This window comes from Coregonus lavaretus, assembly GCF_964263955.1.
Source record: "Coregonus lavaretus genome assembly, chromosome: 23".
Taxonomy (NCBI): domain Eukaryota; kingdom Metazoa; phylum Chordata; class Actinopteri; order Salmoniformes; family Salmonidae; genus Coregonus; species Coregonus lavaretus.
Genome location: NC_140010.1, coordinates 20065375 through 20137463, shown reverse-complemented (window position 1 = coordinate 20137463; position 72089 = coordinate 20065375). Strand labels below are relative to the sequence as shown.

The 72089-nt window shown below is 42.3% G+C and overlaps 2 protein-coding genes across 4 annotated transcripts in view; one reads left to right on the top strand and one right to left on the bottom strand.

Annotated features, from left to right (window-relative positions):
* The window catches only part of LOC311099196 (WW domain binding protein VOPP1-like), a 19856-nt gene extending 15911 nt beyond the window's left edge, over positions 1 to 3945 (top strand). Inside the window, exons 4-5 of the mRNA XM_084139876.1 lie at positions 1552 to 1676; positions 2634 to 3945. Coding sequence (XP_083996002.1) covers positions 1552 to 1676; positions 2634 to 2845 — 337 coding nt within the window. The 3' untranslated portion in view covers positions 2846 to 3945. The remainder of the gene's footprint in view (positions 1 to 1551; positions 1677 to 2633) is intronic.
* Positions 3946 to 16522: 12577 nt separating this feature from the next.
* LOC311098992 (TGF-beta receptor type-1-like) lies at positions 16523 to 59693 on the bottom strand (the record flags this gene model as incomplete). Of its 3 annotated transcripts, none has more annotated exons than XM_084139574.1 (9): positions 59574 to 59693; positions 34316 to 34570; positions 32505 to 32741; positions 28619 to 28849; positions 28020 to 28187; positions 27648 to 27804; positions 25736 to 25860; positions 25156 to 25286; positions 16523 to 17323 (listed from the first exon to the last, which is right to left on the bottom strand). In XM_084139574.1, exons 1-9 carry the CDS (start codon positions 59641 to 59643, stop codon positions 17198 to 17200), a joined length of 1500 nt encoding a protein of 499 aa, XP_083995700.1. In that variant the 5' UTR covers positions 59644 to 59693. The 3 variants fall into 3 exon arrangements, with proteins under 3 accessions (XP_083995700.1, XP_083995699.1, XP_083995701.1); XM_084139573.1 differs by lacking the exon at positions 59574 to 59693 and adding an exon at positions 52670 to 52749 and having other exon boundaries at positions 17125 to 17323; XM_084139575.1 differs by lacking the exons at positions 16523 to 17323; positions 59574 to 59693 and adding an exon at positions 52670 to 52749 and having other exon boundaries at positions 25150 to 25286.
* Between the last annotated feature and the right edge of the window lie 12396 nt (positions 59694 to 72089).

The window sequence follows — 72089 nt, the reverse complement described above, 5'->3', positions numbered from 1 at the left end:
AACAAAAACTTGAGACTTTCTTAACATTAGAGATCACGCACCAGCTGTTATTAACAAAGAGACACACACCTCACCCCTTCGCCTTATCTGAAGCTACCGTCTGGTCTAGATGATGCATGGAAAAGCCAGCGAGATGTACACTACCGTTCAAAAATGTGGGTTCACTTAGAAATGTCCTTGTTTTCGGAAGAAAAGCAATTTTTTTGTCCATTAAAATAACATCAAATTGAGCAGAAATACAGTGTAGACATTGTTAATGTTGTAAATGGCTATTGTAGCTGGAAACGGCTGATTTTTAATGGAATATCTACATAGGCGTACAGAGACCCATTATCAGAAGCCATCAGTCCTGTGTTCCAATGGCACGTTGTGTTTGCTAATCCAAGTTTATCATTTTAAAAGGCTAATTGATCATTAGAAAACCATTTTGCAATTAGTTGAGTATCTGGAGCATCAGCAATTGTGGGTCGATTACAGGCTCAAAATGGCCAGAAACAAAGAACTTTCTTCTGAAGCTCGTCAGTCTATTCTTGTTCTGAGAAATGAAGGCTATTCCATGCGAGAAATTGCCAAGAAACTGAAGATCTTGTACAACGCTGTGTACTACTCCCTTCACAGAACAGTGCAAACTGGCTCTAACCAGAATAGAAAGAGGAGTGGGAGGCCCCGGTGCACAACTGAGCAAGAGGACAAATACATTAGAGTGTCTAGTTTGAGAAACAGACGCCTCACAGGTCCTCAACTGGCAGCTTCATTAAATAGTACCCACAAAATACCAGTCTCAACGTCAACAGTGAAGAGGCGACTCCAGGACGCTGACCTTCTAGGCAGAGTTGCATAGAAAAGCCATATCTCAGACTGCTCATCTTAATCTTTTATTTTTATTGGCCAGTCTGAGATATGGCCTCTGTATGCCTATGTAGATATTCCATAAAAAATCTGCTGTTTCCAGCTACAATAGCCATTTACAACACTAACAATGTCAACAATGTATTTCTGATCAATTTGATGTTATTTTAATGGAGAAAAAAATTGCTTTTCTTTCGAAAACAAGGACATTTCTAAGTGACCCCAAACTTATGAACGGTAGTGTATATTATCCATGTCCCGTCTTTGAAGTAGCTTGAATAACACTATTCGATAACACTATTATGAGGACGTTTTGGTGACAGAACAGACAATCCAAGGTTCCTCAGCCTTTTCAAATGTTCAGAGACACAGAGCTGCTTTGAAATACACATGATTGTCCAATTTCTATCAATACTGGGCTATTGGGAAATTATTTTACTAGACTGTCAAGGATGAACTCTCTTTAACTCCATTAAATTGAGCATTTAAGGTCTTTCAAATTCTACCGTTGATGTCGGAGGACTCAATGCATGGAGGTCTATTTTCCTCGTAAGGTCAGAACATCTTCCAGCTCTCTCTCTCTTTCATGTATCTCATTCTGTCTCTGTAAGGCTATGTATTTATGGTACATATTGGATTGGAGTTGACGGAGCTTGTATAACGTTCTGACTAACGTTCAAGTGTTGCTGTCTGTGTTTGCAGGCTACTGCTGATGATGGGCGTGTTGTTCTGCTGTGGGGCGGGGTTCTTCATCCGCAGACGCATTAACCCCTCCCCCCTTCCTGAGGACACCTTCAATGTGTCATTCACCAGACACCCAATGACAGGTGAGTCACATTCACACCAACCGCCTTGTGTGATGTCATCTTCCTATCATACTTATACATCCTCTCCCATTCTCCCTACCCTCACTCTATATCCTGTCTTTGCAAGTGATACCTCCTTCCTTTTATTTTCCCATTCAACACCCACATCCTCTCTCCAGATCTCCTTTTTTCCTTCCCTCACTTTATCTCCCACTCCCCCCATCTACTCATGTCCTTGTCTCCTTCTCATTTCATTGCTCACTATTCCACAGACTCAGTGCAGTAATTTATACACAGCAGTACAAATGAACTTTTCTCAGTTTGCTCCAGTCCTCAGTAACTTCTGAGACTGGGACAGATAGGACATGTGTCTCTGATCTCATACAGTACAGTGATTGACTCTACTTCTGATTCTGGATCTGCATCCCAAATGGCACCCTATTCCCTCCTCCTCCTCACACACACACACACACACACACACACACACACACACACACAGACACTCCTCCAAGCCCCTGCAGTCACTGACCTGGAAATATGGGTATTAATATATCATGTTCTGGCTCTGGAGGGAGTAGGAGTAAAACATAATGATGCTAATATTCCATATGTTATGTGTTGAGGTTTAAAACGTGATATGTTCTAGTTCAGTGCTGCACCATGGTTCATTCTTGTCCCTAAGTGGACCAATGGAAACTGAGCTGTTGGAGAGAAATGCTGCTTATTCATATTCATGCATGTAACACATACTCTCTAACCCCAAACATCACTCAGTTCAGCTTTCACTATAGCAGTCAGGAAATGTAGCTGTCACAATGCAGAAGTCTAGAGGATAGTGGTATTGGGTGTGTCGTGATCTGCCCTTTATTGCTGGCCCCGTTATTTACGTCAACCTTATGAAACAAAATATTACACAATACACAATACATAGATGGTGACCTTGGTAAGTCCCATTTCTCTACTCTCTTTGTCCACTAGGACTGCAGCAGCCCGGCATGCAAAACTATGGAGCCTCAGGAGGGATGATCCTCACCCCTACATACCCCATACAGGCCCATCCCCACCCGGTCCACCCCTCCCACATGGCAGAACCCTACTCACACCCTACCCCTCCCCCTCCCCCTCCGGCCTACTGCAACCTCCCTCCTCCACCCTACGAACAGGTGCTGCAGGCCTCTGAGAAGAGGTAACCAGGAGGAAAAAGACATTGGAATGAATTAAATGATTTCAAACCCTTTAGAGTTCTCAACCCTGCCACAACTGACAGCAGAGATGGGTCACTGGCCCACGTTTTGACTCATTCAAGTAGAAAGCGAGTCTGATATGGTAATGGTTAGCATCTCTACGGTAAAAACATCCATGCTCATTAAGGGCTGGTTTCCTGGACACAGATGAACGCTGATCCTGGACTAAAAAGCATGCATTGAAACATGCATTATAATAGTTTTTTAGTCCGGGACTAGGCTTAATCTGTGTCTGGGAAACCCGCCCTGAGAGCAGCCTCAGTCTGAACAACAATGGATCGATCTCAAAGTGTTTGTTTTCACGTCACCTCTCTAAGATGAAGAGCCGACCAGAAGTGAGAACCAATTGAATAAAACAGACATGGATCCAGATAGTTTGTCTATTAACAACTAGCCTGCCTGCCTGCATGGTCCTCTGTCAACAACACTGTGTCAGCTGGAAGAGCAGCATCTATCTGAGCATAACTCAGATCACCCACTCAGGATACTGTATTATCGCCCACTATCTGGTATGTTTTTAATATCACTACCGTCTGAGCATTTAGTATCTCTAGTACAGATCAGCAGCCTAGTACAGATCAGTAGATTAGATATGATCAGCAGCCTATAATACTGTGGAAATACTGTAGAAATACCAACTCTGTTTCCCTTTGTGTCTCTCAAAATGCATTTTGTGTATGTCTTCCAGTGGAGGCTGCTGAGGGGAGAACGGCTCATAATAATGGCCGGAACAGCGCAAATGGAATGGCATCAAACACCTGGAAACCATGTGTTTGATGTATTTTATAGCGTTCCACTAATTCCGCTCCAGTCATTACCACAAGCCCATTCTCCCCAAATAAGATGCCACCAACCTCCTGTGATGTCTTCTATATTTTATTAAGGTAGTGTAGCCAATAATCTATGCAATTTGCTAATGAATTCAGATGTAGATTGTGGTTGTTGTTTCTCACAATGTTTTCACAGTATCCTGAATTAGCATAGTACACAGTTAACATGTATCACCAGCTTGCCTAATAAAGTTATGGGGGAAGTGATTAATCTGGAAATGTATTGTGTTCCTTCCAAATGGTTCAAGATAATGTCACTACAATGCTCTGTACCCAGAATCCAAATATAATATTTATTATCACAAGCTTCTAGTGTTCACTTTTCTCATACAACAGGAGATTCAACAATAATAATGATACATCATAGATTACTTTAAACCACCAGGTGTCAGTCAACAGCTCTATAAAATGTCTGATTTTCAAGCATGATCCAGCTCTTTTATTCTGTACTCTGGAGGCAAGCTGTTAGGCTGTACTGATGTAGAACACAAACCATTGATTTCTATATCACATTAGTTCACTCATTTCCAATGGATTTTCATTTTAAGTGGATGCCACACATTCAATCCTATAAATGGGTGTTTTGTACGCATCCTGCAGTTTTTTTTATCAATTATTTAAAAAGCTTAAAACATGTTAAATTCACCCTTAGTTTATTTTCAACAACAGGTAATACAGAACATTTTATTACTGTAAGCCACACTCATTACCGAAAACGGTTCTCTGAATGGAGAACTACAGTGAGCGTACACTACAGACATTGCAACCGCAGGCAGGCTGACTTACTAGAGATGTATTTTCCTAGTAAACAGCTCTACATGTGCAGCAGCAGCACAGCAGCAGTCAGTGGCTCACATGATTATTCTCTTCCCTGAATACAAAACCCTGCGGATATTAGCATAATGCGACCAATAGCTTAATGATGCGATTACATGCCATTTATCCAACATCCGGAATGTATCACAAGACACTGTTGCATCTACAGCACAACACAATAATGCCCAGTAGTCCATACAACTTGTGTGTGTATGTGCGTACCCACACTACATGATTCACCTCATCCATTTTCAGAGCTTACCTGAAAAATGTGCTCTGACTGAGGCACCTTCAATCTAGATATACTGGTTTGTTGTGAGTGCTCTTTGCGCCGGGTCAATTCTCAGTTTTCTGAGAAAGCTATCGCTTCTCTATATAAAGTATTGCCAATTCAGTTACTGTATGATACAGTTTAGACTAGAGTATAAAAATAGTATTTACTCATGCCTCAGGACAGCTGGCAGTGCAATTGTGGGTAGTGGGTTCGATCCCCGGGACCACCCATACGTAAAAATGTATGCACACATGACTATAAGTCGCTTAGGATAAAAGCGTCTGCTAAATGGCATATTATTATTAGTACGCATAATATTACCCAGGTTAAAAAGGGAGTGATAACATTTTGCATAGCTTATATTTTTCACACCCTTGATGTACTCATGCCTTTTGGTGAGTTGATCCACTGTTGCATGATGAAACAGAGATGGGCAGTATTTCTGTTACAGTATATGTTTTTGAAATACGCATTTCAGTTGCTTTTGAGTATTTTGTATTTCACTGGCCTGAACTACAATGCAATGTATTTTGTAATTAGTTACAATTTAAATGTAAAAAAATACAGTACTTTTCTATAAAAAACTGTATAGCGGCTCAAAATTTTGTGGCCCTCTATCGCCCCAAATGTACTGCATTAGTATCAGAAGTGTGATGCCCCTATGGTGTGATAAAAGCGTCTGCTAAATGACAAATGTTATGTGAAAATGAACATTTGCAAAGCACACTGGGTATTATTCTAATGATATCCATCCTCAAACAATACAAATTATACTGAACAAAAATATAAACACAACATGCAACAAATAACGATTTTACTGAGTTACAGTTCATAAAAGGAAATCAGTCAATTGAAATAAATAAATTAGGCCCTAATCTATGGATTTCACAACTGGGCAGGGGCACAGCCATGGTTGGGCCTGGGAGGGCATAGGCCCACCCACTGGGGAGCTAGGCCCAGCCAATCAGAAGGGCTTTATTACAGACAGAAATACTCATCTGTGGCATTGTCTTGTGTGACAAAACTGCTAATTTTAGAGTAGCCTTTTATTGTCCCAGCACAAGGTGCACCTGTGTAATGATCATGCTGTTTAAATCAGCTTCTTGATATGCCACACCTGTCAGGTGGATGGATTATCTTGGCAAAGGAGAAATGCTCACTAACAGGGATGTAAACAAATTTGTGCACCAAATTTGAGAAATAAGCATTTTGTGCATCTGGAAAATTTCTGGGATCTTTTATTTCGGAAGAACATGATGTGACAGAATTTACTTGCAGTCAATCAATTTGTCATCAAGGGGAACAGAGACCATCTTGTGAAAATTAAGTACATTTGTGGTATATGTTGTTATAAAATCAGTGGAAGTAGGCCATGCCAAGGCATGGCGAACTAGAACAAACCTGAGGGGAAATCAGACTTTTCCCAACTTTCAGAACATAATTCTCTCCAGAATGGGGATAAAGCAGAAAATAGGATCCCAGAAGTGAATTACCTCTGCAAACTATCACATCACCAGAGATTGTATCAGCACACATTTTTCACATGGTAAATGTGTCTCCCTGCTCTCACTGTATTCCCACTGACCACCATTATCACACTCCAGAAATTATCAATGCGGAAATGATAAATGGCTGAAGTGAGGATGGAAGAGGGATACAGAGATGAACTAGTCCAAATGCAGAAGGGTGATTTTATTTCAATCTAGACTGTCGATTGATTCTCTCCACGTTTAGAAAATGTTCTTCCGTTTCAAATAGCATTCAGTCATAGTTAAATCTAACAGTTCAAATTAAAAATGTTCAGCACCTATGGAAACCCATCATGCTCATGTCTTCTCCCTTCAAGAGTCCAATTACTGATGATCGTGTATCACACCATAGAACACCAGAACTCACCACCTTGGAGCCCTCAAATTGGATATGACAAATGAAGGAATACTGCATTGATGTCTGGATGAATTGTCAAGAGGTAAGAGATGGCTTAATGTTCTCAGCCTGGCTATAATGGGTCAGAACAGAGGGATCTCCTACAGCCAGACAGGATCTCCTACAGCCAGACAGGATCTCCAGGGAATGTCTAGACTCTATAGACAGTCAGACCCTTCCTTATTTCCCCCTGAGCACTTATTACTTATTTACATTCCAGACGTCATAAAAGTTTGAACACCTGATGGGTCACATTGAGAAATAGGGAAACCCAACCCCTAATGGCACGGAAACCAAACCCCTAATGGCATACCAAATGTAGGTAGTCAAAGGCAAATGGATGCATTTACAGTGAGGGAAAAAAGTATTTGATCCCCTGCTGATTTTGTAAGTTTGCCCACTGACAAAGAAATGATCAGTCTATAATTTTTATGGTAGGTTTATTTGAACAGTGAGAGACAGAATAACAACAAAAAAATCCAGAAAAACGCATGTAAAAAATGTTATAAATTGATTTGCATTTTAATGAGGGAAATAAGTGTTTGACCCCTCTGCAAAACATGACTTAGTACTTGGTGGCAAAACCCTTGTTGGCAATCACAGAGGTCAGACGTTTCTTGTAGTTGGCCACTAGGTTTGCACACATCTCAGGAGGGATTTTGTCCCACTCCTCTTTGCAGATCTACTCCAAGTCATTAAGGTTTCGAGGCTGACGTTTGGCAACTCAAACCTTCAGCTCCCTCCACAGATTTTCTATGGGATTAAGGTCTGGAGACTGGCTAGGCCACTCCAGGACCTTAATGTGCTTCTTCTTGAGCCACTCCTTTGTTGCCTTGGCCATGTGTTTTGGGTCATTGTCATGCTGGAATACCCATCCACGACCCATTTTCAATGCCCTGACTGAGGGAAGGAGGTTCTCACCCAAGATTGGACGGTACATGGCCCCGTCCATCGTCCCTTTGATGCGGTGAAGTTGTCCTGTCCCCTTAGCAGAAAAACACCCCCAAAGCATAATGTTTCCACCTCCATGTTTGACGGTGGGGATGGTGTTCTTGGGGTTATAGGCAGCATTCCTCCTCCTCCAAACACGGCGAGTTGAGTTGATGCCAAAGAGCTCAATTTTGGTCTCATCTGACCACAACACTTTCACCCAGTTCTCCTCTGAATCATTCAGATGTTAATTGGCAAACTTCAGACGGGCATGTATATGTGCTTTCTTGAGCAGGGGGACCTTGCGGGCGCTGCTGAATTTCAGTCCTTCACGGCGTAGTGTGTTACCAATTGTTTTCTTGGTGACTATGGTCCCAGCTGCCTTGAGATCATTGACAAGATCCTCACGTGTAGTTCTGGGCTGATTCCTCACCGTTCTCATGATCATTGCAACTCCACGAGGTGAGATCTTGCATGGAGCCCCAGGCCGAGGGAGATTGACAGTGCTTTTGTGTTTCTTCCATTTGCGAATAATCGCACCAACTGTTGTCACCTTCTCACCAAGCTGCTTGCCGATGGTCTTGTAGCCCATTCCAGCCTTGTGTAGGTTTACAACCTTGTCCCTGACATCCTTGGAGAGCTCTTTGGTCTTGGCCATGGTGGAGAGTTTGGAATCTGATTGATTGATTGCTTCTATGGACAGGTGTCTTTTATACAGGTAACAAGCTGAGATTAGGAGCACTCCCTTTAAGAGTGTGCTCCTAATCTCAGCTCGTTACCTGTATAAAAGACACCTGGGAGCCAGAAATCTTTCTGATTGAGAGGGGGTCAAATACTTATTTCCCTCATTAAAATGCAAATCAATTTATAACATTTTTGACATGCATTTTTCTGGATGTTGTTGTTGTTATTCTGTCTCTCACTGTTCAAATAAACCTACCATTAAAATTATAGACTGATCATTTCTTTTGTCAGTGGGCAAACGTACAAAATCAGCAGGGGATCAAATACTTTTTTCCCTCACTGTATAGTACTAGAATCTTTGAATGTGCAAATAGGTATAGGAGTAGCGTAAAGCTGGCAACTCCTCACACTAGATGCAAGAATCCCTGTGGCCATGCACTTTTAGGCAACACCACCATCTGTTGGAGGGGGAGCATGGAAGGGGCAAAAGTGGTCGACATTGCAATAATTTCATAACACATAGCTACACCACTTAGATATATATTAAGCATTTATATTCAAACTACTGGATACTTCAATATTTCAATACCAATTGAATTACTTGACCACAGTGCCTTCTATGTATTCACTCACAAAAGAGCACCTTTGAAAGAGAGCGGGGAAATAAAAGTCACTAGGTAATAAAATGTGAATATGTATTCACAAAACGTCCTACTTCATTATACATGAACTTGAAATAATAGTAAATGTCCTCTGCATTCCTATGTCGAGCGCTCATTCTTTTAAACAACATACTGTATCTTGAGGAGAGAATGCCGACCTCTCCATAGAAGTGGTGCAACATGACCCTCCTTCATACAACTGGTACAAATCATAGATGCAGTCTTTCTATACAGTGGGGAAAAAAAGTATTTAGTCAGCCACCAATTGTGCAAGTTCTCCCACTTAAAAAGATGAGAGAGGCCTGTAATTTTCATCATAGGTACACGTCAACTATGACAGACAAAATTAGGAAAAAAAATCCAGATAATCACATTGTAGGATTTTTAATGAATTTATTTGCAAATTATGGTGGAAAATAAGTATTTGGTCAATAACAAAAGTTTCTCAATACTTTGTTATATACCCTTTGTTGGCAATGACACAGGTCAAACGTTTTCTGTAAGTCTTCACAAGGTTTTCACACACTGTTGCTGGTATTTTGGCCCATTCCTCCATGCAGATCTCCTCTAGAGCAGTGATGTTTTGGGGCTGTCGCTGGGCAACACGGACTTTCAACTCCCTCCAAAGATTTTCTATGGGGTTGAGATCTGGAGACTTGCTAGGCCACTCCAGGACCTTGAAATGCTTCTTACGAAGCCACTCCTTTGTTGCCCGGGCGGTGTGTTTGGGATCATTGTCATGCTGAAAGACCCAGCCACGTTTCATCTTCAATGCCCTTGCTGATGGAAGGAGGTTTTCACTCAAAATCTCACGATACATGGCCCCATTCATTCTTTCCTTTACACGGATCAGTCGTCCTGGTCCCTTTGCAGAAAAACAGCCCCAAAGCATGATGTTTCCACCCCCATGCTTCACAGTAGGTATGGTGTTCTTTGGATGCAACTCAGCATTCTTTGTCCTCCAAACACGACGAGTTGAGTTTTTACCAAAAAGTTCTATTTTGGTTTCATCTGACCATATGACATTCTCCCAATCCTCTTCTGGATCATCCAAATGCACTCTAGCAAACTTCAGACGGGCCTGGACATGTACTGGCTTAAGCAGGGGGACACGTCTGGCACTGCAGGATTTGAGTCCCTTGCGGCGTAGTGTGTTACTGATGGTAGGCTTTGTTACTTTGGTCCCAGCTCTCTGCAGGTCATTCACTAGGTCCCCCCGTGTGGTTCTGGGATTTTTGCTCACCGTTCTTGTGATCATTTTGACCCCACGGGGTGAGATCTTGCGTGGAGCCCCAGATCGAGGGAGATTATCAGTGGTCTTGTATGTCTTCCATTTCCTAATAATTGCTCCCACAGTTGATTTCTTCAAACCAAGCTGCTTACCTATTGCAGATTCAGTCTTCCCAGCCTGGTGCAGGTCTACAATTTTGTTTCTGGTGTCCTTTGACAGCTCTTTGGTCTTGGCCATAGTGGAATTTGGAGTGTGACTGTTTGAGGTTGTGGACAGGTGTCTTTTATACTGATAACAAGTTCAAACAGGTGCCATTAATACAGGTAACGAGTGGAGGACAGAGGAGCCTCTTAAAGAAGAAGTTACAGGTCTGTGAGAGCCAGAAATCTTGCTTGTTTGTAGGTGACCAAATACTTATTTTCCACCATAATTTGCAAATAAATTCATTAAAAATCCTACAATGTGATTTTCTGGAATTTTTTTCTCTCAATTTGTCTGTCATAGTTGACGTGTACCTATGATGAAAATTACAGGCCTCTCTCATCTTTTTAAGTGGGAGAACTTGCACAATTGGTGGCTGACTAAATACTTTTTTTCCCCACTGTACAACTCTGTAGGATTCTAAAGAGAGAAAATAGATTATGGTTCAGTCAGTAGGATTACTTCTTACACATATGGCTACGTCAAACACAGTACACAGACTACCACTGTCAAATAAAGATTGTTTTTTATTAGCCATTTCATATAAATAAAATGTAAAACGTGATAGATAAAAAAATATAATGTACATTGAGGTAAATGATAATCAAAAAAACATTGGTCTGTTGAGGTGTGGTATAGTTAAGAAATTGTGATTATGTTTTTAAACGTTACATTGTTTAATTTCCTCCCTTTTCAGCAGAATCATGGGAGCACATATGGTGGACTTTGAATATGGTTCCATATAATTTGCTAGAGAAGTCTAATGTAGGCACTAAGAGAAATAAGAAGGCTCTCTTGTGCTGGAGCCAGCATGTAGTAGCACATACTGCAGCAACTTGACACTTTAAAGCTACTGTACAATGTGTGATAAAGATGTTCAGGGAACTTTCAGGTTGTATCCTATTTTTCATAATTTACTGTACGTTTCACAATGGTTTGCTTACCAGAAGTGTTTTTAAAATTCAGTTTCACAATCTGTACTACACAGCAGAGCTTAATATCAATTTCCAATTTTGCGGTTGCATCAGAAGCCCAGTACTAAATATGAATTCCTCACTACATGCCTCACTGGTCTTTTTTCCCCTTCTGCTAATCAGAGCACCTCATTCAGTACACCACCGCAGGGCACTTCCTCGTTTAGTGCTTGAGTTCAGGTCAGTGACAGGTGACAACAGTAATCATGTCTGTATAATGACGGCTACATACTGTATCACTGGCAGAATGGGAAATTCAGTTCTACCCACTAGTGAAAATAAATGGGGAATGGTACAGTATACAGGTATAAAGCGCCATACATTACATACAGCACACACCACACTTTTGTAGATTATAGAACAATAAGGAAAGGAAATATCAAAACGTAAAACATTGACATTGGAGGGGACAAATACCAGGTTCCTGGTGAAAGCTAGACTAGCAGATAGTGAGCATATTTAGTGGAGTCCTTGGTGATAGGGACTCAGAGGCTATTGATGTTGCTGAGAGAAATACCTGGATGTTTCTAGCTTAGTCAGAAAAGTGAAAGGCTGCTGGTGATTTGAGGAATGCAGTAGAAAATAACATTTTCTGATGAGTAATGACAACGGTTGCATTTTGTGTTCTACTGTAAAATAATATGATTTTTTTGGTTCAACATACACTGTATATCATAGCAGCAATATTCTTCACCTCGTCTGATGAATGTGACCAAAAACATAATCTATTGTTTTTCATCCACATGACGACCGGTTGACCAATTCTGCATTCCATGTATGGCACAACATTTCAAGGGTGTTTTGGTTGGTTAAAGCAGGTTATGCTGGAAACGTGCTGAAAGACAAATGCAACACAGTAGCAGATATGAACACAACATGTGCCTTTGTCAAAAAATAAATAACTACTGGTCAAACAAAATGCCATGGCACTTATTGATAAGCATTCATCTGACCTCTCTTCATCGTACTGTAGTATACTCCCACTATTTGAGATTTGGATTGTTTAATCATGTAATGCAACAATGCTCAAAAGTGTATTTCCTGCTGCTGAAGCGATACGAAACAATGTCTACAGAATTTCCTTTACTCGCTTAATTAATGTTTACTGTGTTTTGTCCTAATCTGTATGTTTAGCAGCATAAGGATATTACCAACTAATTAAGTAAAATCTTCGGTTTTTCATTCATGCTACCAATGAAAGATCAACTACAGGACCTGTATAGGTCTCAAGGGGCTTTCCTCACTGTAAAATGTAGAGCTGTACACATATCTAAGATATACATTCTTGTTTGAAATGTTATGCCTGTAGATGTGAAAAGTAATTCACACAAATGCAATGAAAATACAGTTGAAGTCGGAAGTTTACATACACTTAGGTTGGAGTCATTAAAACTTGTTTTTCAACCACTCCACACATTTCTTGTTAACAAACTATAGTTTTGGCAAGTCGGTTAGGACATCTACTTTGTGCATGACACAAGTAATTTTTCCAACAGTTGTTTACAGACAGATTATTTCACTTATAATTCACTGTATCACAATTCCAGTGGGTCAGAAGTGTACATACACTAAGATGACTGTGCCTTTAAACAGCTTGGAAAATTCCAGAAAATAATGTCATGGCTTTAGAAGCTTCTGATAGGCTAATTGACATCATTTGAGTCAATTGGAGGTGTACCTGTGGATGTATTTCAAGGCCTACCTTCAAACGCAGTGCCTCTTTGCTTGACATCATGGGAAAATGAAAAGACATCATCCAAGACCTCAGAAAACAAATTGTAGACCTCCACAAGTCTGGTTAATCCTTGGGAGCAATTTCCAAATGCCTGAAGGTACCAAATTCATCTGTACAAACAATAGTACGCAAGTATAAACACCATGGGACCGCGCAGCCGTCATAACGCTCAGGAAGGAGACGCGTTCTGTCTCCTAGAGATTAATGTACTTTGGTGCGAAAAGTGCAAATCAATCCCAGAACAACAGCAAAGGACCTTGTGAAGATGCTGGAGGAAACAGGTACAAAAGTACCTATATCCACAGTAAAACGAGTCCTATATCGACATAACCTGAAAGGCCGCTCAGCAAGGAAGAAGCCACTGCTCCAAAACCGCCATAAAAACGCCAGACTACGGTTTGCAACTGCACATGGGGACAAAGATCGTACTTTTTGGAGAAATGTCCTCTGGTCTGATGAAACAAAAGTAGAACTATTTGGCCATAATGACCATCGTTATGTTTGGAGGAAAAAGGGGGACGCTTGCAAGCCGAAGAACACCATCCCAACCGTGAAGCACGGGGGTGGCAGCATCATGCTGGGGGTGCTTTGCTGCAGGAGGGACTGGTGCACGTCACAAAATAGATGGCATCATGAGGAAGGAAAATTATGTGGATATATTGAAGCAACATCTCAAGACATGTCAGGAAGTTAAAGCTTGGTCACAAATGGGTCTTCCAAATGGACAATGACCCCAAGCATACTTCCAAAGTTGTGGCAACATGACTTAAGGACAACAAAGTCAAGGTAATGGAGTGGCCATCACAAAGCCCTGACCTCAATCCTATAGAAAATGTGTGGGCATAACTGAAAAAGCGTGTGCGAGCAAGGAGGCCTACAACCCTGACTCAGTTACACCAGCTCTGTCAGGAGGAATGGGCCAAAATTTACCCAACTTATTGTGGGAAGCTTGTGGAAGGCTACCCAAAACGTTTGACCCAAGTTAAACAATTTAAAAAGGCAATGCTACCAAATACTAATTGAGTGTATGTAAACTTCTGACCCACTGGGAATGTGATGAAAGAAATAAAAGCTGAAATAAATCATTCTCTCTACTGTTATTCTGACATTTCACATTCTTAAAATAAAGTGTTGATCCTAAGACAGGGAATGTTTACTAGGATTACATGTCAGGAATTGTGAAAAACTGAGTTTAAATGTATTTTGCTAAGGTGTATGTAAACTTCCGACTTCAACTGTATACAGGAAATAAAAAAGCCTATATAATATGCCTATATAATTTAGCTCCATCAATGCTTTCCCTTAAGACTGTACAGGATTGATTCCTGCTGAGAAGAGTGAGACGTAAACTGCTATCATGGTGTTGGCTTAGGCCTAATGGCAACCCTGGGTCTTATTCATTAATGTACACCGTAGCAAAACGTTAAAAAACATTTATCTTATTGGATAAGTCCAGGTAGTCCTACCCTGTTTCAGTCCATTTTCTTCCATTTGGTGCCTAATGAATATGACCCTGATCTCCACTGGATCATTTCCTATGGCAGTGGGAGCAGCCATTCCTTCAGTGAACCTCCTACTACTACATTAACATATGATTGGATGACTGATTCAGAGCACTTCCTGATTATGATTGAAAGAACAAAAGAGCAGTTTGTATAAAATAGAGGTACATATACACTTCCAGTCAAATGTTTGGACACACCTACTCATTCAAGGGTCTTTCTTTATTTTTACTATTTTCTACATTGTAGAATAATAGTGAAGATTTCAATACTATGAAATAACACATATGGAATCATGTAATAACCAAAAAAGTGTTAAACAAAGCAAAATATATTTGAGATTTTTCAAATAGCTACCTTTTGCCTTGATGACAGCTTTGCACACTCTTGGCATTCTCTCAACCAGCTTCATGAGGTAGTCACTTGGAATGCATTTCAATTAACAGGTGTGCCTTCTTAAAAGTTAATTTGTGGAATTTCTTTACTTCTTAATGCGTTTGAGCCAATCAGTTGTGTTGTGACAAGGTAAGGGTGGTATACAGAAGATAGCCCTATTTGGTAAAATACCAAGTCCATATTATGGCAAGAACAGCTCAAATAAGGAAAGAGAAACGACAGTCCATCATTACTTTAAGACATGAAGGTCAGTCAATACGGAACATTTCAAGAACTTTGAAAGTTTCTTCAAGTGCAGTCGCAAAAACCATCAAGCGCTATGATGAAACTGGGTCTCATGAGGACCGCCACAGGAATGGAACACCCAGAGTTACCTCTGCTGCAGAGGATACGTTCATTAGAGTTACCAGCCTCAGAAATTGCAGCCCAAATAAATGCTTCACAGAGTTCAAGTAACAGACGCATCTAAACATCAACTGTTCAGAGGAGACTGTGTGAATCAGGCCTTTATGGTCGAATTGCTGCAAAGAAACCACTACTAAAGGACATCAATAATAAGAAGAGACTTGCTTGGGCCAAGAAACACGAGCAATGGACCTTAGACCGGTGGAAATGTGTCCTTTGGTCTGGAGTCCAAATTGGAGATTTTTGGTTCCAACCGCCGTGTCTTTGTGAGATGCAGTGTGGGTGAACGGATGATCTCTGCATGTGTATTTCCCTCCGTAAAGCGTGGAGGTGGTGGTGTTATGGTGTGGGGGTGCTTTGCTGGTGACACGGTCTGTGATTTATTTAGAATTCAAGGCACACTTAACCAGCATGTCTACCACAGCATTCTGCAGCGATACGCCATCCCATCTGTTTAGGGCTTAGTGGGACTATCATTTGTTTTTCAACAGGACAATGACCCAACACACCTCCAGGCTGTGTAAGGGCTATTTGACCAAGAAGGAGAGTGATGGAGTGCTGCATCAGATGACCTGGCCTCCACAATCCCCCGACCTCAACCAAATTGAGATGGTTTGGGAGGAGTCGGACCGCAGAGTGAAGGAAAAGCAGCCAACAAATGCTCAGCATATGTGGGAACTCCTTCAAGACTGTTGGAAGTTGGAATTCCAGGTGAAGCTGGTTGAGAGAATGCCAAGAGTGTGCAAAGCTGTCATCAAGGGTGGCTACTTTGAAGAATCTCAAATATAAAATATATTTTGATTTGTTTAACACTTTTTTGGTTACTACATGATTCCATATGTGTTATTTCATAGTTTTGATGTCTTCATTATTATTCTACAATGTAGAAAATAGTAAAAATAAAGAAAAACCCTTGAATAGTAGGTGTCCAAACTTTTGACTGGTACTGTATATCTATCAGCTTAGATGTAATGCATGTGCACATACATACAGAACGTACACCTGTATACACACACACACCAAATGCATTGGAATAGAGTACACCCATATACAATTACTCAAATATACACTTTAAGAAACATATATTCATAGCAATGAACAAAATATTGCATATTTCACTGCATATTTGACTAAGCTTAATGAGGTCATGTCCTGTTTTGCTTGACAAAAAGTATACAAAAATATGGATCTGGCATCTGTAAAATAAATGTTTTAAGGTAAAAGATATTAGGTGAAATAAATAAATGCATATAAGTAACACTCAATCCTGTTTGAACTAAACACTTAAATAGACACTGACTGTGGTACTTTGAGAAATGACCAGAGAGGTATTTAAAAATTGATATTTTCTTTCAATGCATATTTTCTTTGATTCAGAATATTTGCAATGGAATTCCTACAGGAGGACCCAATAAAGTCCAGCATCTGTTGAATGGGGTAAGAAAGAAGGGATGGATACAGTCAGGCAAACCAACGGGAGGGACAGGGGGTTGTCTCTTCATCCAGAGTGTTATCCAGAATCAACCTATGTTCTGATGCCATCTCAGAGCAGAGAAGCAATCTCTCCAATCAGCCTTGAAGGAATGATACATAGAAGGGTAAACACACCCACCTGTATTGTACTATCCCCTCCCTCCCTCTTCAGAGAAAGAGGTGGTGAGGAGAACAGCACATAGTGATTGGGACAGACAGAAAGAAAGTCCAGACAGACAGTTAGTGTTGACCTTCTAGTCTACATCTTGATGCCCTCTTGCTGGCTGAGCTGGGACAGGGACTTCTTGATGCGCAGCGCGGTGAGGCGGGCCGCCCCGTTGGAGTACCAGCACTCCCTCATGATCTTAGCCATCACCCGCAGCACCTGGGGAGGGGACAGAGTCAGGGGAGGCAGGGGGTCAACATCACAAGCAGCAATAACACACCCATATTTTGTTTTGTAAGTTGTTGAGCACTGAGATACTAGCTGCCCCCACCAATCGTAGAGTACAGTGGGGGAAAAAAGTATTTAGTCAGCCACCAATTGTGCAAGTTCTCCCACTTAAAAAGATGAGAGAGGCCTGTAATTTTCATCATAGGTACACGTCAACTATGACAGACAAAATGAGAGAAAAAAAATCATGAAAATCACATTGTAGGATTTTTAATGAATTTATTTGCAAATTATGGTGGAAAATAAGTATTTGGTCAATAACAAAAGTTTCTCAATACTTTGTTGTATACCCTTTGTTGGCAATGACACAGGTCAAACGTTTTCTGTAAGTCTTCACAAGGTTTTCACACACTGTTGCTGGTATTTTGGCCCATTCCTCCATGCAGATCTCCTCTAGAGCAGTGATGTATTGGGGCTGTCGCTGGGCAACATGGACTTTCAACTCCCTCCAAAGATTTTCTATGGGGTTGAGATCTGGAGACTGGCTAGGCCACTCCAGGACCTTGAAATGCTTCTTACGAAGCCACTCCTTTGTTGCCCGGGCGGTGTGTTTGGGATCATTGTCATGCTGAAAGCCTTGCTGATGGAAGGAGGTTTTCACTCAAAATCTCACGATACATGGCCCCATTCATTCTTTCCTTTACACGGATTATTCGTCCTGGTCCCTTTGCAGAAAAACAGCCCCAAAGCATAATGTTTCCACCCCCATGCTTCACAGTAGGTATGGTGTTCTTTGGATGCAACTCAGCATTCTTTGTCCTCCAAACACGACGAGTTGAGTTTTTACCAAAAAGTTCTATTTTGGTTTCATCTGACCATATGACATTCTCCCAATCCTCTTCTGGATCATCCAAATGCACTCTAGCAAACTTCAGACGGGCCTGGACATGTACTGGCTTAAGCAGGGGGACACATCTGGCACTGCAGGATTTGAGTCCCTGGCGGCGTAGTGTGTTACTGATGGTAGGCTTTGTTACTTTGGTCCCAGCTCTCTGCAGGTCATTCACTAGGTCCCCCCGTGTGGTTCTGGGATTTTTGCTCACCGTTCTTGTGATCATTTTGACCCCACGGGGTGAGATCTTGCGTGGAGCCCCAGATCGAGGGAGATTATCAGTGGTCTTGTATGTCTTCCATTTCCTAATAATTGCTCCCACAGTTGATTTATTCAAACCAAGCTGCTTACCTATTGCAGATTCAGTCTTCCCAGCCTGGTGCAGGTCTACAATTTTGTTTCTGGTGTCCTTTGACAGCTCTTTGGTCTTGGCCATAGTGGAGTTTGGAGTGTGACTGTTTGAGGTTGTGGACAGGTGTCTTTTATACTGATAACAAGTTCAAACAGGTGCCATTAATACAGGTAACGAGTGGAGGACAGAGGAGCCTCTTAAAGAAGAAGTTACAGGTCCGTGAGAGCCAGAAATCTTGCTTTTTGTAGGTGACCAAATACTTATTTTCCACCATAATTTGCAAATAAATTCATTAAAAATCCTACAATGTGATTTTCTAGAAAAAAAAATCTCAATTTGTCTGTCATAGTTGACGTGTACCTATGATGAAAATTACAGGCCTCTCTCATCTGTTTAAGTGGGAGAACTTGCACAATTGGTGGCTGACTAAATACTTTTTTCCCCCACTGTATACACCATGTCTGTAGCAATGTCACAATTAGAGTTGCAAAGCTACTGGTAATTTACCAAAGTTACCGGAATCTTCAGTAATTTTGGTAATTAACAGAAATTCTATGGCAATCTATCATAACTTTGGTAATTTGTACTTTAATAACTAAAACACTTTTTAAAAGTATTCATATTTACTGTTCATTTTTTATATCTGTGTCCATATTGTCCATGAGTTTCTAGTAGATAGACCATATGGTTCAAGAGAAAATTGCCTAATTAATGAAAAAAGCATCTAACTAACAATGGCATTATTTTCAATTACCTCTGAAACTTGTCCAACTATTGACTTTTTTCACAACTGCCACCAGTTTGAAACCAAAACATTGACAAATACATATTGACATAGTAAAGTTAATAAAAGCATCTTTAAAAAATTAAGCATATTTCATGCTGAAACTCTCATATTAAAACACCAATGGTATTCACTAAATTGATGGATTATATTTAGGGTAATGTTTTACAGCTTTTTCATTCCATTTCTTCTTTTAAAAATCAGCTTATTTAATTATTTCATATATTTGTATTTGTATTGTATTTATTATGGATCCCCATTAGCTGCTGCCAAGGCAGCAGCTACTCTTCCTGGGATCAAGCAACATTAAGGCAGTTATATATCTTTAGAACATTACAATACATTCATAACAGATTTCACAACATATTAAGTGATTGGCCACAGACGGCCAGAGAAAATTACCTTTGATAATCTGAAGTACCATAATCGACCACTAGATGTCTTGTCATATTATTATTATTATTGTGATAGATTACATAAAATCCTTGAAAGATACCCAAATTCTGGTAGTTTACTGGTAAACTTCTGAAGTTTCCAGTAATATACCCTCCCTTTGCAACCAAAGTCACAATGTAATTCTTTGAAGTGGAAAAAGTAATAGAATCACTGCTGTTGTGAAAGAACTCGTGAGCAAGAGAGAGAAACAGCGACAGAGACTCTACTCATAGGCATGGTGTTGAACCTGCAGCAGAAGTCTGAACTAAGACTTCAACCCCTAGTCTGCATGTCTCTACGGCTCAGCAAAGACAACATTACCCTGTGAGCAATGGAGACTCAATGGAGCTCTGACCTTGAAGAGGCTGGTCAGACTTAAAACATCCAGGCCACAGCCACAGGCCTGAATACCAATCCACTGCATCCCTATTCATCAATCCCCCGAGCGCCGCCAAAGGTCCTGGCGGTCTTAATGTGTCAGTGACTCTACGTTGTTGAACGCAGGGCTGTACTCAGCAGTATGCCTGGACACTGAAAGCCTTCTGGCCTGGACACTGAAAGCCTTCTGTGATGCATGAGCCGAGGCGGCGGATCGGACAGTGAGGACGGTGCAGGACGAATGGGCCAATAGACTTCTGTACAGAACAGGACATTTAAATAAAGACTTGGATAAATCAAATATATTCTCAGTAGCAATTAAACTACTCAGGTAACAAACTCAGGTATGTATGGCTCTACTATTGCCAACCTGTTACCTGCCCAACCTGCTCTCTCTCAGGCAAAGGCCAAATGAGCACCTAAGTAGGCCTACTCTTTCCAGGAACCCCCTTCCGCTAGGAACATCCAAGGGATAGCCCAAAATACATTTAAACCATAAACGCATAATTTCCCATGGAAATATCAACACATCATAAAACAATGTTATTCCAATAATTCTATTTTGTTTGTTTATTGGAATAACGTTGTTTATGATGTGTTGATATTTCCATGGAAAATTATGCGTTCATGATTTATTGTATGTTTATGTGTAAAATTGATTGTGTCCATAAAATGTATATAGTATGTACAGTGAGGTAAAAAAGTATTTGATCCCCTGCTGATTTTGTACGTTTGCCCACTGACAAAAGAAATGATCAGTCTATAATTTTAATGGTAGGTTTATTTGAACAGTGAGAGACAGAATAACAACAAATAAATCCAGAAAAACACATGTCAAAAATGTTATAAATTGATTTGCATTTTAATGAGGGAAATAAGTATTTGACCCCTCTGCAAAACATGACTTAGTACTTGGTGGCAAAACCCTTGTTGGCAATCACAGAGGTCAGACGTTTCTTGTAGTTGGCCACCAGGTTTGCACACATCTCAGGAGGGATTTTGTCCCACTCCTCTTTGCAGATCTTCTCCAAGTCATTAAGGTTTCGAGGCTGACGTTTGGCAACTCGAACCTTCAGCTCCCTCCACAGATGTTCTATGGGATTAAGGTCTGGAGACTGGCTAGGCCACTCCAGGACCTTAATGTGCTTCTTCTTGAGCCACTCCTTTGTTGCCTTGGCCATGTGTTTTGGGTCATTGTCATGCTAGAATACCCATCCACGACCCATTTTCAATGCCCTGGCTGAGGGAAGGAGGTTCTCACCCAAGATTTGACGGTACATGGCCCCGTCCATCGTCCCTTTGATGCGGTGAAGTTGTCCTGTCCCCTTAGCAGAAAAACACCCCCAAAGCATAATGTTTCCACCTCCATGTTTGACGGTTGGGATGGTGTTCTTGGGGTCATAGGCAGCATTCCTCCTCCTCCAAACACGGCGAGTTGAGTTGATGCCAAAGAGCTCGATTTTGGTCTCATCTGACCACAACACTTTCACCCAGTTCTCCTCTGAATCATTCAGATGTTCATTGGCAAACTTCAGACCGGCCTGTATATGTGCTTTCTTGAGCAGGGGGACCTTGCGGGCGCTGCAGGATTTCAGTCCTTCACGGCGTAGTGTGTTACCAATTGTTTTCTTGGTGACTATGGTCCCAGCTGCCTTGAGATCCTTGACAAGATCCTCCCGTGTAGTTCTGGGCTGATTCCTCACCGTTCTCATGATCATTGCAACTCCATGAGGTGAGATCTTGCATGGAGCCCCAGGCCGAGGGAGACTGACAGTTCTTTTGTGTTTCTTCCATTTGCGAATAATCGCACCAACTGTTGGTCCTCTGTAGCTAGGCTGGTAGAGCACGGCGCTTGTAACGCCAAGGTAGTGGGTTCGATCCCCGGGACCACCCATACACAAAAATGTATGCACGCATGACTGTAAGTCGCTTTGGATAAAAGCGTCTGCTAAATGGCATATTATTATTATTGTCACCAAGCTGCTTGGCGATGGTCTTGTAGCCCATTCCAGCCTTGTGTAGGTCTATAATCTTGTCGCTGACATCCTTGGAGAGCTCATTGGTCTTGGCCATGGTGGAGAGTTTGGAATCTGATTGATTGAGTGCTTCTCCCTTTAAGAGTGTGCTCCTAATCTCAGCTCGTTACCTGTATAAAAGACACCTGGGAGCCAGAAATCCTTCTGATTGAGAGGGGGTCAAATACTTATTTCCCTCATTAAAATGCAAATCAATTTATAACATTTTTGACATGCGTTTTTCTGGATTTTTTTGTTGTTATTCTGTCTCTCACTGTTCAAATAAACCTACCATTAAAATTAGACTGATCATGTCTTTGTCAGTGGGCAAACGTACAAAATCAGCAGTGGATCAAATACTTTTTTCCCCTCACTGTATAAGCTGGAAGTAGAGGCCTAAGCATTGTTGTTCACTAGTTTACTCCAATTAGGGAAGGGGTGGTGGGGTTGGAAAGTAATAAAGGGAAATATATTTTATAAAAGTGTATGTATGTATATATATATATTTGCAAGAAAAAAAAAGTGATGCAGACAATTACATTGATGGAAGTTACAATCTATCTGCAATATTAAAGCTGATCAACCAATTACTCGATGACTCGCAGAATAATCTGTGTCATGCGCAATGGCACATCAACAGGGAAAGTGCAGAGCTTCAAACAAACACATCGGGTAGGTTAAATAAATTCTATGATTATTCTTCAACCAACAATTCGATTGTTCTTCTAATAATATATTTCACATTGCTAGAGCATGTACTTTTAAAATGGGAAGCTTTAAACATAGTAGAAACATGGTTATCGAGTTACATTGTTTAATTACTGCCATGCGCAACAAACAATTTTGTCGCCTTTATGTCAAAGCATTGTCGGCACACGGAATGCACAACTCTAACCAGCATGTTCTCTTTTGTTTCAGGATTCTTGAAGATACGTGGCAGCATAGATGCGGTAAAGAGGTCAATGGAACTCAACCAAAACAATGGAAATTCCATGGAAACGCGAGGGGGAAAGATCCCGAATCTCCTCATTGCAACCAAGCAAAATTAGCCTCCATTTAGGCTACTGTTTATATGTGTATTTCACACTATGTGAAAGAGTATAATGCTTGTATGGATGTCAATCCCAATACATGTTCATGTCATCGTCACCAATCAACTGCATTACAGTTAAAAACGACTGACTACCACCGGGGTCCACCCAATGTTCCATGGACCATATTTTCCTTCAACCCCCATTTTCCCCTGGGCCCCATGTTCCCCTGCCCCATGTTCCCTCAGTACCCACTGAACCATTTTCAATCAAAATTGGCACAAATGCTTATGTCCAAATAATTTGTATTGTAATCAAATTTGGCCTTGTTTGGGGACAGAGATCATTAGAATAATACCCAGTGTGGTTTGCAAGTGTTCATTTTCACATAACATTTTGGTCATGTAGTAGAAGCTTTTATCACATCATAGTGCCATCACACGTCTGACACCAACACAGTACATTTGGGGTAATAGGGGGCCACTACAAAAATGGTTTCCGAAGGTATTTAGAAATTGGCAACTTATTACAAAATATATTGCATTGTAGTTCAGGCCTGTAAAATACAAATGACAAAATACTCAGAAGTAATTCAAATACATACTTCAAAAACATGTAACAGTGGATCAACTCACCAAAATAAAATGTTTACATCAAGGGTGTGAAAAATATAAGCTACGTAAAATATTTGTTAGCACATTTCTTCTCTATGCTAGCTATGCTCCCAGCTTATATGAACGGGAGTGAGCATTTAGCGTTCCACTTTTTCTAAACCTGAAAAGGGACTACTTCTAAATGTTATGCAGCAAAAACATGTATATCCAAATCTGACTTTAGTAACCACATCGTGGGCCTGTTATTATATTTGACCAATATCCACTTTGTTAGATCAGATGTGTTTAATGTGCGCCAATCCGCCGTCCTTCTATCCCCCACGGTCTGCGTTCTATTGACGTCTTTACCGCATCTATTAAAATAAACAGAGTTCTTGAACCAATACTGCGCTTCAGTGTCATTGTCGATAAGTCACGGACATGAGCTCCACTTCAGAGCCAGCGGTCTGTGTGAATGCTTTGTTTATTAGAGAGGAGACAGTTACACAACATGACCCTGGCTGGAACAGACTTGTCTAGACATCCAGATAAACTCATTCTCTAAACTAAAGGCTGCTGCTACGTGTATGTATGTATGTCGGCGCTCGCACCCACGCAGCCGAGTTAGGGAAATGTTTTCATGACTTTTAGCATTGGCAACATTATAGAGACGGAGTGAGAGAAAACTCAGCACTGCTGAAAGAACATCAGTCCATCTCCAGACTTTAAACTGAGGAGCAGCATAGACAAGGGTAGAAAGATGAGTCTTGTATTCATCTCTCTGAATGTGTCCCTAATGTGCTCCACATGTTAATTTAGCATATCAGCTTTGAGTGATTTAAAACCGATAATTTCTGCCTCGTTTCTCCAACCACAGACAGAGTGAAACAAATAGACTGATGGGCCATTTAATATTCACCAGCTTGGCCATCAATCCAGTGGTTTGCTTTACAGCTGGCCTGGGCCCACCGAGGCTCTGGCAGCAGCCATTGTAACCTTGCAGGGGATGATGATTAGATTAGGAAGCGTTATGACTGCAAATTGGACGTAATCTAATTGTCTGTTCTCCAGAAATAAAAAGTGCATCAATAAGGATGGAGGAGAGGGAGAGAGTGGATCTGGTAATGATGAAGTGGGAAGGCTGTTTGCAGGAGACCAAAGGGAGACAGAGGAGAGAGTGAGCAATAGAGAAAGAAAGATAGAAAGAGAGAGAGGGAGAAAACAAGAAAGCGAGAGGCAGACAGAGACCAACTGAGAAACAGAGAGAGGGAGCGAGAAACAAAATTGATGATATTCCTAAGGGCAGTGAAGTACAGCAAGGCAAGAAGCGCATGTTGTCATACCTCGCAGCTCTGCCACCTGTTGGGGATGTTGGCCCGTAGTTTCTGGTCACACACCACCCTCCTCATCTCCTCCACCGAGGGGTCTGGCTGGACCAGGTCATAGTAGGGCAGCTGGTAGTCCTCGTGGATACCTGGGGGGCAACAGACACAGAATTGGATTAGACTCACGCTTACACAGAATAAAGGCCAATGGCAATCTACAATACAATTCTGACAGAAAGTGTTGAAAATATCAGAGAATAACAAATATGATGACGCCAAGCCTTAAAGGGACCGACTAGAGAAGAGTCCCACATTAGATCCAAAGCCTTGGGACTTGTGTCAGTGGCTGGCTGCACTGTGTAACGGACATGATGCTTTCAGAATTAGCCAAGGTCCTTGGGGCCAAAACAACTCAGAGCTAAAAGGAGCATAGTGTTATAATAATAATAATAATAATAATAATAATAATAATAATATTATGCCATTTAGCAGACGCTTTTATCCAAAGCGACTTACAGTCATGCGTGCATACATTTTTACGTATGGGTGGTCCCGGGGATCGAACCCACTACCCTGGCATTACAAGCGCCATGCTCACCTCCTATTGAGCATCTCCGTGCGATCTCCCAAAACACCAGGCCCATGGCGTAGATATCGGCCCGCTTGAATGACTCAAAATGCTTCATGTTGATGGAGTCATCCAGGACTTCAGGGGCCATGTACCTGAGGAGACATTCACCACAGTTCCCTTTAGCCTCTCAGACACAGGGTGACAACATGAGTATCTTGAGTGACCCTGTACAGTCTCAGGCTATTGTCCAATCCTTCACTACGTGATGATCTGATCGAGGCAATTTTTTTAGTGTTGTCAGGAGAGTGGGAGAGCAAGAGAGAGCGAGAGAGAGAGAGAGAGCGCGAGGGACAGCAAGTGGAGAGAAGAGACCGAGAGTGTGGGAGAGAGAGAGAGAGCAGGAGAGCGAGAGACAGAGAAAGAGCGAGCAAGACCGAGCGAGCGAGACCGAGCGAGCGAGAGGGGCTGTAGTAGGTTAGAGTTCACGGTCCATCACAGTGTACATGAAAGGACAGGAAGGGCAGAGCATGGCAAGAGGACAAAGCCAGGCGACACCCAGGACTCACATTAGCACACTGTCACAGACTGCAGCTCTGCGCTGCCTGGTGGGGGTGGGGGGAACATGTCGTTGGAGGCCCCAGGGGACAGTGGTGGTGAGATGGGGGGGGAAGGTGTGGGTGTGAGTGGGGGGGTTGGTTCTTCTATCCTGGTTCTTCGTCCCCAAAAGGATAGTAAAACAAGGACAATTTCCCACGTCCCCATTAAAAGGCTATTTTAAGCTTAGGGGTTAGGTTTAGGGTAAGGGGTTAGTGGTTAGGTTTAGGTTTTGGGTTGTTAGTGTTAGGGAAAATAGGATTTAGAATTGAAAATTAATTTTAGGTCCCCACGAGGATAGAAGAAGTGGTGTTGTGTGTGTTGAAGTGGGGTTGACAGCTGACACACAGAAAGACAGCATCAGTGAAGCGGATTAGCTGTGACATCCTCCTGCTCAGTGCCTGCTGGTGTCCTCTGTGACCACCCAGCACTGCTCTACATGCCCCACCCTGCAACACTTTAGCATCAACATTCCTCCCTCCTCCTTCACATGACAGTCTTCCCCTCACACTCTCTTCCATCCCTCTGTATAGCCTTAGCAAGACACACGTATACATTGTTTTACACGTAACCATTTTCACATCCTCATCTATTCTTTTACATATCCTTGTCCATTCCTTATTTCATTGTGGGAACAACACTGAACAGTGTCCGCTTAATTATAATACCTAAATAATTAACATTAGTGATAAATGGCATTACTGATGCAAATACAAGTAATGCAGGCAATACCTTAAAGCGGCAATCAGCAGTAGAAACAATAACAAAGTGGCCTCCCCGCCCCTGGTTCAGTAAAAAGCTGAGGGAAGGGGCTGGAGAAATGTAATCACTCTCAAATTCATAGACAAAGCTATGGATGTAAGGATTGACCATCCATGATATCAAAATGATCGTTTTAACCATGTTTTACACTGTTACCTGAGAAGTGTAACGGACCAATGGGATCAGATAGCGATGCTTTCCCAACACGCTCCTTCCACTGAGCGGTTTAAGATTTCAGAGATAACGCTGCATCCACTTGTCAGAAGTCTCTTTCCTCATCACTCCTCCGCTCTCTCTATCACTCACAGGCATCCGATATCAACAGGCCCAATGACTCAGATGTCATTTTCCCTGAGCCCCAGCCCAAGACAGACAATACTGACGGCACACCAATGAGGGCATACACAGCCGTGTGGATTAAGGGACCAGAGAAAAACAATGTAACCTGCCCTCAAATTGAGTTTGACCTAATCTAAAGTAGTTGTCGCATTACGTGTGTGTGTGTATCCGTTTCTGTGTGTGTGTGTTTTCAGTGTATGTGTGTATCTCAGACACTTGTTTCTCTGGCCGTGCAGCCAGTCACCTCTTGGTTCCCACTCTGTGATTTGGGGCGATGTCGATGGTGTCGGTGGCAGAGTCGTGGCGGACAGCCAATCCCAGGTCAGCGATGCAGCAAGTACCATTCTTCTTCACCAGGATGTTCTTAGACTTCAGGTCGCGGTGTGCGATGGCAGGTTTACCTGGGGGAGGAGAACAGGGGGAAGAGGGTAAATGGAGAGTGAGAGAGAGAGCGAGCGAGGGGGGGAGAGAGAGAAGAGGAAAAGGAAGAGATGCAGAGAAAGGAAAATCTGAGTGCAGAGTAAAACCACTACATTTCATAACTATGTGCATGTTATGTGGATACATATGCTCTACGAAGTACATTAAGAGCCACATTTGGATAGGTCCTCCTCACCTTGCGTGCCAACAATCTCCATGTGCAGGTGAGCCAGGCCGCTGGAGGTGGACAGGGATAACTTGATCATGCCCTCCACTGTCACTGTGTACCTGTTCAGGTAGTCAAAAAGGGAGCCGTGCTCATGGTAATCTGATACCAGCCACAGTTGGGTCCACGTGCCGTTATCTGAGAGGAAAGAAAGGAGATGGAGGGGGGGGGGAGAACAGTGGGAGAGAGATAGGGAACAGTTAGGTGAGCTACACTTTACACAATACCTGCATTTACAACAGATCATCAGAGAAACTCATCAGTGAAACACTGCCTGCTAGTATCCGGACTATATACTATCTGGGTCCCAAATACACAATTCTAACTGCTTGTCAGCTGCTTTAGGCATGTGTGGCTTCTAAGTTCTCTGACACAATAAAATTAAGCGCATCATAGGTCATAGAAAATAAGACCAATACAGAGTCATGTTCAGTAGGGCACACTATTAAAACATTTTCCTACAGAAAATGAAAATCTGGACTCTTATTGGACAAGTTCAGAAAGTACCTCCCTGTTTCTAAATGTTTTCTCCCTACTGAACACAACCCTGTTCCAATATGCCCTCTGACCTTTGTTGTCAGCGGCAATGAAGCCCAGGATGTTCTCGTGGCGAAGCATGACCGTCTGGTAGATCTCGGCCTCGCGGAACCACGAGCGCTCCTCCCGGGATGAGAAGATCTTGACGGCCACCTCCTCTCCTCGCCAGCGGCCCCGCCACACCTCCCCGAACCTCCCCTTTCCGATGCTCTCCTGCAGGATGATGGTCCTGGCTATGGTCCTCTGCACCAGTAGGGGCAGACCTGCAGGGGGATACGGAGAGAGAGCCCAGTTATTATGAGGCCAGGGTTTTAGGAGAAGTTTGAACGCAGTTCTATATAGCAAGGCGAGAGGAACTCGCAACTGTGATAGTGGTTGTGTGGAAAATACACTGAAGACACGGATTAAAAGCAGGCCATTGGATCCAAAATGGAATGAGTCTTTCTGTCGACAAATCCAATGTGTGCACAAGGCCAGATGAAAGAACACTGAGGCATTGAGGGGTACAGTAGGAAGACATCAACAGTCAGATCTGCAGCTATTCTCTATTTCAAAAACGTAGAACAAATATCCTCTGAAAATAGAACAAATTAACACTGTCTGAAGAGTGACTATTTTGACAGTATCCTCTCATTCTGTACCTTGGAGGTCCTGTCTGTCTGGTTTCACCTGGTATACTTTACATGTACATAAAACAGTCTAGAGCCCTCAAACTCAACTCTGGACTTTGAAGCCAGTTCCACTGCTTTTTTAAATTGTTCCCCTCTAATCAGGGACTAATTTAGACCTTGGACACCAGGTGGGTGCAATTAATTATCAGCTAGATCAGAAAACCAGCAGGGTAAGAGTTTTGGGTTTTGCCCTAGCACTACACAGCTGATTCAAATAACCAACTCATCATCAAGCTTTGATTATTTGAATCAGCTGTTTAGTGCTAAGGCAAAATCCAAAAGGTGCACCCGGTGGAGAGGAAGGACAGTTTGGGAAACCCTGTTCTAGAGCGTGCTTCTGCCCACGTTCCAGCTGCCTGGCTGGTCTGCATTATTTGACATTCTCTTAAACCTGGACATTAAAGTCAATGAGCAGAGAGAATAACCAGTAAGTTGGTGCCAGGGCAGAGAAAAACAAATACTGTCACGACCTCGCCATCAATAGAAGGCTGATATCATATAATTTTTCATCTCCAGTTCTATGGACAGTTTATGTCAAAGCCATTACAGAGGATGATGGCCACGATTCTATTTTTCTGATTGAAATACATGAATAAGATTCTGTTTCCGTGATTAAATGACTGTCCTTGACTGGTAGTTGTACGTCACAGCCTAACCGGCTGCTAAGCTGATGTCTATTAATCATTCGCTGAAACATTCATAGCCAAGAACATTTCCAGCAACTTATTGGCTCTCACTTACATTTACATCATTTAGCAGACGCTCTTATCCAGAGCGACTTACAAATTGGTGCATTCAACTTATGATAGCCAGTGGGACAACCACCTTTTTTTTATGGGGGGTGGGGGAAGAAGGATTACTTTATACTATTCCAGGTATTCCTTAAAGAGGTACGGTTTCAAGTGTCTCCGGAAGGTGGTCAGTGACTCCGCTGTCCTGGCGTCGTAGGGGAGCATGTTCCACCATTGGGGTGCCAGAGCAGCGAATAGCTTTGACTGGGCTGAGCGGGAACTGTGCTTCCATAGAGGTAGGGGAGCTAGCAGGCCAGAGGTGGATGAACGTAGTGCCCTCGTTTGGGTGTAGGGTCTGATCAGAGCCTGAAGGTAAGGAGGTGCCGTTCCCCTCACAGCTCCGTAGGCAAGCACCATGGTCTTGTAGTAGATGCGAGCCTCAACTGGAAGCCATCTTGCGGACTGCTCCATAGAAAACCACAGTTTTGAAGAACTTCTTTAATACAACCCATTTAGTATGAGAAACTGTAAGCGCTCGCAAGGTCAGTATTATAGCTCTATAGAAACAACTTCTAGGCCTTTTCAGAACAACTTCCATAATCCTGTCAGTAAATGACATTTGAAAGTGCCTACAGTCAGACTTGTGCATTGGGCTGATATATAGTGGGGGAAAAAAGTATTTAGTCAGCCACCAATTGTGCAAGTTCTCCCACTTAAAAAGATGAGAGGGGCCTGTAATTTTCATCATAGGTACACGTCATCTATGACAGACAAAATGAGAAAAAATAATCCAGAAAATCACATTGTAGGATTTTTAATGAATTTATTTGCAAATTATGGTGGAAAATAAGTATTTGGTCAATAACAAAAGTTTCTCAATACTTTGTTATATACCCTTTGTTGGCAATGACACAGGTCAAACGTTTTCTGTAAGTTTTCACAAGGTTTTCACACACTGTTGCTGGTATTTTGGCCCATTCCTCCATGCAGATCTCCTCTAGAGCAGTGATGTTTTGGGGCTGTCGCTGGGCAACACAGACTTTCAACTCCCTCCAAAGATTTTCTATGGGGTTGAGATCTGGAGACTGGCTAGGCCACTCCAGGACCTTGAAATGCTTCTTACGAAGCCACTCCTTCGTTGCCCGGGCGGTGTGTTTGGGATCATTGTCATGCTGAAAGACCCAGCCATGTTTCATCTTCAATGCCCTTGATGATGGAAGGAGGTTTTCACTCAAAATCTCACGATACATGGCCCCATTCATTCTTTCCTTTACACGGATCAGTCGTCCTGGTCCCTTTGCAGAAAAACAGCCCCAAAGCATGATGTTTCCACCCCCATGCTTCACAGTAGGTATGGTGTTCTTTGGATGCAACTAAGCAGTCTTTGTCCTCCAAACACGACGAGTTGAGTTTTTACCAAAAAGTTATATTTTGGTTTCATCTGACCATATGACATTCTCCCAATCCTCTTCTGGATCATCCAAATGCACTCTAGCAAACTTCAGACGGGCCTGGACATGTACTGGCTTAAGCAGGGGGACACGTCTGATACTGCAGGATTTGAGTCCCTGGTGGCGTAGTGTGTTACTGATGGTAGGCTTTGTTACTTTGGTCCCAGCTCTCTGCAGGTCATTCACTAGGTCCCCCCGTGTGGTTCTGGGATTTTTGCTCACCGTTCTTGTGATAATTTTGACCCCACGGGGTGAGATCTTGCGTGGAGCCCCAGATCGAGGGAGATTATCAGTGGTCTTGTATGTCTTCCATTTCCTAATAATTGCTCCCACAGTTGTTTTCTTCAAACCAAGCTGCTTACCTATTGCAGATTCAGTCTTCCCAGCCTGGTGCAGGTCTACAATTTTGTTTCTGGTGTCCTTTGACAGCTCTTTGGTCTTGGCCATAGTGGAGTTTGGAGTGTGACTGTTTGAGGTTGTGGACAGGTGTCTTTTATACTGAAAACAAGTTCAAACAGGTGCCATTAATACAGGTAACGAGTGGAGGACAGAGGAGCCTCTTAAAGAAGAAGTTACAGGTCTGTGAGAGCCAGAAATCTTGCTTGTTTGTAGGTGACCAAATACTTATTTTCCACCATAATTTGCAAATAAATTCATAAAAAATCCTACAATGTGATTTTCAGGATTTTTTTTCCTCAATTTGTCTGTCATAGTTGACGTGTACCTATGATGAAAATTACAGGCCTCTCTCATCTTTTTAAGTGGGAGAACTTGCACAATTGGTGGCTGACTAAATACTTTTTTCCCCCACTGTAGCTGCCCACCTTTTAATAGATGGAATACTTAAATCAATCCTAAGGGAAACTGTATTGGTAGGGAGATGGGACACCATTATGTTAACTTTAGGAACATATTTACGAAGATAAAACTGGACATCTTGTACAGAGCTTTATCGGTACCATAGTAGACCATGCTACACCTCCTCCATTAAACTAAATATGTTTAAAACGTATCTCCCAAAGGGTGTGATGAATGTACTGTAGTACATCAAACTGCAAAACCCACCTGATCCGGAGCCTGAGGTGGTCATGTCGTAGATGAGGTTTTTGAGGGTGTGGCCATCGGCCAGGAAGGGGTGGTCCATGCCAGGGTCTTCTTCATTGGGCACGCGGTGGTGGATGATCGAGCGGCTGTGGCACACATAGAACAGCAGCAGCAGCACGAAGCACAGCACACACACCGGCCCCGCGATGGCGGCCGCAAGGGCCACTGGGCTCAGGGGAGGGGTACGGGCTGTGGGGACTGGAGGGAGACGAGAGTGGGGTTAGTGTTGTGCCATACTAACACACACGCATGGGCACACATGACCATGCACACAGTCACACTGATGTATAGTCACACGCATACAGTCATGTACACACACGCCCGGCTATCACCAACTGCTGGAAATCCGTCATACTTGATGTTTAGTCTGTCTGTAAGAGACAGTTTCCATCAACAAACACACAGTGATAACAAAGCAGGAACTGATAGGGTTCCTTTGAAAACATTGCAACAGCCCTATTGAAATGTAAAAGCATTACCCGATACTGGCTAACTTTCTCTAATTGACTTGCTGAGAATCAGAGAAGTGTGATCTGCATACAGCGCTGAGACGTGAGGGTGAACAAATATTAATGGAACTTTAAGTCAGGCACTTTCAGCTCTCAGAATAAGGACTGTCGTGGGACTTCATTAGGAAGCATCAAAACTTGCTTCTGGAGCTTTTCAATCGTTCAACTGCCTGGCGACTACAGCCTGTCAAATCTTTCCAATAGTCACAGCTGCACACAGAGGAAGGCTTACTAATGGCCCTGCTATTACTGAATGACAGTATGGTGAGAGAGGATATCTGCTGACTATCATACTGAGAAGCACAGCATGGAGGCAGTTTCAGACCCATGATCAAGAATAGGAGAAGTGAGGTGCTTCTTTCTGACCACAAGAGCAGAACCCGACAACGTGTCCAAGCAGAGACATTGCTTCAGATATATTAAACAATATTCAGTGACATATAGGGCCAGTTTCCTGAACTCAGATTAAGACCGTCTAAGACTAAAAAGCTGGTTCCATGGAAATGGAATGTGCCTCCGTGTCCAGGATACTGGGCTTACATATTGTCATTTTGACTCTCCCGCATGAGTGAGAGTGCTATAAAAAGAAACGGGTAGAGCCTTGCGGGGAGAAAGTAAATAGCTCATGAAGAAACATGGGTTGTTGCTGGGAGAATAGTAGCATTAACAATCAACTCCTGCTCTTATATAAATGACCTAACATCCAATCCATTGGAGCTGAAAAATACCTTGGGCCTGTAAGTATGGGTTCATATTTCACAAAGCAGGCGACAGAAACTGAAAGAGCAGCAGAATGGCGGAAAGATTCAATTGTACTTCTGCAGAGCGTGCGCACACACAGTAACACAGACAATTCTGTGGCATATTTTCAAGGTCCATGGTCCAAAAAAGTACAGGAAATACTTTGTGCAGGTGACATACCCTTATTCTATTGTAGACTAGTGAATGGATGATCGTCAAACATGCTTCACAAATATAGTCTCACCATCAATTCTCTGCTTCACTGTTTAGATTAGTCACCAAATCCCAAATAGATTCCTAGCACCTACCCCAAAAACATTTTTTGTACATCTGAAATGATTAGGAAAGTATAAGCAATATGGTAATATGATGGGCAACATTTTCACCATATGACTTCCTCCTTTCAGATCTACACAGTTACACTGCACATTAGGTAGTTGCCTATGAGCTAGTGGTCAATTTAGGACTTGGCATGCGAGTGTGTGAAAGATGATAGAGACCCGAGACATATCAGACACTTACATGTCTCCGAGTAGTCTTCTGGGTTGAGGTCTTTGTTACACATGTCTCTGTTGCAGCAGACAGGGACAACACCGGTGTTCTCCTTCTTGGAAGGAGCGCAGACGAACGGCCTGTCTTTAGGGATGAGGTCTGCCTCCGGTAAACACGTGCTCCCCTGTGCCACCATCTTACTGCCCGACTTGACGAAGGACACAAAGCACAGGCCGTCCGTGTAGCAGGTACTGTTACTACACCAATGGCAGTCGCACTGCAACGCTGAGAGATGAGAGAGGAAGGGTTTTAGTGAATATACAGAATACAGAAACTGAATCTGGTAAAAAGAAAGAAGCGCTTGTTCTGATAAAAGGAAGAAGCACTTCTGGTAAAAAGGAAAAGCATAGCCAAGTCAAGACCTTAACATTTTTCAATCTGTCTGGAATATACACCAGTTCTGTAATATGAAAATTGTCATTCTTAGTGCACAACAGGTAGGGATGTTCTTTCAGAGCAGTAATTGCAGGATAAATGTGATAAGAGCAGATGTGGTTTGTAAGTACACAATGTGGTTGATACTGGGTTGCAACTGAAGACACTACAGAACACACAGTAAGGGCTCAGACAAACCAATAGCTTTTGCTGGCCCAGAATACTTAGCACCTCAGTCTTCTGAGGCGCAACAAATGTGCGCAACAAATGTACATGTAGAATCAGGTGAAAAATGGCGTCAGTCAGACGTCTACAGCGGGTGGTCACTAAAACACTGAACGATCGGCAGAAGAAGGCTAGATCCACATTCGGTGCGATGTGTGTGATCCTTTAGTAGAAGGAAAGAGTTGCTAATGCTTTCACAGCAACAGGAGAATCCAGACTCGAGAGTTGTTATTGGTCAGGCTTTGGCCCCATAGCTCAGGTTACACAGGGATGGCTGGGGGGAGGGGTGTGTATGTGTGTGCACAAACGCACCAACAAGCAGCACTGCAGCCAACACAAGCCAGATTTAGTGGGCCTAGCACTACACCCAGCCTGCAGCAAGTGACTCAGCTCCTGTGATCTTACATACATAGCAAATGTGTTAAATGTAACACTTTCTTAGAAATTATATGTGAACCACCGAAATAGTGTTAAACTAACACTTTACAAAGTGTTGACAAACCAACAACCCTACTTAAAATAACACTATTAAAGTTGATGCTGGGACACTTTCTCAGTGTTAGGGAATGCCTTTCGAGTGAATGTGAGAGATACCCACCCATGACTGTGTTTGTTAGTGACAGAGACATGGTTGTTGCATTCAATAACTTCTAGTCCTGAAGCCTTCACCAAGTGACTGCCTAAGTGAATGTGTTTGAATGGGCCACGTCAGACCTGCAAGTCACAATACGCTGGCCATAATTAAAGGTCTTATAAAATGTACAATATATAGTCAAAGAGTTAACGGAAATTAACTCAACACAGTCAAGTAACACCACCACGCAGAGATGATTCCACTGGGATTCAAATAACACTTAATTTATTCACTGCAGGTGATGTCAATTTTAATCCCACTAGAATCAACACTCAGGACACTTCTCAAAACCGAGATTTTAACACTTGCAAATTTACTGTGTAGGCTAGACACACTACACACTCTGCAAAGGCACGCACAAAATACACACAGCAACACACACACACTGGAGGTCCAACAGGCCCAACCTAAAACGGCCTCTCACCAAACCACAGGCTACAATTAAAGCAGTGTGATAGCAGGCCGTCTAGACGGACCTCTAGACCTCTGGCTTGAAACGAGACCAGGGATGGAGAGAGAGGGCGGCCATTAAAGGAACGCTAGCCGTTAAACGACCTCTGCTGCATTCCTAGAGAGAGGATCTGGGGTAGGGACTTGAGAGGGAGTTGTAATGGCAGCAGTACTGCAGAGAGATTCAGGGGAGGAAAGTCGTTTTCTGAGAGAAAATGGGCAGGGGCAGAGTGGCAGTCTGATCATTGATCCTGTAGCACTGACTGAGGCATCCATATATCTACCTCTCTCTCCATCTGCTTGGCAGAGACTCCTGAAAACATAGAACAGAAGTATCGACCTAAATCTCAGAGCTCAAAATAAAAAAGTTAGGATATGTTTTTTTTCTTTCTTCTAATCAATCAATCAATTTTATTTTATATAGCCCTTCTTACATCAGCTAATATCTCGAAGTGCTGTACAGAAACCCAGCCTAAAACCCCAAACAGCTAGTAATGCAGGTGTAGAAGCACGGTGGCTAGGAAAAACTCCCTAGAAAGGCGAAAACCTAGGAAGAAACCTAGAGAGGAACCAGGCTATGAGGGGTGGCCAGTCCTCTTCTGGCTGTGCCGGGTGAAGATTATAACAGAACCATGCCAAGATGTTCAAAAATGTTCATAAGTGACAAGCATGGTCAAATAATAATCAGGAATAAATCTCAGTTGGCTTTTCATAGCCGATCATTAAGAGTTGAAAACAGCAGGTCTGGGACAGGTAGGGGTTCCATAACCGCAGGCAGAACAGTTGAAACTGGAATAGCAGCAAGGCCAGGCGGACTGGGGACAGCAAGGAGTCACCACGGCCGGTAGTCCCGACGTATGGTCCTAGGGCTCAGGTCTCTCAGTTGGCTTTTCATAGCCGATCATTAAGAGTTGAAAACAGCAGGTCTGGGACAGGTAGGGGTTTCGTAACCGCAGGCAGAACAGTTGAAACTGGAATAGCAGCAAGGCCAGGCGGACTGGGGACAGCAAGGTGTCATCATGCCCGGTAGTCCTGACGTATGGTCCTAGGGCTCAGGTTCTCAGAGAGAAAGAGAGAACGAGAGAATTAGAGAGAGCATACTTAAATTCACACAGGACACTGGATAAGACAGGAGAAGTACTCCAGGTATAACCAACTAACCCCAGCCCCCCGACACATAAACTACTGCAGCATAAATACTGGAGGCTGAGACAGGAGCGGTCCGGAGACACTGTGGCCCCATCCGAAGAAACCCCCGGACAGGGCCAAACAGGAAGGATATAACCCCACCCACTCTGCCAAAGCACAGCCCCCGCACCACTAGAGGGATATCCTCAACCACCAACTTACAATCCTGAGACAAGGCCGAGTATAGCCCACAGAGGTCTCCACCACAGCACAAACCAAGGGGGGGCGCCAACCCAGACAGGAAGATCACGTCAGTAACTCAACCCACTCAAGTGACGCACCCCTCCCAGGGACGGCATGAAAGAGCACCAGCAAGCCAGTGACTCAGCCCCTGCAACAGGGTTAGAGGCAGAGAACCCCAGTGGAGAGGGGAACCGGCCTGGCAGAGACAGCAAGGGTTGTTCGTTGCTCCAGAGCCTTTCCGTTCACCTTCACACTCCTGGGCCAGACTACACTCAATCATATGACCTACTGAAGAGATAAGTCTTCAGTAAAGACTTAAAGGTTGAGACCGAGTCTGCGTCTCTCACATGGGTAGGCAGACTGTTCCATAAAAATTGAGATCTATAGGAGAAAGCCCTGCCTCCCGCTGTTTGCTTAGAAATTCTAGGGACAATTAGGAGGCCTGCGTCTTGTGACCGTAGCGTACGTATTGATATGTACGGCAGGACCAACTCGGAAAGATAGGTAGGAGCAAGCCCATGTAACGCTTTATAGGTTAACAGTAAAACCTTGAAATCAGCCCTTGCCTTAACAGGAAGCCAGTGTAGGGAAGCTAGCACTGGAGTAATATGATCAAATTTCTTGGTTCTAGTCAGGATTCTAGCAGCCGTATTTAGCACTAACTGAAGTTTATTTAGTGCTTTATCCGGGTAGCCGGAAAATAGAGCATTGCAGTAGTCTAACCTAGAAGTAACAAATGCATGGATTAATTTTTCTGCATCATTTTTGGACAGAAAATTTCTGATTTTTGCAATGTTACGTAGATGGAAAAAAGCTGTCCTTGAAACAGTCTTGATATGTTCGTCAAAAGAGAGATCAGGGTCAAGAGTAACGCCGAGGTCCTTCACAGTTTTATTTGAGACGACTTTACAACCATCAAGATGAATTGTCAGATTTAACAGAAGATCTCTTTGTTTCTTGGGACCTAGAACAAGCATCTCTGTTTTGTCCGAGTTTAAAAGTAAAAAGTTTTCAGCCATCCACTTCCTTATGTCTGAAACACAGGCTTCTAGCGAGGGCAATTTTGGGGCTTCACCATGTTTCATTGAAATGTACAGCTGTGTGTCATCCGCATAGCAGTGAAAGTTAACATTATGTTTTCGAATAACATCCCCAAGAGGTAAAATATATAGTGAAAACAATAGTGGTCCTAAAACGGAACCTTGAGGAACACCGAAATGTACAGTTGATTTGTCGGAGGACAGACCATTCACAGAGACAAACTGATATCTTTCCGACAGGTAAGATCTAAACCAGGCCAGAACTTGTCCGTGTAGACCAATTTGGGTTTCCAGTCTCTCCAAAAGAATGTGGTGATCGATGGTGTCAAAGGCAGCACTAAGGTCTAGTAGCACGAGGACAGATGCAGAGCCTCGGTCTGACGCCATTAAAAGGTCATTTACCACCTTCACAAGTGCAGTCTCAGTGCTATGATGGGGTCTAAAACCAGACTGAAGCATTTCATATACATTGTTTGTCTTCAGAAAGGCAGTGAGTTGCTGCGCAACAGCTTTTTCTAAAATTTTTGAGAGGAATGGAAGATTCGATATAGGCCGATAGTTTTTTATATTTTCCGGGTCAAGGTTTGGCTTTTTCAAGAGAGGCTTTATCACTGCCACTTTTAGTGAGTTTGGTACACATCCGGTGGATAGAGAGCTGTTTATTATGTTCAACATAGGAGGGCCAAACACAGGAAGCAGCTCCTTCAGCAGTTTAGTAGGAATAGGATCCAGTATGCAGCTTGAAGGTTTAGAGGCCATGATTATTTTCATCATTGTGTCAAGAGATATAGTACTAAAACACTTAAGTGTCTCTCCCGATCCCAGGCCCTCGCAGAGCTGTGCAGATCCAGGACAGCTAAGCCCTGGAGGAATACGCAGATTCAAAGAGGAGTCCGTAATTTGCTTTCTAATGGTCATGATCTTTTCCTCAAAGAAGTTCATGAATTTATTACTGCTGAAGTGAAAGCCATCCTCTCTTGGGGAATGCTGCTTTTTAGTTAGCTTTGCAACAGTATCAAAAAGAAATTTTGGATTATTCTTATTTTCCTCGATTAAGTTGGAAAAGTAGGATGATCGAGCAGCAGTGAGGGCTCTTCGGTACTGCACGGTACTGTCTTTCCAAGCTAGTCGGAAGACTTCCAGTTTGGTGTGGCGCCATTTCCGTTCCAATTTCCTGGAAGCTTGCTTCAAAGCTCGGGTATTTTCTGTATACCAGGGAGCTAGTTTCTTATGACAAATGTTTTTCGTTTTTAGGGGTGCAACTGCATCTAGGGTATTGCGCAAGGTTAAATTGAGTTCCTCAGTTAAGTGGTTAACTGATTTTTGTCCTCTGACGTCCTTGGGTAGGCAGAAGGAGTCTGGAAGGGCATCAAGGAATTTTTGTGTTGTCTGAGAATTTATAGCACGACTTTTGATGCTCCTTGGCTTTTTTCAAACTCTTAACATTGTGTGATCAGGCAGGCACCCAGGAGACAGATACGAGGTGGCAGGTACTCTGAGTCGCTCAAAGTATAACTGCCTCTCCCTGGGTTCTGGAGTGGTTGGGCGCATGGGTCCTTCTCCACTCTGAGTGCTTGCCTATGAATGGCCTGGCCTGTACTCACCAGCCAGCTTCTCCTCCCTTCCTCAGACTCCTTCCTTCCACTCTGCACTCTTTCCTTCCTTCGGTTCTTTCACTCCCCCACAACCCCCTTACTTACCCAATCTCTAGGGGTTGTTAGACAATCAGTCAAAGTTGGCCCAGAAACTCCTTCTCTCCCACGGTTCTTCTTCTATCTGCATTTCTGGCCAATCAATTCTCTATCAGCAGTGACAGGAGCTTAAACCTGCCTGGCCAATCAATAGATGGAAAGGTACTGCTGATGTTTTGGTAGCTGCTTTCTAGATACAAACTAGCCCATCTTTCCTCCTGTTTCCCAAAAGGTAGCTGGTATTGAGATTCACATCATGTGTAACAGTCAGACAGTGGGCTTGGCAGACAAAGAGTGAGTTGCTCCATATATCTGAATGACAGAACTGAAGCCTCCACTCTGTGCCATCCAATCACCATAGAAACCATAGAATAAGAAAAACACACTATTTATATCTCAATGATGAAATGAAAAAGAAACAAGAAATCCAAGGCAACTAGACTTTTACAATCTAGAGACCTAGATGTCTCTTCGTGCATTATGGAGGAAGTTAGAGGTAGTTTCACGAGCCTGATGCTAACTAGCATTAGCGCAATGAACTGTAGATGCACTACGCAGAAATCACTCTGCCATTTCCTTGTTTCAGTTTGTGACAAAACAAGCAAGTATAGTGTAAATAATCATTATACCATCTAAACCGCTGTTAAATATATTTTCCATAACCAAAAATATTGTATTTTCAGCTATTTGAAGCCAGTGTACAAAACTAAAAGTAAAAGACGCAAAAACGAAACATAAGCATGTAAATATTGCACATAGAACAGATCTACCGCTTCTTAGACTTTCTTTCAATGAGAATGACAGATCTATAACTCCCATTTTTATGTGAATTTGGTCAGGCCACCCAAAAAGTTATATATTGCTGATTTAAAAGGAAGTCTGTGTAAGGCCAAAATGTCATAAATATGCCAACTTTGATAACTATTTCTCAATTACGTTTTGTGATACAAATGTCAAACATATGTCAACAATCCTTCCTCCAAAGGTATATCCTATTGATACAATTTTGTGAAAATCCTCAAAATCATGGTATTTTTTTTGTCCTGGTTTCATATGGAATCACTAAAAGGCTTTAAGAAATTAAATAAAATGGATTGCCAGCAGCAGTAGTAGTTTGGAGCACACAGACACAGACAGGTGGAAATGCCTGGGTCTAAGCACACAGCCAGAGGAAATTATGGCGAGGTAGAGAGTGGGAGAGAAAGGAGAGGTATGTGAGACGTCTCCACCAGCTGAGGGGTGAGGTAGGGCCTGCAGAGCAAAGGGCCCTGTTGCTGCAGCAGCTCTTAATAGTCAATGGCCTTGCTGGAAAAGCCTTCTCTTAGGCCCAAGAGAGGGCTTCAGGGGCCCTAAACTGTGGCCAATGGTCACACTAAGGACTCTACCCTGCATCTTAGAGACTGTTACCCTATGTACAGTGCCATGAAAAAGTATTTGACCCTTTTTTATACTGAATGTCATCAGATCTTTAACCAAAACTGAATTAGGTAAAGGGAACCGGAGCTTGCAAATAACAAAAAAATAAATATATTTTTTATTTATTTAACTAACAAAGTTATGCATCACCCAATTCCCCTGTGTGAAAAAGTAATTGCCCCTTACACTCAATAACTGGTTGTGCCACCTTTAGCTGCAATGACTGCAACCAAATGCTTTCTGTAGCTGTCTCTGACATCGCTGTGGAGGAATTTTGGCCCACTCTTTTTATTTTACCTTTATTTAACTAGGCAAGTCAGTTAAGAACACATTCTTATTTACAATGACGGCCTACACTGGCCAAACCCGGACGACGCTGGGCCAATTGTGCGCCGCCCTATGGGACTCCCAATCACGGCCGGTTGTGATACAGCCTGGAATCGAACCAGGGGATCTGTAGTGACGCCTCAAGCACTGAGATGCAGTTCCTTAGACCACTGCGCCACTCGGGAGCTCTTGCATGCAGAACTGATTTAACTCAGCAACCTTTGTGGGTTTTCAAGCATGAACTGCTCTTTTCAAGTCCTGCCACAACATCTCAATTGGGATTAGGTCTGGACTTTGACTAGGCCACTCCAAAAATGCAAATTGTATCCATTTTCATGTAGACTTGATTGTGTGTTTTGGATCAGTCTTGCTGCATGACCCAGCTGCGCTTCAGGTTCAGCTCACAAACGGATGGCCTGACATTCTCCTGTAGAATGATCTGATAGAGAGCAGAATTCATGGTTTCTTTTATTAAGGCAAGTCGTCCTGAGGCAGCAAAGCATCCCCAAACCATCACACTACCACCACCATGCTTGACCGTTGGTATGAGGGGACCCATGTCATCCAAAAAGTTGACTCAAGTTTTCCAAAAAGCACCTGGATGATCATCAAGACTCTTGGAAGAATGTTCTATGGACAGATGATTCAAAAGTATAACTTTTTGGACGACATGGGTCACAGCACTGTACATAGTCATTGAACCCTGGTCACTTTAATAATGTTAACATACTGTTTTACCACTTTATATGTATATACTATATTCTAGTCATGGCTCATCCTATATAGCTCAGTGTTTTCCAGAAGTACATACAGTAGCCAGCCAAATAAAAAAAAGTAGACAGCCAGGCATCCCCGGTTAAACCTTTAACATTAACTTTTAAGAAGACACACCTGTTAATTGAAATGCATTCCAGGTGACTACCTCATGTAGCTGGTTGAGAGAACGCCAAGAGTGTGCAAAGCTGTCATCAAAGCAAAGGGTGGCTATTTGATTTGGTTACTACATGATTCCACATACAGCTCTGGAAAAAATTAAGAGACCACTGCAAATGTTTTTTAAATCAACATCTCTACATGTATGACAGCCATTCCATTCCAGTGTCTGTTGAATTCCAACACAGGCACACCTCATTCTACTGAATTAGGTACTGATTAGGTGATCACCTGAACCAAATTTTATTTAACAAGGAAAAGTATAAAAACCACTGCTGTGGTCATCACTACCCTCTTGCAATAGGACCAGCTGGATGGCAAAAACAGTGCTAATAGTACCTCAAAAGTAATATTAATCAAAAAATAACTATGGACCATGCCAAAAGAGTTGAAAAGGAAAGTTGAGTGAGAAAAAGATGGGTTCAATTCTGGCTTTACTGGCAGAGGGATACAGTGAGCGTCAGGTTGCTTCTGTCCTTAAAATGTCAAAGAGGGCGGTTCATAAGAACAAGGTCAAGCAGCAGACATTGGGGACAACAAAGCTACAGACTGGCAGAGGGCGAAAACGACTCTACACTGACCGGGATGACCGTCAACTCATTCGAATGTCACTCAACAACTGTAGGATGACATCAAGTGACCTACAAAAAGAATGGCAAACGGCAGCTGGGGTGAAGTGCACGGAGAGGACGGTTCAAAACAGGCTCCTAGGGGCAGGGCTGAAGTCATGCAAAGCTAGAAAAAAGCCCTTCATCAATGTGAAGCAAAGAAGATCCAGGCTGAGGTTTGCAAAAGACCATAAGGATTGGACTGTAGAGGACTGGAGTAAGGTCATTTTCTCTGATGAGTCCAATTTTCAGCTTTGCCCAACACCTGGTCGTCTAATGGTTAGACGGAGACCTGGAGAGGCCTACAAGCCACAGTGTCTCGCACCCACTGTGAAATTTGGTGGAGGATCAGTGATGATCTGGGGGTGCTTCAGCAAGGCTGGAATCGGGCAGATTTGTCTTTGTGAAGGACGCATGAATCAAGCCACGTACAAGGTTGTCCTGGAAGAAAACGTGCTTCCTTTTGCTCTGACATTGTTCCCCAACTCTGAGGATTGGTTTTTACAGCAGGACAATGCGCCATGCCACACAGCCAGGTCAATCAAGGTGTGGATGGAGGACCACCAGATCAAGACCCTGTCATGGCCAGCCCAATCTCCAGACCTGAATCCCATTGAAAACTTCTGGAATGTGATCAAGAGGAAGATGGATAATAATAATAATAATAATAATAATAATAATAATAATAAGCCATTTAGCAGACGCTTTTATCCAAAGCGACTTACAGTCATGCATGGATGGTCACAAGCCATCAAACAAAGCCGAGCTGCTTGAATTTCTGCGCCAGGAGTGGCATAAAGTCACCCAACATCAATGTGAAAGACTGGTGGAGAGCATGCCAAGACGCATGAAAGCTGTGAATGAAAATCAGTGTTATTCCACCAAATATTGATTTCTGAACTCTTCCTAAGTTAAAACATTAGTATTGTGTTGTTTAAAAATGAACATGAACTTATTTTCTTTGCATTATTCGAGGTCTGACAACACTGCATCTTTTTTGTTATTTTGACCAGTTGTCATTTTCTGCAAATAAATGCTCTAAATGACAATATTTTTATTTGGAATTTGGGAGAAATGTTGTCAGTAGATTATAGAATAAAACAAAAATGTTATTTTTACCCAAACACATACCTATAAATAGTAAAACCAGAGAAACTGATAATTTTGCAGTGGTCTCTTAATTTTTTCCAGAGCTGTATGTTATTTCATAGTTTTGATGTCTTCACTATTATTCTACAATATAGACAATAGTAAAACTAAAGAAAAACCCTTCAATGAGTAGGTGTGTCCAAACTTTTTACTGGTACTGTACACTAACAATCAAATGCAAACAATTCACACAATGAAGTTATGAAACAATGAATGTGCACAAATTGGCGGGAGAGCGCGCATTCTGGAGAGAGAAGCACATCTGGGAGCTCCATGGTCAATCCGACGTCTGCATTGGCCATGCAGCATTTACGGTGATACGGCCTCTGCAGAAGTCAGGGCATTCATACTTCTTGCGCTGTGCAGAGCGGTTGTGAAGGAAGTGAGTTTGTGTTTATACAGGATGTACCGCCCCCACCTACCGTCAACCAATCATGTCAATACGGAGCTATACAGAGACCTCCGCATTGTTACAACATTTGGGAGGCGCATGGCGATGCGGTACTGAGCTCGATTTGGCCTCTGCATGCCTCCGGAGGCGCCACAATTGCGTCTCACCCTCCATATGGAGCCACCGACCACATTTTCGGATCGAGCATAAATTGGCTTTTAGTCTAGGCCTCCGCAATGGATTAGTTCACTGAGATGGGCGCAAATATACAGTGAGGGAAAAAAGTATTTGATCCCCTGCTGATTTTGTAAGTTTGCCCACTGACAAAGAAATTATCAGTCTATAATTTTACTGGTAGGTTTATTTGAACAGTGAGAGACAGAATAACAACAAAAGAAAATCCAGAAAAACGCATGTCAAAAATATTATTAATTGATTTGCATTTTAATGAGGGAAATACGTATTTGACCACCTCTCAATCAGAAAGATTTCTGGCTCCCAGGTGTATTTTATACTGGTAACGAGCTGAGATTAGGAGCACAGGGGATTAGGGAGTGCTCCTAATCTCAGTTTGTTACCTGTATGAAAGACACCTGTCCACAGAAGCAATCAATCAGATTCCAAACTCTCCACCATGGCCAAGACCAAAGAGCTCTCCAAGGATGTCAAGGACAAGATTGTAGACCTACACAAGGATGGAATGGGCTACAAGACCATCGCCAAGCATCTTGGTGAGAAGGTGACAACAGTTGGTGCGATTATTCGCAAATGGAAGAAACACAAAAGAACTGTCAATCTCCCTCGGCTTGGGGCTCCATGCAAGATCTCACCTCGTGGAGTTGCAATGATCATGAGAACGTTGAGGAATCAGCCCAGAACTACACGGGAGGATCTTTTCAATAATCTCAAGGCAGCTGGGACCATAGTCACCAAGAATTCAATTGGTAACACACTACGCCGTGAAGGACTGAAATCCTGCAGCGCCCACAAGGTCCCCCTGCTCAAGAAAGCACATATACAGGGCCGTCTGAAGTTTGCCAATGAAAATCTGAATGATTCAGAGGAAAACTGGGTGAAAGTGTTGTGGTCAGATGAGACCAAAATTGAGCTCTTTGGCATCAACTCAACTCGCCGTGTTTGGAGGAGGAGGAATGCTGCCTATGACCCCAAGAACACCATCCCCATCGTCAAACATGGAGGTGGAAACATTATGCTTTGGGGGTATTTTTCTGCTAAGGGTACAGGACAACTTCACTGCATCAAAGGGACTATGGACGGGGCCATGTACCGTCAAATCTTGGGTGAGAACCTCCTTCCCTCAGCCAGGGCATTGAACATGGGTCGTGGATGGGTATTCCAGCATGACAATGACCCAAAACACACGGCCAAGGAAACAAAGGAGTGGCTCAAGAATAAGCACATTAAGGTCCTGGAGTGGCCTAGCCAGTCTCCAGACCTTAATCCCATAGTGGAGGGAGCTGAAGGTTCGAGTTGCCAAACGTCAGCCTCAAAACCTTAATGACTTGGAGAAGATCTGCAAAGAGGAGTGGAACAAAATCCCTCCTGTGATGTGTGCAAACCTGGTGGCCAACTACAAGAAACGTCTGACCTCTGTGATTGCCAACAAGGGTTTTGCCACCAAGTACTAGGTCATGTTTTGCATAGGGGTCAAATACTTATTTCCCTCATTAAAATCCAAATCAATTTATAACATTTTTGACATGTGTTTTTCTGGATTTTTGTTGTTGTTGTTATTCTGTCTCTCACTGTTCAAATAAACCTACCATTAAAATTATAGACTGATCATGTCTTTGTCAGTGGGCAAACGTACAAAATCAGCAGGGGATCAAATACTTTTTTCCCTCACTGTATACATATATATTTGCTACTGTTCGACAAAAAAAAAATATTGGTCGACCAACAGCCTATCGACCAAACAATCGACTAATTGGGGTCAGCCCTAGTTTCTTTCTAAATCATGTCCAAACAATTGCATTTGCCACAGATGGACTCAACTTGTAGTGCCATCAAGGATGATCAAAGAAAATTGGATGCACCTGAACTCAATTTGAAGTGTCATAGCAAAGTGGTGTGAATACCTACGTAAAATATACTGCTAAAAAAAAATAAAGGGAACACTAAAATAACTAAATCTGAATGAATGAAATAATCTTATTAAATACTTTTTTCTTTACATAGTTGAATGTGCTGACAACAAAATCACACACAAATTATCAATGGAAATCAAATTGATCAACCCATGGAGGTCTGGATTTGGAGTCACCCTCAAAATAAAAGTGGAAAACCACACTACAGGCTGATCCAACTTTGATGTAACGTCCTTAAAACAAGTCAAAATGAGGCTCAGTAGTGTGTGTGGCCTCCACGTGCCTGTATGACCTCCCTACAACGCCTGGGCATGCTCCTGATGAGGTGGCGGATGGTCTCCTGAGGGATCTCCTCCCAGACCTGGACTAAAGCATCCGCCAACTCCTGGACAGTCTGTGGTGCAACGTGGCATTGGTGGATGGAGCGAAACATGATGTCCCAGATGTGCTCAATTGGATTCAGGTCTGGGGAACGGGCGGGCCAGTCCATAGCATCAATGCCTTCCTCTTGCAGGAACTGCTGACACACTCCAGCCACATGAGGTCTAGCATTGTCTTGCATTAGGAGGAACCCAGGGCCAACCGCACCAGCATATGGTCTCACAAGGGGTCTGAGGATCTCATCTCGGTACCTAATGGCAGTCAGGCTACCTCTGGCGAGCACATGGAGGGCTGTGCGGCCCCCCAAAGAAATGCCACCCCACACCATGACTGACCCACCGCCAAACGGGTCATGCTGGAGGATGTTGCAGGCAGCAGAACGTTCTCCACAGCGTCTCCAGACTGTCACGTCTGTCACGTGCTCAGTGTGAACCTGCTTTCATCTGTGAAGAGCACAGGGCGCCAGTGGCAAATTTGCCAATCTTGGTGTTCTCTGGCAAATGCCAAACGTCCTGCACGGTGTTGGGCTGTAAGCACAACCCCCACCTGTGGATGTCGGGCCCTCATACCACCCTCATGGAGTCTGTTTCTGACCGTTTGAGCAGACACATGCACATTTGTGGCCTGCTGGAGGTCATTTTGCAGGGCTCTGGCAGTGCTCCTCCTGCTCCTCCTTGCACAAAGGCGGAGGTAGCAGTCCTGCTGCTGGGTTGTTGCCCTCCTACGGCCTCCTCCACGTCTCCTGATGTACTGGCCTGTCTCCTGGTAGCCTCCATGCTCTGGACACTACGCTGACAGACACAGCAAACCTTCTTGCCACAGCTCGCATTGATGTGCCATCCTGGATGAGCTGCACTACCTGAGCCACTTGTGTGGGTTGTAGACTCCGTCTCATGCTACCACTAGAGTGAAAGCACCGCCAGCATTCAAAAGTGACCAAAACATCAGCCAGGAAGCATAGGAACTGAGAAGTGGTCTGTGGTCACCACCTGCAAAACCAGTCCTTTATTGGGGGTGTCTTGCTAATTGCCTATAATTTCCACCTGTTGTCTATTCCATTTGCACAACAGCATGTGAAATGTATTGTCAATCAGTGTTGCTTCCTAAGTGGACAGTTTGATTTCAAGGAAGTGTGATTGACTTGGAGTTACATTGTGTTGTTTAAGTGTTCCCTTTATTTTTTTGAGCAGTGTATATATTTCTGTATTTCATTTCCAATAAATTAGCAAACATTTCAAATAACATTTTCACTTTGTCATTATGGGGTATTGTGTGCAGATGGGTGAGATATCTCTCTCTTCCCCCCCTCGATTTAATCCATTTTGAATTCAGGCTGTAACAACAAAATGTGGAATAAATCAAGGGGTATGAAGACTTTCTGAAGGCACTGTACGTATGTTCTGATACATCTTAATTTCTTGTTCTTTTTTTGGATTATAATGTCTCCTAACAACCAAAGGGCATACCACCTATACCCTCAAGTCCTCACCTCAAACTCCATTACCTTTGATTCACAGAAGTGAAAATCAAGAATACCCATCCACACTGATGACTCTGGCATCTCATTGACAATGGACATTGAGGTAATTGCGACACACAAGAGAGGTTTAATCTTAATCTGCCCGCTGTTGTTGTGTTGGTCACATTGATCAGCTGCTGCTCCCTCCCTGTGTGCCTGACACTGCTGAGCTGACTGCTCTACATTCATTTCCATAGTCAGGTCACAGCTGTTACACCCACACCATTCATTGCAAACCATATAATTGAAATCATAAAATCACAAACAGCCTAGGCCTAATTGCTGTTGGGGCGTTTGAAGGACGGTCGACAACATTTCCTCAAATTGACGTCATGTACGGGGGGCCAGTATGAAAAATGTATGCATGGATAAGAGCATCTGCTAAATGACTAAAATGTAAATGTCCTTCACTGGAATGTGTTGGGCTTCTGCTGAAGCATTATTCAACATGCCAGCTCTGCCTGTAGAGGAAGAGACAGACAGACAGCCAAGTCTGGAGAAAAAATAAGAAAAAGTCAGCCTAGTACACAGACACTAGTCTGCTCCAAATCCACCCTGTGAGTCACACTGAACTGGAAGACAGCCACAAGTATGGAGAAGCCACTCCAAAACAAGCTTTCAAAAAACACATGTTCCTACATACGCCCTCTAGACAGTGGTTTCCGGAGAAAACAATCGCTTTATAAGTATTATTGGGTGTTTCTCAATAAGCAGACTACCGTGCTCCACACTCTCATGCTCCGAGTGCATTCACCCGAGGACGTTCTCGAGTACGTTCTTGTGAGGACGAGAGTGTGGAGAACGCATAAAACATTACATTTGAGAACAGTGGAGGCTGCTGAGGGGAGCATGGCTCATAGTAATGGCGTCAATGGAATGTTATCAATCACATGGAAACCACATCTTTGATACTATTCCATTGACTCCATTCCAGCCATTATTATGAGCCGTCCTCCCCTCAGCAGCCTCCACTGTTTGAGAAGCACCTACTGTATTACCTCATGCTGCACCTCCCCATTCACTGAACCTTTTTCCAGCCAGGACAATGGCAACAAGAGACAAAACAAGTTATAATTATCAGCTAGCTATATGTGAATCGTAATAATCTAGCTAGCCAAATCAAATCAAATCAAATTTTATTGGTCACATGCGCCGAATACAACAGGTGCAGACATTGCAGTGAAATGCTTACTTACAGCCCTTAACCAACAGTGCATTTATTTTAAACAAAAAAAGTAAGAATAAAACAACAACAAAAAAGTGTTGAGAAAAAAAGAGCAGAAGTAAAATAAAGTGACAGTAGGGAGGCTATATATACAGTAAAATAAAGTGACAGTAGGGAGGCTATATATACAGGGGGGTACCGTTGCAGAGTCAATGTGCGGGGGCACCGGCTAGTTGAGGTAGTTGAGGTAATATGTACATGTGGGTAGAGTTAAAGTGACTATGCATAAATACTTAACAGAGTAGCAGCAGCGTAAAAAGGATGGGGTGGGGGGGCAGTGCAAATAGTCCGGGTAGCCATGATTAGCTGTTCAGGAGTCTTATGGCTTGGGGGTAGAAGCTGTTGAGAAGTCTTTTGGACCTAGACTTGGCACTCCGGTACCGCTTGCCGTGCGGTAGCAGAGAGAACAGTCTATGACTAGGGTGGCTGGAGTCTTTGACAATTTTGAGGGCCTTCCTCTGACACCGCCTGGTATAGAGGTCCTGGATGGCAGGGAGCTTTGCCCCAGTGATGTACTGGGCCGTACGCACTACCCTCTGTAGTGCCTTGCGGTCAGAGGCCAAGCAGTTGCCATACCAGGCGGTGATGCAACCAGTCAGGATGCTCTCGATGGTGCAGCTGTAGAATTTTTTGAGGATCTGAGGACCCATGCCAAATCTTTTTAGTCTCCTGAGGGGGAATAGGCTTTGTCGTGCCCTCTTCACGACTGTCTTGGTGTGTTTGGACCATGATAGTTCGTTGGTGATGTGGACACCAAGGAACTTGAAGCTCTCAACCTGTTCCACTACAGCCCCGTCGATGAGAATGGGGGCGTGCTCAGTCCTCTTTTTTTTCCTGTAGTCCACAATCATCTCCTCCTGGTAGCCAGCTAGCTAAAACAGGCAAAAATGACCTAAAACTAATTTTATGCAAGGTCGATGTACATTTTGTGTGGGTAGCTAGCTACCAATTCTAGTTTAACAGGCAAAAATGACCTAAAACGAAATGTATGCAAAAAAGTTATGCAAGGTAGGTATGGCAATTCTTTGTGGGTAGCTAGCTAGCTAACAATTATTCTTGGCCATCTGGCTAGCTAACAGAAGTAGCTAGCCAGTTAGCCCTATTGACTTACTATGGGCTTGCGATATATGCACAGTGGGCAGGTAAACATGCCAAAATTAACACAGCATGTATTTATTAACGTATCAAGATGAAATATTGTAGTCAGGCAACATATGAGATGTGAAGAGGCAACATTTCATTCCGAAGTCGTAGTGTATTTTCTCTCGCTTCAGCTCAAATAATGTCTTCCATTGATTTCAAGAAATGGTTCGTAATATTTTACGTAGTTACTTCATATTTCTGTGATTTGGACTCATACTCCAACCCTGCAGTATTCCAATTTGCGTCCTCGGAGCACGGTAGTATGCATTTCGAGAAACACCCAATGTTTTGCTTCTAGCTTACTGACTGCATTTGAGGAAACTAATTGTGTCGTCAGTCTCTAAAGAGCATTCTTTGCTCCGGTATAATATTTTTATATGAATGATATGAATCAATAATTGGTATAAATTGCTTTGCTCAAGGGTAAACAGATATTTGAGTACTGTGGAATCCTAAAATGTCAACAATGTACTCCTGAGATCACGTTTGTGTTTCCACTTTCCCCTGTCCTGGCAAACCATATTGTCCTTATAGCACACCAACCAACACCACCAATTTCGGAGGAACTATTATTTCCTGAGATGGTCCAAGTACAATAAAAACCCTAACCTGCTTAGTTTCATTTTTTTAAATGCAGGCGGAGAAATGCTGAGTGGTAAGGCACTTGTACACTTTGGAAATGTGAAACTAAATAACATGTCAGTTTAACTTGTTATAGTTGTTGGCAGTGCACAGACCGATGGTCTCGATTCACAGGCACCACTTTTGAATAAATCTGAAATAACATGATGAAATATTTATCCAGCTGACAAACTATGGCTGCATCCCACTCCCAAATGGCACCATATTTCCTATATGTAGTGCACTATATAAGGAATAGAGTGCAATTTGGGACGCAGTAGTACGTCTGCCTGCACACTCAGGTGAGCATTTCAGCTGTGAACAAGAAGAGAAAGTATTTGTAAATCAAAACACTATTAATGAGCTCAACGTAGTACTACACACAGAGAATAAAACCTGAATATGGAATGTCCTGACAGCTTGTCTTTTTCCTCAAGAGACAAAAGCTATTGAAGAGAGAGAAACTAGAGTACAGAGAGAGCCTGATGAAAAGTAACACCAGGCAGGGAGCAGTGTCAAACTATCCTGTCCTTTATTCTCCCCCGCTTTCTCGCCTGGTCATTTGCTTAACAATAAACATTCCTGGCAGCTCGGTTCCCAATGACCTGCACCATGTTTGAAAACACAATTCTTGAAAACAAAATGCAAGTGTGAAAATCTAACTTGAGAATCACAATTCTGTGTCTAAAGCCATATGACAGTGACCAGATCACTTACCGATGGATATGTGAATTCCTGCTCCAAGAAACAGGACCAAAAATATTAAATAACAGCGCATTGTATCCATTGTCATACCAAATTACTCTGGGCAATTTCTCACACTCAACTTCTGTAGTCTTTGCTTGGAGGAAGAAAAATTGTTTTTGTCTGATTGGCCAACAATCAACATGGCAGTGTCAACATATACTACATGACCAAAGGTATGTGGACACCTGCTCGTTTAACATCTCATTCCAAAATCATGGGTATTAATATAGAGTTGGTCCCCCCTTTGCTGCTAACAGCCGCCACTCTTCTGGGAAGGCTTTCCACTAGATGTTGTAACATTGTTGCAGGGACTTATCTCAATTCAACCCCGAGCATTAGTGAGGTCGGGCACTGATGTTGGGCGATTAGACCTGGCTTGCAGTCCGCGTTCCAATTCATCCCAATGGGGCTCGATGGGGTTCAGGTCTGGGCTCTGTGCAGGCCAGTCAAGTTCTTCCACACCGATCTCGACAAGCCATTTCTGTATGGACCTCGCTTTGTGAACGGAGGCATTTCATGCTGAAACATGAAAGGGCCTTCCCCAATCTGTTGCCACAAAGTTGGAAGCACAGACTCGTCTAGAATGTCACTGCATGCTGTAGCATTAAGATTTCCCTTCACTGGAACTAAGGGGCCTAGCCTAAACCATGAAAAACAGCCCCAGACCATTATTCCTCCTCCACCAAACTTTACAGGTGGCACTATGCATTGGGGCAGGTAGCGTTCTCCTGGCATCCACCAAACCCAGATTCGTCCTTTGGACTGCCAGATGGTGAAGCGTGATTCATCACGTTTCTACTGCTCCAGACTCCAACGGCGGTGAGCTTTACACCACTCCAGCCGACGCTTGGCATTGCGCATGGTGATATTAGGCTTGTGTGCGACTGCTTGGCCATGGAAACCCATTTCATGAAGCGCCCGACGAACAGTTATTGTGCTGACGTTGCTTCCAGATGCAGTTTGGAACTTGGTAGTGAGTGTTGCAGCCGAGGACAGACACTTTTTGACGTGCTACGCGCTTCAGCACTCGGCGGTCCCGTTCTGTGAGCTTGTGTGGCCTACCACTTCGCAGCTGAGCCATTGTTGCTCCTAGACGTTTCCACTTCACAATAACAGCTTAGCAGGTCAGTTTAGCAGGGCAGAAATTTGACAAACTGACTTGTTGGAAAGGTGGCATCCTATGACGGTGCCACTTTAGAAGTCACTGAGCGCTTCAGTAAAGCCATTCTACTGCCAATGTTTGTCTATGCAGATTGCATGGCTGTGTGCTCGATTTTATACACCTGTCAGCAACGGTGTGGCTGAAATAGCCAAATCCACTAATTGGAAGGGGTGTCCACATACTGTAGTGTAGCTAGCAACAATGACAAGAAGCTGCCATGTGGGGAATCGTAGGTGGCTCGTTTCAGCTAGTTTGATCTTGTTCTTGATACCATGTCTTGTTTGGAGATGTTTTGACTGATGTCACGTCTATGGTAATATGGCTCAAATTTGCTAGCTAGCTAACCAACAACTGTAACGATGTATTTGAGAGACAAGTGCTCATTGTGCAAATGTATTTATGTTTTTAATAAACATTGGAGACTAAATATTGTTTACACTAAGCCAACCTAGTCTGTTTTGTCCCATAGTTGAGCACGCGTCCGTTGTTGTTAAACAACCCACCCGTCTACAGCCTAACTATCATGAAAATGATTAGCACTACAGAGTAATCCAAACCTAGTCATAATGAACACACCCAACAGAAACCAAGGCTACACATGTTTCTGCCAACAGTTAGACCCAATACTGAGAACGCATAATACACATATTGTTTTACAGAGGTTGTCCAGGGCCATCTCAACAACCTCATTCTGTCAGATAGTGGGATATGCTTTTTATGTGGTCTGTCTGCATATGCCTAGTGCCTGTGCAGAATCAGAAGGCTTTACACGGTCATATAGAAAATAGAATATCCATCTAGCCTATGGCTCTTGCTTTACCCATTGCCTGTCACCAAGGATATTGAACACTTACATAATGAATGTAAAGAGGTTAGCAGCGCTCACAAATGTAGCGCAGTGGCTATTTATTATGTTTAGGCTACTTCATAACAAAAGTGTCAAGGATAGAACAGCCCATACAGTTCACCAAAAAAAAGTTTTTTATTTATTTGTATAATAACTTGGTCGACCGAGAGTAGTCTGTTTTTTCATAGACACACCCTATGTTTGAATAAAATATATGTAGGCTACTATATTTAGGCTACTTCGTCTGATGCTGTAAGTGCTGCAATAAAAAATTATGACACAAATTACTGAAGATGGAGCTAGAGATGAATATAGCCTAACCAGAAGAAAGAAAACCTGTTCCCGACCCGACCCCCCCCCCCCCTCCTCCTCCTACTGCAGCTGGCCTTCGCAAATTCTGCCATTACGCTTTGGAGTGCCAAGTTATCGTACCATTTCTACTGATCTGCATGAAAGTTAGGATTTTCATATGCACATTTTCGTGGAACAGTTTAATTTCATTTATAATAAAAGTCTTCATATCTCAAAATCAATGTCATGTGGTTAATCAAAATTCTATATAAATGAAAATGATACAAATCTAAAAGTAACTTCTATTGCCAATACGTAAAAATAGCCTATATAAACAACAAATAAAAACTTTGCAGTCCCCAGGTAGAAAATATCCGGATAAAAATAAATATCCTATTAATCACATTGGCTATGAATGGCTTGTCTGCAAGGAACTTGAAACATTGTATCAACTATTAACTTGGGCCTGGCCTGAACCTTGCACTAGCAAACTTGCAACATTCTATGTGTAATCAGGTGAGTGTCCTTACTCAAGATTGACAGGAGCGCTCCAAACAAAAGACAATTAATAAATGGAATGAAATAAACCAAAACCAAAGTGTAGCCTAGGTTGTGCGAGAAATTATGGTAATTCACGGTAAATGTACTACTGGTGATACTGCTGTGCCAGTAGTACAAAACCAAAGCATGTGTTGTTGTCTTACCTTGTCCATAGACCAATGTCATTAAGGTAATTTACCCCCCCCCCCCCCCAATAAGAAAAACAACTAATAACAGGAATAGAACCATCTAGTGGTCAGAACCTGGTAATATCCGGATGTAGGATGGGACATAAACCTAACAACTTCATTTACTAATTTCTCTGAACAGGGGGGGGGGGGGGGGGGGGGGGGGGGAAACATCACCAAATTCACAAAGAATGCATTACATAAACAAATGAAAATATATTTTATATTTGAGATTCTTCAAATAGCCCTATTTGGTAAAAGACCAAGTCCATATTATGGCAAGAACAGCTCAAATAAGCAAAGAGAAACGACAGTCCATCATTACTTTAAGACATGAAGGTCAGTCAATATGGAAAATTAAGAATTTTTAAAGTTTCTTCAAGTGCAGTCGCAAAAACCATCAAGCGCTATGATGAAACTGGCTCTCATGAGGACCGCCACAGGAATGGAAGACCCAGAGTTACCTCTGCTGCAGAGGATAAGTTCATTAGAGTTACCAGCCTCAGAAATTGCAGCCCAAATAAATGCTTCACAGAGTTCAAGTAACAGACACATCTCAACATCAACTGTTCAGAGGAGACTGTGTGAATCAGGCCTTTATGGTCGAATTGCTGCAAAGAAACCACTATGAAAGGACACCAATAAGAAGAAGAGACTTACTTGGGCCAAGAAACAGGAGCAATGGACATTAGACCGGTGGAAATGTGTCCTTTGGTCTGGAGTCCAAATTAGAGATTTTTGGTTCCAACCGCCGTGTCTTTGTGAGACGCAGAGTAGGTGAACGGATTATCTCTGCATGTGTATTTCCCACCGTAAAGCATGTAGGAGGTGGTGTTATGGTGTAGGGGTCCTTTGCAGGTGACACTGTATGTGATTTATTTAGAATTCAAGGCACACTTAACCAGCATGGCTACCACAGCATTCAGCAGTGATACACCATCCCATCTGGTTTGGGCTTTGCGGGACTATCATTTGCGGTCCTCTGTAGCTCAATTGGTAGAGCATGGCGCTTGTAACGCCAGGGTAGTGGGTTCGATCCCCGGGACCACCCATACGTAAAAATGTATGCACACATGACTGTAAGTCGCTTTGGATAAAAGCGTCTGCTAAACGGCATATTATTATTATATTATTTGTTTTTCAACAGGACAGTAACCCCACACCTCCAGGCTGTGTATGGGCTATTTGACCAAGAAGGAGAGTTATGGAGTGCTGCATCAGATGACCTGGCCTCCACAATCCCCCGACCACAGAGTGAAGGAAAAGCAGCCAACAAGTGCTCAGCATATGTAGGAACTCCTTCAAGACTGTTGGAAAAGCATTCCAGGTGAAGCTGGTTGAGAGAATGCCAAGAATGTGCAAAGCTGTCATCAAGGCAAAGGGTGGCTAAAATATATTTTGATGTAACACTTTTTTGCTTACTACATGATTCCATATGTGTTATTTCATAGTTTTGATGTATTCACTATTATTCTACAATGTAGAAAATAGTAGAAATAAAGAAAAACCCTTGAATGCATAGGTGTGTCCAAACTTTTGACTGGTACTGTATATATATTTTTTTATCTTTCTTTTCTCTCTTTTACAGATGAGCGCTGAACTACATAAATTACAGAAAATACACATCAAAATATAAAATATAAATACAAAACACATTAATTAGTAATAAGGTCCTCAATCAGCTTTCTCAATTGCCCTAGAAGCACCAAAACATCAAATGTACGAACATTTTGAAGATTGTTCCACAAATAAGATGCAAGAAAACTCAGTAGAGAATAAAGGAATTTCCAGAGTTAGCCATCCCTGAGAACGGATGTGGTATGTCTAAAGCAGGGTTTCCCAACTGGCAGCCCGTGGGCCAAATTGTGGTTTTATTTAAGTTTTCTGAGCAAAAAAAACCCAAAACAGACACACACACATACAGTGCATTCGGAAAGTATTCAGACCCCTTCCCTGTTGTTACGTTACAGCCTTATTCTAAAGTGTATTAAATATTAAGTCTGGGCCAATTGAAGAAAGCCTCTGAATTAGCATATGAATCCTATAATTTAAAATGGCCAATTAGTGTGGAATCAATTACCTTAATTTATCAGAGATCACATTATATTTCAACAACATTTTGCAGGAATGCTAATCTTATTTTATCTGTCTAACTACAGAAACAATCTGAGATGGTGGGCGTCGTGGCTGGCTGAAATGACATGGAACGACCCATCTTCAATTGGTTCACAGAACCCCATCCCTCTGTGCACATTGTGGAATGGCTCCGAGGAGGGTTTATTCCCTATGGTAGGCTATAGGTTAGTAAGTGACATTATGGAAATTACATATAGCCAAAATGTCAGTCACAGACCTATTCACATCTCAGCACAGTACACTGATAGGCATGTACCAGATGAGATCTAACCATGCCAAATAACATTACTCATTTATGAACCTATGACATATTACAGCATAAAACTAGATAATGTTTCTGATCATGTCCCTGCTTTCCTTTCCTCTAGTCATCCATCGATGCTAGTGCTGGAGAATCTGTCATCTTTGGACAGCTCAACCCATCAGTGGACAAATGGAGCCCATCACCATTCCCCGTACAGATGGGATGCTTTGTTTCCAGGAGCGTGCGCCATAAATGGGATCGTGATTTAGATTAAAAACGTTATGGCTTCAATAACTATGACCATCTCATTTCTAGACTACATCCCCTATCCATTCTTTATAAAAGCAAATCCATCCCTGCACGATTTTAGAATTGGAAATCGCGATAATGACTATACTGTGACAAGGTAATTTTGCTACCGCAAAGCGTTAACCGAGAAGTTGACAAAAATATAAATGGTTGCCTCGGGCAACAACTCGTGGGATACAATGTCAACGTAGCCTACATGAGCCTCCAGCATCCATGGACGCATCAGCACGCGCGTAGAGTATGTTTGGTAGCCTAAGTAATAATTCCTTGTTATCGATTATCAGAAACACCACATGTCTTTAATCGACACGTCTCTCATGTTCTGTATCAAAGCATACGATTTTTATCTGGTAAACGGGTCATTCGGTAGTCAGTTATTTGCAACAGTATCTAAATAGCCTAAAGGGGCTTAGCCTATGCTACATATTTATCTACCCACATGAGTCCTTATCAATGAGCTTCAATCGACAATTTAGATGATAATGTGGTCTTTGGACTAATGTCTTCAGATAACTTATTTCGTTGTATTCGACAAGTGCTATGACGAGCTTTTTATATCTCTAGAGACCCTACATATCGTCAGCAAACAAGCGGATACATTGTATCATCCAATAGGCTACAATGTAGCCTCTATCACTCTTCCATGATAATAATTATCTGGAAATTGTATCAAGTATAAAACTGTCACGTTTCCAACAGCTCATATGTGCCGCTCCTATTCATTCGGTTCGCTCGTCCAATGACTCAATCATGAGAAAACTATGTTGACAAAAAATTATACTGGACAAATCGACTTCACCACGCGCCGTGTCACAAATGGACCAAGTACCGAAAGAGAGCAATTGTCGAGTGTCACTGTTTTGCTAGACAACATATGAGCCACAACGGGATAGAAATGTCTGGCCATGGCACCTCCTAGTCCTAAACTATAGGCAACTGAGGCCATTTTCGTGCAAATGACTTTTTATTCGTTCTCTCCCCTGCTTTCTCGCCTGGTCATTTGTTTAACAATAAACATTCCTGGCATCTCGGTTCCCAATGACCTGCGCCGTGTTTGAAAACACAATTCTTGAAAACAAAAAGCAAGTGTGAAAATCTAACTTGAGAATCATAATTCTGTGTCTAAAGCCATTTACGGCAGTGACCGGATCACTTACCGATGGATATGTGAATTCCTGCTCCAAGAAACAGGACCAAAAATATGAAATAACAGCGCATTGTATCCATTGTCAAAACAAATTACTCTGGCAAATTTCTCACTCTCAACTTCTGTAGTCTTTGCTTGGAGGAAAAAAATTGTCTGATTGGCCAACAACGCGAAAATACCCCGCCCACATGGAACACCCCTAACCGCCCTTACCTGCTCCCTCATACCCAACCCCTTCTCACCAGTTGAAAGTCGGTGAATGAAGTCAGGGGAGGTGCATCTGAGACAGCCGAAAGTCGGACACTGTAGTGGTTTTCCAGCAGCAAGGCTCAGATCAACATGGCAGTGTTGGAGTGGGGTTGAGTGTGTTGGCGTATGTGCGTGTGTGTTTGTCCGGCATCTGTAAAAAATAAATTTTAAAAATCTGTTGTGGGGGGGGAGGGGGGGGGGGCAATCCGGGTTATATGCTAAAATCCTACGTATGAACTGCCGACATTATTACGCATATTAATTGATAATGATGGAAAATAAGATATGCAAGATATTTGAATACATATATATTTTTAAATAGTTATATATAGAGGTGACAGCATTGGAAATGCTTTTGGCGGTTAATCTGCTTTGTTTTGTGAGTGGCACTGTGTGCTGTTTTCGATGGATGGGTCCTGGCCTCTCGGGGCCCTAGGGATCTGGAGGGATGTGGGTGGGATGCCGATCACTGGGATGACGGCTCAACTTGGGATGGGGAGGGGCTTTAGTGGGGGAATTAGTGGAGAACAATTGAAGGGATACTTAGTAGCAATGCAAATATCATGGTACAGCTATATGGACACTCAATCATTACGGTATTTTTTATTGGTAAATTTACAAACATATATAATGATAAATAGACTTGAAACTTGTATCTCATTATGGTGTATGGTGAAATAAGTATAGCCAGTTATAATTGTAATGGCTTAGCTGATAATAACAAAAGAAGAACAATATTTACATGGCTCAAAGAGAAGGAATATAATATCTATTGTTTACAGGAAACTCATTCAACAATTCTAGATGAAGTTGCGTGGAAAAAGGAATGGGGGGGCGAAATATACTTCTCCCATGGGCAAAGAAATTCAAAAGGGGTGATGATATTAATTAATAGTAATTTCGATCCCAATGTGCAAATTGTCCAAATAGATACGCAAGGTAGATGGATTATTTTAAATATGTTATTGGACAATAAACAGATATGGCTCATTAACATTGGATGCATTAACTGTATACATTTCTAAATAAACTTTTCTATACCCCCATATCACACACTAACAAACTGAAAACATAATGTGTACACAATTAATTGGTTAGAGAGAGGTCTCAAATATAATTTTCAGTTGTATCCCGATCATGATGGTTCCTGTTTCAGTCCGGTCTACGTTCACGTTCGAGTGGGTCAAACAAAAATACCCTCGTGAATGGTTGACAAATAGTGCCTCCCACAATGCAAGTGATGGCTACATGCATGGTGCAGTTGGTGAGAATAGAGAGGAAGAGGCGAAGCGGCAGGTAGCTTAGTGGGTAAGAGCGTTGTGCCAGGAACCGAAAGGTCGCTGGTTCTAATCCCCGAGCCGACTAGGTGAAAAATCTGTCGATGTGCCCTTAATTAAGCAAGGCACTTAACCCTAATTGCTCCTGTAAATCGCTCTGGATAAGAGCGTCTGCTAAATTACTCAAATGTAAAAGTGGATAACTTGGCCCAAAATCTGTCTTCTCCAGCAGGTGGCGATTTTTCTTTTTTTTTGCTCTCAAAGCGAGGAGTTTTTGTATGGAGGTCAATGAGAGTGTCTAATTCGGTTAACCTCTTAAGGATCGGACCCTTTTCTTTTCAATTTTCGCCTAAAATGACATACCCAAATCTAACTGCCTGTAGCTCAGGACCTGAAGCAAGGATATGCATATTCTTGATACCATTTGAAAGGAAACACTTTGAAGTTTGTGGAAATGTGAAATGAATGTAGGAGAATAACACATTAGATCTGGTAAAATATAATACAAACAAAAAAACATGCGTTTTCTATTGTTTTTTGAAATGCAAGAGAAAGGCCACAATATAATATAGCAGTTTAGGCGCAATTTATATTTTGGCCACTAGATGGCAGCAGTTTGTGTGCAAAGTTTCAGATTGATCCAGTGAAGCATTGCAGTACTGGACTATTTTGTATCAAGTCTGCCCAAATGTGCCAAATTGGTCAATTGATACGTTTTCAAGTACATAACTATAGAGAACATAAAAAATGATATGGTAATAGAAAATGTAAATTTATACACTCCCAGGAATGTCATTTTACATTTACATTTTTGTCATTTAGCAGACGCTCTTATCCAGAGCGACTTACAGTTAGTGAGTGCATACATTATTTTTTTTATTTTTCATACTGGCCCCCCTTGGGAATCGAACCCACAACCCTGGCGTTGCAAACACCATGCTCTACCAACTGAGCTACATCCCTGCCGGCCATTCCCTCCCCTATCCTGGATGACGCTGGGCCAATTGTGCGCCGCCCCATGGGTCTCCCGGTCGCGGCCGGCTACGACAGAGCATGATGGATCATTAGCTTATACACTAACTTTCACACATCTAGATGGCCGGGCGGGGTGGGTGTGGAGCCAGAGACAGCAGGGGTTCAAACTGTAGAACCCAGTTCCTACATTTTAATATAAAAATGGATTTTATCAAACAAAACTATGCTACATTCTATCTCTGGGACCCTTAGGAAGACAAATCAGAGCAAGATTACTGAATGTAAGTACATTATATACCTTCAGAGGTAAATGTATCAAACCAGTTGCCGTGATAATTGTTGTTGTTGTTGTGCACTCTCCTCAAACAATAGAATGGTATTTTTTCACTGTAATAGCTACTGTAAATTGGACAGTGCAGTTAGATTAACAAGAATGTAAGCTATCTGCCCATATAAGACATGTCTATGTCCTGGAAAGTCTGCTGTTCCTTACAACAGTCATGCTAATCACATTAGCACACGTTAGCTCAACCGTCCCATATACAGGAAACAACCAGGTGTGGTGAGTTCAAATCTAATTTTAATTGGTCACATACACATATTTAACTAGTGACCTTAATTCATCAATCAAGGACAAGGGAGGAGCAGACACTCTGCCCTCCATGGAATGAGTTTGACACCTGTGCTCTATGTGATACTGATAACACTATACGTTTTTGTGGGGTAGATATGGTTGGCGATGTTCCTATCGGTGGATTAATTGCTAAATATACAAGCTGATACATTATTTCCAGTCTCTGAAAAACAGTGCTTCGTGCTCTGGCCCCGTCCCTCCCCTCCCCTCCCCTCCCCCAAGGCAGGCTTTTTTGAAGGGAGGCAGACACTAACAACACAATCCTTTGGGTAAAACTGAAAGAACTGACCAGACCGCAGTGGCGTCAAGTGATTCCACTCAACGATAGACCATTTTTTGATGTTCTATTACATGGTGACATTCAACCATACATGTTTCAACCGGAATATAGCAAAGAGGATTCGAAAGAAATAGACTGCTCAAAAAAATAAAGGGAACACTAAAATAACACATCCTAGATCTGAATGAATGAAATAATCTTATTAAATACTTTTTTCTTTACATAGTTGAATGTGCTGACAACAAAATCACACAAAAATTATCAATGGAAATTAAATTTATCAACCCATGGAGGTCTGGATTTGGAGTCACCCTCAAAATTAAAACAAGTCAAAATGAGGCTCAGTAGTGTGTGTGGCCTCCACGTGCCTGTATGACCTCCCTACAACGCCTGGGCATGCTCCTGATGAGGTGGCGGATGGTCTCCTGAGGGATCTCCTCCCAGACCTGGACTAAAGCATCCGCCAACTCCTGGACAGTCTGTGGTGCAACGTGGCGTTGGTGGATGGAGTGAGACATGATGTCCCAGATGTGCTCAATTGGATTCAGGTCTGGGGAACGGGCAGACCAGTCCATAGCATCAATGCCTTCCTCTTGCAGGAACTGCTGACACACTCCAGCCACATGAGGTCTAGCATTGTCTTGCATTAGGAGGAACCCAGGGCCAACCGCACCAGCATATGGTCTCACAAGGGGTCTGAGGATCTCATCTCGGTACCTAATGGCAGTCAGGCTACCTCTGGCGAGCACATGGAGGGCAGTGCGGCCCCCCAAAGAAATGCCACCCCACACCATGACTGACCCACCGCCAAACGGGTCATGCTGGAGGATGTTGCAGGCAGCAGAACGTTCTCCACAGCGTCTCCAGACTCTGTCACGTGCTCAGTGTGAACCTGCTTTCATCTGTGAAGAGCAGAGGGCGCCAGTGGCAAATTTGCCAAACGTCCTGCAAGGTGTTGGCCTGTAAGCGCACAACCCCCACCTGTGGACGTCGGGCCCTCATACCACCCTCATGGAGTCTGTTTCTGACCGTTTGAGCAGATACATGCACATTTGTGGCCTGCTGGAGGTCATTTTGCAGGGCTCTGGCAGTGCTCCTCCTGCTCCTTCTTGTACAAAGGTGGAGGTAGCAGTCCTGCTGCTGGGTTGTTGCCCTCCTCCACGTCTCCTGATGTACTGGCCTGTCTCCTGGTGGCGCCTCCATGCTCTGGACACTACGCTGACAGACACAGCAAACCTTCTTGCCACAGCTCGCATTGATGTGCCATCCTGGATGAGCTGCACTACCTGAGCCACTTGTGTGGGTTGTAGACTCCGTCTCATGCTACCACTAGAGTGAAAGCACCGCCAGCATTCAAAAGTGACCAAAACATCAGCCAGGAAGCATAGGAACTGAGAAGTGGTCTGTGGTCACCACCTGCAAAACCAGTCCTTTATTGGGGGTGTCTTGCTAATTGCCTATAATTTCCACCTGTTGTCTATTCCATTTGCACAACAGCATGTGAAATGTATTGTCAATCAGTGTTGCTTCCTAAGTGGACAGTTTGATTTCACAGAAGTGTGATTGACTTGGAGTTACATTGTGTTGTTTAAGTGTTCCCTTTATTTTTTTGAGCAGTGTATTATACAAATAAAGCAAACTGGATGGAATATGGGGAAAAAAGCACAAAATTATTTTTAAATCTTCAACATAGGAATGCTACCAAAAAGAACTTAATAAAACTGGTTACAATTGACGGAGTGACCCATGATTCACCAAATGATATTTTGAAGGAGGAAACAAAGTACTTTAAGCATATGTTTTCTTTTCAGTCGCCTCCATCTCCTCTAACTGAAGCTAATTGTAGAGATTTTTTTTTCTATTGATAATATAAAATTAACAGCCATACAGAAAGACTCATGTGAAGGTGAAATTACAGAGGAGGAACTTCTGGATGCAATTAAAGACTTTAAATCCGGGAAAACTCCAGGGTTGGATGGCATACCAGTCGAGGTATACCAAACCTTTTTTGATATACTAAGAGGACCGTTATTAGCATGTTATAACCACTCCTATGTAAATGGTAGATTATCTGACACTCAAGAAGGTCTGATCTCATTATTACTGAAACAGGATACAAGTGTAAAATATAAAGATCCAGTCCATTAAAAAAATTGGAGGCCCCTTACACTTCAGTGTATAGCGCATAGAATTAAAAAGGTATTTTTTTTTTTTTTACATGGAAGATACATTGGAGATAATATAAGGCAAGTATTGGAAACAATAGAACACTATGGAAAATATGGGAAACCAGGCCTGCTATTCATAGCAGACTTCGAAAAGGCATTTGATAAAGTACGACTGGGGTTTATATATAAATGCCTGGAGCATTTCAATTTTGTAGAATCTCTTATAAGATGGGTCAAAATCATGTATAGTAACCCTAGGTGTAAAATAGTAAATAATGGCTATTTCTCCGAAAGTTTTAAACTGTCAAGAGGAGTGAAACAAGGTTGTCCACTATTGGCATATCTATTTATTGTGGCCATCGAGATGTTAGCTATTAAAATCAGATCAAATAATAATATCAGAGGATTAGAAATCCAGGGCTTAAAAACAAAGGTGTCATTGTACGCTGATGATTCATGTTTTCTTTTAAATCCACAACTAGAATCCCTCCACAGCCTCATAGAGGATCTAGATACATTTTCTAACCTCTCTGGATTACAACCAAATTATGACAAATGTACTATATTACGTATTGGATCACTAAAAACAATACAATTTTTACATTACCATGTAGTTTACCAATAAAATGGTCTGATGGTGATGTGGATATACTCGGAATACATATCCCAAAGGAAATAAATGATCTCACTTCAATACATTTTAATAGAAAGTTAGCAAAAATAGATAAGATCTTGCTACCATGGAAAGGTAAATACCTGTAAATTTGTGGAAAAATCACCCTGATTAACTCTTTAGTATTATCCCAGTTTACCTATTTGCTTATGGTCTTGCCTACGCCCAGCGAACAGTTTTTTAAATTATATGAGAAAAAAATATTCAATTTTATTTGGAACGGCAAGCCAGACAAAATTAAAAGGGCCTATTTATATAATGAATATGAATTCGGAGGACAGAAATGATTAAATATTAAAGCATTAGACCTATCACTAAAAGCTTCAGTCATACAAAAGTTATACTTAAATCCGAACTAGTTCTCAAGCAAATTAGTAAGATTGTCTCACCCAATGTTCAAGAATGGCCTTTTTCCCTTTATTCAGATTACAACCACTCATTTTCAGTTATTTGAAAAGGAAATAATTTCCCAAATATCACTATTTCTAAAACAAGCCATAGAAAGTTGGTTGCAATTTCAATTTAATCCTCCAGAAACGACAGAACAAATAATGCAACAAATATTGTGGTTAAATTCAAATATACTAATTGATAAAAAACCTTTATTTTTTGACAGAATGTTTAAAAACGGTATAATCTTCGTAAATGATATCATCGGTAGGACTGGTGGAGTTATGTTGCAAATGCAGCTAACAAAAACATATGGAAATGTCTGCTCTACCCAAAATTACAACCAAATAATTGCAGCCTTACCGCAAAAGTGGAAGAGGAAAGTGGAAGGGGGAGAACGTAAGGAACTTGTCTGTCGGCCTTGCATTAAAGAACATAATTGGTTAAGGAAAACTGTGATAAATAAAAAAGTATATCAGTTTAATTTAAGGACCAAAGGATTGACAGCCGTCCCATATAGATTGCAAAATAGTTGGGAAGAGATTTTTGACGTACCCATCCCATGGCATAGTGTTTATGAACTGACACGCAAAACGACACCGGATTCAAAAATTAGAATCTTTCAATTTAAATTATTATATAAAATTCTTGCTACCAATAGAATGTTATTTATATGGGGGATACAATCTTCCCAGCTCTGCAGATTTTGCTGTGAAGAGACATAATCATTAGATCATTTGTTTTGGTTCTGTCCATTTGTAGCTTGTTTTTGGACACAGGTCCAGGAATGGCTAAAGGATTGCAATATTTTCAACCGCAGTCCCTGGGCAGGTTATTAGACAGATAATTCTTATCAATAGTAGACCTTGGCAGGGGATTTTTGTAGACGTGTCTTTGTATTGTGTTTTGAGAATCTGTAGAGAGAAGAATGAGGTGGTTGTGTCATTACTGTTGCAGTCTTGATTTTATACCTTTCAGTGTCCCTTTCTCATTTTTGTCCCACAGTCTTGTTGTGCTCCATAACCACAAGGTGCGTCTCCTCCCTCATGCTCGTGTACCCAAACTGGCACCGCTTTGGGTTAGTTTTCAGCAGGGGAAAAGGGTTAGACTAATTGAACCCATGGTCTGGAAGGTACTCTGTGGTCCTCAGACTACCTCTAACCCCATAACTTAAACACAAACCCATACAAAGACTACCCAATTCATGTTTATGCCATGCTTACTGTAAATAGAGCTATTTTAGCCGTCAGCTTGTAATTTTTTTTGCCAACTTACCTTCACCTTGTGCAGAGCTTGGGGTTGGAATCACATGCTGGTGGAATCAGATTATGTACCACCTACAACAAAACACACAACAATACACAATTTAACCACCCCACTAACTATTAATCTCAATTAGACTGGCTAGCTTAGCACACCTAACATTTCAATATTGTCAGCTTGCTGTTAGCTAGCTAGCTAGCTAGCTAGCTAGCATCACCACATTGACAGCAAGATTGCTAGGCAGCTGAGAACCAACTTACTAACCATAGACGATTTATACACGTATCATTGCTACCAAAACACAAAACAGAGAGTGAGTTAGCAACATTGCATTCGGAAAGTATTCAGACCCCTTTACTTTTTCCACATTTTGTTACGTTACAGCCTTATTCAACAATGGATTAGATGAAAATTTTTCCTCATCAATCCACACACAATTCCCCATAACGACAAAGCGAAATCAGGTTTTTAGAAATGTTTGCAAATGTATAAAAAATACTAAAATACCTTATAAGTATTCAAACCCTTTGCTATGACACTCAAAATTGAGCTCAGGTGCATCCTGTTTCCATTGATCATCCTTGAGATGTTTCTACAACTTGATTAGAATCCACCTGTGGTAAATTAAATTGATTGCACATGATTTGGAAAGGCACACACCTGTCTATAAAGGTCCGACAGTTGACAGTGCATGTCAGTGCAAAAATCAAGCCATGAGGTCGAAGGAATTGTCCGTAGAGCTCCGAGACAGGATTGTGTCGAGGCACAGATCTGGGGAACGGTACCAAAAAATGTCTGCAGCATTGTAGGTCCCCAAGAACACAGTGGCCTCCATCATTCTTAAATGGAAGAAGTTTGGAATCACCAAGACTCTTCCTAGAGCTGGCAGCCCAGCCAAACTGAGCAATCGGGAGGTGACCAAGAACCCAATGGTCACTGACAGAGCCCCAGAGTTCCTCTGTGGAGATTGGAGAATCTTCCAGAAGGACAACCATCTCTGCAGCACTCCACCAATCAGGCCTTTATTGTAGAGTGGCCAGACGGAAGCCACTCCTCAGTAAAAGGCACATGACAGCTCGCTTGGAATTTGCCAAACGGCACCTAAAGGACTCTCAGACCATGAGAAACAAGATTGAACTCTTTGGCCAGAATGCCAAGCCTCACGTCTGGAGGAAACCTGGCACCATCCCTACGGTGAAGCATGGTGGTGGCAGCATCCAGCTGTGGGGATGTTTTTCAGCGGCAGGGACTGGGAGACTAGTCAGGATTGAGGGAAAGATGAACGGAGCAAAGTACAGAGAAATCCTTGAAGAAAACCTGCTCCAGAGCGCTCAGGACCTCAGACTAAGGCGAAGGTTCACCTTCCAACAGGACATCGACCCTAAGCACACAGCCAAGACAAGGCAGGAGTGGCTTCGGAACAAGTCTCTGAATATCCTTGAGTGGCCCAGCCAGAGCCTGGACTTGAACCCGATCGAACATCTCTGGAGAGACCTGAAAATAGCTGTGCAGCGACGCTCCCCATCCAACCTGACAGAGCTTGAGAGGATCTGCAGAGAAGAATGGGAGAAACTCCCCAAATATAGGTGTGCCAAGCTTGTAGCGTCATACCCAAGAAGACTCGAGGCTGTAATCGCTGCCAAAGGTGCTTCAACAAAGTACTGAGTAAAGGGTCTGAATACTTATGTAAATGTCACATTTCCGTAGTTTTTTTAAATTATTTTTTATACATTTGCTAACATTTCTTAAAACCTGTTTTTGCTTTGTCATTATGAGGTATTGTGTGTAGATTGATGAGGACATTTAAAAAAAAATCCATTTTAGAACGTAACTAAATGTGGAAAAAGTCAAGGGGTCTGACTACTTTCCGAATGCACTGTATATTGACAATTCTATTTTTAGTAACAGTGTTTCCAGACAGATTGCGTTAGGGTAAACGTCCCTTTTAAGCCCACGTACCATATAAGCCCACTTGCAACTTCTGAGTAAAGAAAACAACAACATTATCATTTTTTGCTGTGTGATTTTTCTTCCAATTAAGCTGATTGGCTTACAATAATAAGTGTCATTTATGTAACAATCAGATTTGTCAATATTGAGTTATCAAAGCATGTGTGACAAGTGCCTGCTGATCCCAGAAGAAGTTGCAAAAAAACTTTGGTGATTTTGGTACCCTCAGAAGGTAATTTTTTTTGCATATTTCTACTCCTGTTTTTGGTAACTACTCATTTGTTATCAAAATTTAAGTGATTAGTGTTTTGAATAAGACATATGTGAGAATATTACTTGAATTATAAATATTGTTTCTTTTGAAATCAAAATATGAGTTTTAGCATGCTAGCAAACAGACCACATGCTGCATCAATACAGTAGCTGCATAGTATGGTTCATTGCAATGACATAAAGCATGATAAGCAGGCATAGTTTACATTTTTGTATGCAGTTTATATTATTATACTGTTAAATAGACAATAAAAGTGTATGTTTATCTTTATTAATTTTTTAATTCACATTTTTACCTGGTGGGCTTAAAGGGGACACTAGCAAAAATATCACACTGTCTGGATTGGATGTAAATGAGTATAGCTACAGTGGGGGGAAAAAAAGTATTTAGTCAGCCACCAATTGTGCAAGTTCTCCCACTTAAAAAGATGAGAGAGGCCTGTAATTTTCATCATAGGTACACGTCAACTATGACAGACAAAATGAGGAAAATAAATCCAGAAGGATTTTTAATGAATTTATTTGCAAATTGTGGTGGAAAATAAGTATTTGGTCAATAACAAAAGTTTCTCAATACTTTGTTATATACCCTTTGTTGGCAATGACACAGGTCAAATGTTTTCTGTAAGTACACTGTTGCTGGTATTTTGGCCCATTCCTCCATGCAGATCTCCTCTAGAGCAGTGATGTTTTGGGGCTGTCGCTGGGCAACACAGACTTTCAACTCCCTCCAAAGATTTTCTATGGGGTTGAGATCTGGAGACTGGCTATTCCATTCCAGGACCTTGAAATGCTTCTTACGAAGCCACTCCTTCGTTGCCCGGGCGGTGTGTTTGGGATCATTGTCATGCTGAAAGACCCAGCCACGTTTAATCTTCAATGCCCTTGCTGATGGAAGGAGGTTTTCACTCAAAATCTCACGATACATGGCCCCATTCATTCTTTCCTTTACACGGATCAGTCGTCCTGGTCCCTTTGCAGAAAAACAGACCCAAAGCATGATGTTTCCACCCCCATGCTTCACAGTAGGTATGGTGTTCTTTGGATGCAACTCAGCATTCTTTGTCCTCCAAACACGACGAGTTGAGTTTTTACCAAAAAGTTATATTTTGGTTTCATCTGACCATATGACATTCTCCCAATCCTCTTCTGGATCATACAAATGCACTCTAGCAAACTTCAGACGGGCCTGGACATGTACTGGCTTAAGCAGGGGGACACGTCTGGCACTGCAGGATTTGACTCCCTGGCGGCGTAGTGTGCTACTGATGGTAGGCTTTGTTACTTTGGTCCCAGCTCTCTGCAGGTCATTCACTAGGTCCCCCTGTGTGGTTCTGGGATTTTTGCTCACCGTTCTTGTGATCATTTTGACCCCACAGGGTGAGATCTTGCGTGGAGCCCCAGATCGAGGGAGATTATCAGTGGTCTTGTATGTCTTCCATTTCCTAATAATTGCTCCCACAGTTGATTTCTTCAAACCAAGCTGCTTACCTATTGCAGATTCAGTCTTCCCAGCCTGGTGCAGGTCTACAATTTTGTTTCTGGTGTCCTTTGACAGCTCTTTGGTCTTGGCCATAGTGGAGTTTGGAGTGTGACTGTTTGAGGTTGTGGACAGGTGTCTTTTATACTGATAACAAGTTCAAACAAGTGCCATTAACACAGGTAACGAGTGGAGGACAGAGGAGCCTCTTAAAGAAGAAGTTACAGGTCTGTGAGAGACAGAAATCTTGCTTGTTTGTAGGTGACCAAATACTTATTTTCCACCATAATTTGCAAATAAATTCATTACAAATCCTACAATGTGATTTTCTTTTCTCATTTTGTCTGTCATAGTTGACATGTACCTATGATGAAAATTACAGGCCTCTCATCTTTTTAAGTGGGAGAACTTGCACAATTGGTGGTTGACTAAATACTTTTTTTCCCCCACTGTAATTACTTCTCTGCATGATACATTTATACTTTTCATGTTATGTTAGTGCACCATATCTAGATTTATTTCATATAGTTGTTTTTTTAATGTAATGTGCGTAGAATAACATTCTGTCTTTTAACCATAAATTCACTGATGTTCCCTTTAAGCCCACCTGCTCCCATTAAGCCCACTTGACTGTGTTTCAATGGGGATTTTCTTCCTTTTGACCTTTGAACCATTTTCCTCTCTAATTTTGACCTCACCTGATAAATCAGCTCCATTATTCAGATAATTAATACCCATATTTAAATATCAGTCATATTGCATAGGTCAATTCATTTAATCTTTAGGCCTACTTTTCAGATGAGTTTTAGTTTGAGATGACTAAAACACGAAAAAACTACAGTTCATGCCCATGCATGATAGAAGCATGCCGTCTGTACAGGGAGGGAACATTGCAAAATCTCTAATTTCTGGCA